This window comes from Phocoena sinus, chromosome 5 (genome assembly GCF_008692025.1).
Source record: "Phocoena sinus isolate mPhoSin1 chromosome 5, mPhoSin1.pri, whole genome shotgun sequence".
Taxonomy (NCBI): Eukaryota; Metazoa; Chordata; class Mammalia; order Artiodactyla; family Phocoenidae; genus Phocoena; species Phocoena sinus.
The window spans coordinates 139372370-139444023 of NC_045767.1; the positions used below are offsets into that span (position 1 = coordinate 139372370).

The window sequence follows — 71654 nt, forward strand, 5'->3', positions numbered from 1 at the left end:
TACTTCTAAAGCTTAACAAATCCTGCCCATCAGCAGTGGCTGTTCAGACAGCATTTCTTCTCTTTGGCCTTAAAGGAAATTTGAAATTCTCATACCTAGAAATTTATGTAACTTATTTTCTCACTCAGGATTTATGTAGTTCCTATGAAATGTAAACAATGCAAAAAGTCAAGACAACTTCAATGCCTTTATGAACCCAATTAGCAATAAAAATAACAGAAGGGAATGCTTGTGGGGAGGGGGGATTTTGTGGCATTAATGAAAATTTCAGTGTGAAATCCAAGTCCAAAGAAAATAAAATATTTTAATCCAGACACTAGCTAATTAATTGCCTGGAGGAATAAGATCCCTCCCATAATACAGAGAGAAAAATTAAAAAGAAAAAAAACAGCTCTTCAACGACTCAAGCGCATTAATGAGTGTCACGCTTTCCTGTAATCATACCAGAACACAAAAAGCTCGTAGTGGACTAAAGAAGGTATTATTAATAAAGAAAAGCCAACACTAAATAAATAAGAAGAAGAAACAACCACAGAGGTTCCTTGGTGTAACTGAGGGCAGGCTGGACTCTGAAATCCGACAGCTCAATTTACATCTCATCGCAACCACTGGCTACTTATGATCTTAAATAATTTCCTTAGTCACCACACAAGTCAGTGACCTCAGTTGTTGAGTGAAGGTGAGAATTCCTACCTTGCGGAGGTGTTGTGAGGATCAGAGGTCATGGATAAGGTTCCTTCTCATATCAGTATAGTCATTATCTGAGACCCTGCCGTCATGAGGTTGTATAGGGATACAAAATTCCACATATCATGCAAAATATCACTAAAGTACTACTCTCTTACAAAATTAATATCCATTCAAATATCATCCCTAGTTTAACATAAGCAGTTTCCTCGGCTTATGTGTCCAATTATTTGACTATCATTAGCTGATTAAAGTTTACAATATCTCTTGCAATTATAGTGTTCCTTGATAAGGAATTAATAATGCATCTCTTAAGAAGATGCAGAATTTCGTAAAGCATATAAAGATGGAGATGAAGAAACGAAAAGGCTGCAGAGCAGAGACTAGAGCCGGGCTCCCCCGACTCAGATGGGCCAGTTATCAGATACACAACATTGAGCAAGTACCTCTACTTCTCTGTGTCTCAGGTTCCCATGTGCACAATGGAAAAATTACAACCCCATCTCCTACAAGGATTTGTTATGAGGATTGAATAAAGGTAATATTTGCAAAGTACTTAGAGCAATGCTTAGAAAATCTTAAGCATGGGTGTTCATTAAAGTAAAAATAAAAACAAACAAAATAACTCCATAGCAAAGCCATTTTATTTATTTTTTTAATTGGAGTTTAGCTGATTTACAATGTGGGGTTCATTTCTACTGTACAGAAAGTGACCCAGTTATACAAGTATATACATTCTTTTTAATATTTCTTTTTTATCAAGATAAATAATATATTTTTTCTTTTCCATGACGGTTTATTACAGGATATTGAATATAGTTCCCTGTGCTCTACCGTAGGAACTTGTTATTTATCCATCCTATATACAATAGTTTGTATCTGTTAATCCCAAACTCCCAATCCATCCCTCCCTCACCCCCTCCCCCTTGGCAACCACAAGTCTGTTTTCAATGTTTGTGAGCCTGTTTCTCTTTCGTAGATAAATTCATTTGTGTCATATTTTAGATTCCACATGTAAGTGATGTCATATGGTATTTGTCTTTCTCTGTCCGACTTACTTCACTTAGTATGACAATCTCTAGGTCCATCCATGTTGCTGCAAATGGCATTATTTCATTCCTTTTTATGGCTGAGTGATATTCCATTGTATATATGTACCACATCTTGTTTATCCATTCATCTGTCGATGGACACTTAGGTTGCTTCTGTATCTTGGCTATTATGAATAATGCTGCATTAGCAAAGTCATTTTAAAATAAAGTAAAATGATTATAAACTGAAGAAAACCCAGGTTTATGACAAGATAGAAACAATAACAAATAATGATCTGAATACCACAGAGGTTGAGAAGCATTTGTGAAAACAGTGGAAACGCTGGATTGTTCTCACGCACACACAAATGACCGCGTGCGCTGCTAGTGTCGACGTGAGGCTGTGGGATCTGGTTTCCCAGACGCACCAATGGGTCCAGCTCCTGGTGTTCACAGCCTATGTCATCCCCTCCACCCACCCTAGACCAGGCTTGGTCTGTGTAACTCAGGGCAGAAGGGTGCTGTGCAACTTCAAGGTTACGTCATGGGAGACACTGTGGCCTCACCCCAGTCCTTCCCTGGCCTGTTCTCCCCACCCCTGGAATGGCTCACTCTTGAGGAAGATAGCTTGCAGGCCCCATGGAGCCCTTGGGGGGGCCCAGGGGGTAGGGACCAAAGTCCTTCATCCAGAAGCCTGAGGACCCCTGAGGACCCCTGCCAACAGCCATGTGAGCTTGAAATCGAATCCCCCAACCCCATGAGACCTCCAGATGACCACAGCTGCTTTCAACAGCTTGTCTGTGTCAGCTGAAAAAAAGGCACAAACTAAACGTTGAGAATGATGTGTGACTTGGCAGACATTGTGGGGACTTAAGCCCGGGACGCAGCCTCTCAGATGGCTCGGAGGGACTGTTTCAAAGAGGCAAGGGGGGAGCCAGGATATAGAGGAGTTTTTGCTACAAAGACCAGGTAGTCGGAACATCAAAAGATTACTGTTAAGTAAAGAAAACCAGACATCTCAAGTTAAGGAAGTTAGAGCTTTTCGGTGTGCGGAAAGATGCAAAATCTGGGCTCACTGCAATTGTTCCTTTGATGCCCACCTCAGCTCTCTGGGGCAAGTCTCCCCATCACTGCAAGGTGGCTGAGGGCTAGATGGCGGGCATCCTGTTTCCATCCTGAGTCCCTCAGGGCTCACCATCCAGGCGGCTGTAACGTGATGGCTCGATGGCTGCAACATCCTTTGTTTACTGATATGGCGGCAACAGCTTTCACTGACACCTGCAACCCCGTGAGAGAGCCTGAGCCAGAACCACCCAGCTAGTTTGCTCCTAGATGCCTGCCCCACAGACACTGTGTGAGATCATAAAGGTTAGTACTTTAAGCTACTAAGTTTGGGGGTTATTGTTATGTAGCAACAAACAACCAACACAGAAGCAAAGGAAGCCCAGTGTGCTATTCTGCCAATTTAATGAGAAGAATTACACCTCCCACATAGATGAAATTGATGGTGTTTATTCTAAAAATTAGCAGGAACGTGCAACCTTCAATTTTCAAGATAAAAGCTTTTTCAAATCCCTTTCTAATAACTACTTAATAAATAATTTTGATTCCCCTTTAACCTGCAGAGAAGTACACAGTCTGAGCGCTGCTTCTGCACTCCCCGCGTTCTCTCCTCTCCACCGCATGGATGTCTTCGATGCTTCTGGACACTCCCACCTCAAGGCCTCGGCACTAACTATTCTTTCCATCTTAGTTTCTCTCTCCCAGACACTTGAGCATCTCACTTCACCTGCTTCAGGTCTGCTCAGATGTCTCTTCCCCAGAGTTTCCTCCCAAGCACCTTACTGAAAATTGCAGCCCCACCACTCACTCCTGACCCTCTGTATCCTGTTTTATTGCCTTGTAACACTTTTACTAACTTGTGCGTATCTTTCCTCCCTGGAGGCCAGCTCCACGAGGGTGGGGATTTTTGTCTCTTCAGTCACTTACTTACTGACAGATCCTCATTAACCAGAATGTCTGGCACTTAATAGGTGCCCAAGACACAATTGTTGACGTGAGCTTAGGAAATAAATTTAGTTTAAATGGTTTTTTTACTGAACCAGTTTTCCTGGGGTAAGGTGGCTGCCTGTATTTAAATGTTCTGACTCAGTAGGTTGTCAATAAACAATAGCTATGATCTGAATGCAAACTTCTGCTAAAAAAATATATATATATGTATATATTTTAGCAGAAGTTTGCATTGCAAACTTATATATATATATATATATATATATATATATATATAAGTTTGCTATATATATATATTGCAATATATATATATTAGCTTGAGTGACTTACAGGAGAGGGCTTGTTGCAGAAGAACAGCCGGAGTTGATATGAACATTGACCTGTGAGCTCGCTGTTTAAATTAAACCTTTACCCCCTACATTCCGAGAGCAATCGTTTCATCATACATGCATAGAAAAAACTTTCATGTCTTTATTCCTAATACCCAGAACAGGTGTACATTATCTTTAGTATCGATTTTCCATCAGAGAATAGTATGACTCACCGTACCTAGGCAAGAACGAAAGACGTACACCAGATGGTGGTTCTAAAAAGTCTAAGAGGGCTGACCTTGACATCAATTCCAAAGACTCCCGGAAGCCTTGTTTAGAAAAGATTAGAGTAGCAAGGCCTAGTAAGCCGCCTGTGTGGGCGTGTGGCATGGGGAACCACACAGGACCCTGTGCTCAGAGACTCAGCACTTGTTGCCATCCTGAAATTCTTAATAGCGTGTGAATAGGGGGCCTCCATTCTCAGTTTACCCGGGAAGCTGCAAATCACATAGCTGCCTTGAGGCCAGAGAGGACAATATTACTCACTGGTACTCACTGTCCGAGGAAATGAGCAGAGGTGCAATGACCAGAAAGGAATATGAATTTTCTCTGAGGGAGACACCTCAGCCGTCCTTCATTTCTCTGCTGAGTGAAGGGAGTGCAGAAACAGCAGCAGGCTTGGTGTACTGCTTGCCCTTCTAAGTGTGGCCCCTGCTACCAGCAGCAACAGCCCTGGGAGATGGTTAGAAAAGCATAATCAGGGCCCACTCCAGAACTACTGCACAGGAATTTGCACTCACTGTGCACTTTAAATTGGAGAAACAAATCTGTGTTCTTCTGAAAGACAATGGACATTGGACGTGGCCTGGTCTCCTTGCTACCAAACTCGGGTTCAGCTGCTCACCACTCAAAAGCCAATAATTTGAGAGGCAAGTGTGAATAGAAAGAAAAGGTGCTTCAATCAGAAAGGGCGGCAATCTGGGGAGAAGGTGGACTCCTGTCCTAACACCAACGCCCAAGATTCTGCTCAGCCAGTTCAGTGTTTAAAGGGGAAAATGGGGGGAAGAATCTCAGTGAATCATGGAGGCAGGAGAGCGTGCAGGCTGGCTGACTCCTTCTTCAGATGTTATCTCCTCCGCCTAATCTGCCTGCAGGATTGTTAAGGGGCCTTGGGGGTAGAGAGATAGCCATTCTTTACTTGCTGAATTCTTCATTCTTCCTTCTTTTTATCTAGGAAACAAATCAACAGGTTAGCAAGGCATGGTGTGCATTCAGGAGCCCGTAAGTCAGAAGTTAGGTTAAACTGCCTAGTGGCCTCATTCCTATAATTATTCTTTTAAGGTTAGAGGGGGACAGAAATGTATAAATAGGAAAAAGGGGCAAAAGAGCTGCTTTCATCCTTAAAGTGGCCCCCACCTTCACCAGAAAATCCTTAACCTGAGATGCTGCTGGAATGGGACGTTAACTTATTTGAACACTACTTCTGCTCCTTTGGTCCATTCTCTAGGATTAGGTTAATATGAAGTGAAATGATCTGAAAAAAATTAAAAACAAGGAGAAGAAAGCACGAAGAACTGGGTGACTACGAACAAAGCTGAGCAGATGGAAAGCAGTGCAACAATAACCAAAGGAGGGGAAAAGCTACTTAAAAATAAAATAAATAGCTAATACTGAGTGCTTAAGACGTGCCAGGCACGTACAAAGTGCCTTTGTGCGATGATATACTTTATTTAAACTTGGCCACAGGGCCGGATGTGTCAGACCCGGCCAGACTAGGGTCTCCCGGGTGCCACCAGCCCTGGAGGACAGAGCCATTGCTGAGCCTGCCAGGAGCCCAGCCTTGGGGTTAGGGGCTGGGCCCAGACCCTGGCCCTGGCGATGGTGAGGTTCAGCATTCCGGGCAGGCGGCCCGAGTGCGGCTCCCTGTGCCCAGGCCACCCGGGGCCAGGACTGTGCCTTGGCCTGGGGCCCGGCGTAGGGGGGCCGAGGGCAGGAGAGCTCGTCTGTCTGACTCTGCCCTGGAGCTTGGAAACTAGGGTCCTGGTTCAGAGCTCCCTTCACCTGGCTGCCTGAGGGCCCCAGGTCCCGGCCCCAGAGGTGGACAGACGCCTTGAGGGAGAGGCACCGGTCCCGAAGAGCCACATCGGGCAGCACGATCTTTATCAGCGACTGGCCGTGTAGACGGGCGGGGGCTGCTGGCCGGTGGAGGGGCAGCAGGGTTCTGTGCCCACTGCCGGTAGTTCTGGGTGGTGTAGCGCGGGCACTGGGCGCTGACAGGTATAGCACGTAGTCAGACGTGCGCCACAGCGGCTCCTCTGCGAATTGGTGCCTGTGGATCACTGGGGGGCCAGGACCTGGGTCACCGGCTGGCCCCGCCTCCTGGCCCTGGACGGTCTCACCCCAGCCCCTGGGTCGCGTACCCTGGCCCAGGATCACCGTACTCCTTGCCCCATGGGTCTGTCTTCCCACAGCACGCTCCCTACCGCGCGCAGGGGCCCCTGTACTGCGCGGGGATGATGCCGCCTACCAGGCAGTCGTCTCCCGGAGCCGCTGGGTGTAGGTTGCGGGGTAGGGGTCAGGGGTCATCTCTGCACCTCTAGGCCTCACCCTCCCCTCGAGGAGGGCCTGGTGTCGGCCGGGTGGGGCCGGGCACTCACCCGAGGGCATGCTGCGCTCCTGGGGGCTGTGGAATCCGCGCTTGTGGACATAAGCCTCGAGGTATGGGCTGTCCAGAGCGCCTGAGTGAGCGTGTTCCAGGCTTCTCGGGGATCCGAGCTGGTCAGGCCCATGTACCACTGTGGACCGGCAGCGTCGCTCCCCATGGGTGTGTACTTCCAGCGCATCGCCTGCTTGATGGCCAGCGTCTGGCGGGGCCCCTCGTGGAACAGGTAGTCATTGCTGAGGGCGGGGGTGGGAGGAGAGAGACTGAGTTTTCAGCCCCCCTGCCCTCCCCAGGCCTCTTCAGCCCCTTCGCCAGTGCTGAGGGTGCAGAAGCCTGGCCCGAGGTGCGGGGGGCCTCATCTGTCCTTCAGTACTGGACACCCTCCCACCCAGGCTGGCAGAGGGTGGGAGGCTGACCCCTTGTAGCCCCTCCTCTCTGCCACATCCTCCCCAACCCCCAGGACCTCCTAAACATTTCATCTTTTCTTGCCTCTACTAAGTCCTTTGCCCAACCTCCCAGGTCTGCAGGCCCTTTCCTCCAGGAAGCCCCACTGGCCTGGAGGTGCACCAGGAGGATGTGGTCTCAGCTGTGGCTGAGTGAAAGACACAGGTTTCACCGTCATTGGTCTGGCCTGGGAGCCATGGGCTGGGGACACAGGGAAAGTGTGTGGGGAGCCCAGGCTCCCAGGGAGACCTGCAGGGAGCTCTTGCACCATCACCACCTGCCCAGTCATCAGGGCCAGCTGGGAGTGAAGACAAGCTCACATTTAAAGGAGAAACTATGCAGCTACACAGGAGTGCCTGTTCCGGGGCTTCTGTTGCCAGAGCCCGTCCCAGGCTGAGAGCATCAGGAGGGCTTCCCCAAGGAGGAGGTGACAGTGATGTGAGGAGGGACCCACTTGTGCAAAGGCCCTGGGGCATCAGGGATGGTGTAAGGAACAGAGTCTGGCAGAGCAAAGAGGGAAATGGAAAGAAATATGCTAACGATGGCAAAAATCTAACCTCAACCAGGTACCATTAAACCTAAAGCTATCCTTCCGGAACACCCTCGCAGCACCACTGCCCAAGAGACAGACATGCGCACGTGCTGTGCTTTGACCTGGCGAGCTCCCTCCGGGGAGATGCCCTAGGGAATGAGGACATGGCCCCAAGATGGTCCTAGCAGGGATGCTGATAAAGCATTCTCCCCTGTGCCTACTTGGAGTTCTCACCCCGCACGGAAAACCAGAAACCCACGAGTAAGAGGTGGGCTCAACCCTGGTGGTTCCGGGACACAGGTTTCAGGAAGTGGCCGCAGGCTGGGTTTGCCGCTTGCAGGGAGGGGAGTTTGGGGACCATCTGGGGAGCCCCACTCTTCTGAACTACAAAATGAGCCGAAACTACAAAATGCACCTGGCTTGTAAAAAGGAATTAAAACAGTCTAAAATAACACACACACACACACAATTTGACCACAAACTTAAGAATTAAACGCTACGTTTCTTTCTGTGCAAATGAAGAAACTGGCTTCCAAAGTTTGAAACGGCCATAATGTAATAAACCGAAACATTGCGTACTATTTTCACAACTGTACGTTTTGATATGTATTTCATAAACATCTGCTGAATGAATGTCTCCGTGCAAATTCGCAGACATTATTTCGGAATCAGGTTCCCAATGGCAGAGCCCATCACAGAAGAAACAGGATGAAGGTGAAATTAAACTCCGCGGCTGCCCGCATCTTTCCATCCGAGACAGAAGGAGGAGGCAGAAGGGGCTTGAGGCAGCAAGTGCGGTCACGCGACAGCGCGTACTGTCGCTCCCGTGCGAAGCCCACCCTCAGGCTCTCTTCTAGCAGGCGCGGGGCGACACCGGAACACGGGGTCCCGGGCGAGCGCTCCGCCGAGCGCGGCGCGAAGCCGCGCTTCGCGGCCGCCGGACACCCACTTCCGGGCGGCGGGGAAGAAGGGGCGTAACCGTCTCAGCCCCGCGCCCCGCCCGCGGCCCCCAATCTCCGTACCTGCCGGCTGCGGGAGCCCGCGACCGGAAGAGGGAGCGCGCGCGATGGAGCTGCGGCGCCTCTGGCTGCTCTGCTGCTGCTGCTGTTCCGGCGCCGCCCCGGCCCCGCCGAGCGGCCGCAACCCGCCCGCCGCCTTCCGGGTACCGCGCTCCCCGGGGCCCTTCCCGCCTGCCTGTCCCGGAAGGGGGAGGGGGACCTGAGCGCACCCCCGGGTCCCCTGGGCTTCCTGTCCCGGGGAGGGGGAGGGGGACCTGAGCTCACTCCCGGGGTCCCCTGTGCTTCCTGTCCCGGGGACGGGGGAGGGGGACCTGAGCGCACCCTCGCGTTCCCCTGGGCTTCCTGTCCCGGGACAGAGGGGCCACCGGAGCGCCACCCCCGGGGTCGCCTGCGCACAGTCCGGTGACGCGCCTGCGTTCCAGAGCTGGCGTGACGCGCGCGAGCCGTGCTGACCCACAGAGGGGTCCTCCAAGAAAGATGTGCAGCTGCGGGTGACCACTGGCTACGTCCAAGGTGGTCCTGATTGGAAGGCGCACCCCCTTTTGGAGCCCCCGGGCGTCCTCGCCGCCTTCCCAAACTGCATTTCAAGGATGGGAACCAGAAGTAGGCGGAGAAACCTGCCCATCTTCCGGAGAGGGCACTGGCCACCTCCTTCTGAAGTCGGAATTTTATCCGCACAGAGCCAGCCTTAAGCAAGCTCAGGGAATCCTGCCGGTTTATGATTTAACTGAACGCGGGCCCCTTGGACTAGCGCACACCCTGCAAGTTCCGCTGACTTGGTGGAGACCGATTTAGAGAAGGGGGAAGCATTTCATTTCCTTTTCAGATTATTTTGAAAAGGCTCGGTAATCTCAGATGCACGCCAGCATTCAAACTCAGGAACACACCAGTTAGCTCAGTAAAAATAAGGTTTTTCCTGAAACCAAGCAAGCTGCAAGAGGTAATGATTTAGAGTTGACCTCACTGTGTTCTATTCAATATGTATCCAATACTGGGAGCTGTGGGCTGGGGACACAGGGAAAGTGTGTGGTCATGAGAGGTCATTATCATTTTTTAAGTTATCAAAGAAAATTCCTTCTTTCTTAATCAAAAGCAAGTATGAAATCAGTAATCCTGCTGCTTAGTGGAATTGCATTTCTTATTTTCCTGGTATTTTCTTGAGCTTTCCATGGGATTCTGTAGTGGTGCTCTCTTCTACTTCTCGTTCTCATCTCCCTGGACCTCCAGTGTTTAGGAAGTGCCAGCCTTGCCTGATTCTGTGCATTCTTGTTTTTTGCCCAAACCAAGATGTGTATTTTTATCACCAATTTATTTCTCTAGCTTTCAAAACCAGAAGCACCGGTATAATTGCTTAAGATCAAAGTTTTTGTCCTGTATTCCATTCCTGCCCTGAGCTTGGAGGCATATGGTGGTGAACTAACACCTTAGGGGAAAAAAAATCAATCCCACCCATACCGCTAATGTATTCATTGACTGAAGAAATAAAAGCACTGCCATACTTCTCAAAAATAAAAAAATTGAGAATTGAAGTCACAAGGAGGCCAGAGTAATGAATATGTATTTTGAACCTATGTTACTTATATAATTTATAAATATATATGTATTCACTCATATTGTATAGTTACTCATACTAGAGGCCATACCCAGGAGATGCTGTCTCGGGTTCTGCAAGGGTGCATGCCAGGAGATAGACAGTTGTAAACAGACAAGGGCAGAGTGAGGAAGATTCTCGGTAAGTTTAAAAACCTTGAGCTGAGAAAGCCTGAAAGATGTTCAAAGCAATTGCTCCCAGTGGGAGTTTAGTTCTTGAGATGGGGTCCCGGAAAGGAGAGCAACGAGGGCTTCTGTCCACACTTCCTGGAAACTGTGTTTGAACCTAAACAGCTGTTTGGACCTGGGGCAGAGCTGGACGTGAGCAGATAGAAAGGGCCTTGCTTGCCAGGTACCCACAAGCATTGGGAAGCACCTCTCTGGCCTGGCAAGATGGATTAAAATGTGTTGTAACTGACACTCAGTATAACTGTGCAAAGCTTTATCTCTTTAAGATTATGTCAGGGCTTCCCTGGTGGCGCAGCGGTTGAGAGTCCACCTGCCGATGCAGGGGACACGGGTTCGTGCCCCGGTCCGGGAGGATCCCACATGCTGCGGAGCGGCTGGGCCCGTGAGCCATGGCCGCTGAGCCTGCGCATCCGGAGCCTGTGCTCCGCAACGGGAGAGGCCACAACAGTGAGAGGTCTGCGTACTGCAAAAAAATAAAAATTAAAATAAAATTATGTCTAATTAGGAATTGGTTAAGTTGAGATTCTCTATTTACCCATCGGGGTAAATTATGTACAGATCCTAGAAAATTCCCTGGCTCCATAATCAACTTAAAACGAAAAAAAAAGTTTAAAAATTAAAATAGAGTTATAAAGTGCTCTGTGTTGTGCTAAGAGAGAATGGAGAGGTTTTAGGGTGAAAAGTGGACAAATGTTGAACCAGGAGCTGTAGTCTTTGGATCTTGGTATCTTATTTAGGGAGAGCAAAGAGGTGTCCTCTTGTTTGCAGATGCATTGATGACTGACTAGTGGCTGCCCAAAACACAGTGGAAAGGTGTTCAGGGAACTGCTGACGCAGTTAGAGAAAGGATCTGATTGATTAGTAATGTTTTTCACCATCATGGGTTCATGGTGAAAGGTTTTGTTATCCCTGCCTTACAGGGTTTCCTAAGTTCCCCGGGAGTATTCCTTGAGCGGAAGTCAGGTGGCACCTGTGATACTTGTACACACTTGGTTATTGTTGGGTGAAGACCAGGCTCCTCCTGGGGTGATTATGGGATGCCTCATAGGATAAGTGACTGGAGAAGTGGGGGACAGCAGCCGCTCCTCTGCCCTTTCACTCCTTAGAAGCTTCTGGTGCTCAGGAAGCCCCTGCCGTCGGGTTCAGCCTGTTCTTTGTGCTACAGCCCAGGTGTGGACTGACATTTGCTGAGGCTCCCTGTCTGACCACAGAGCAGCTGGTCTTCTGACCCCTGTGGGAGACCACAGACCCAATAAGGGAACCAATAAAAGTTGTATGTTCTCACCTCATAAAAGTATTTGTATGCCAATGCACGTGTGATTTTGCTTAAAATTTCAGAAGCTCCACCTTAAAAATTCTTGCCTTGATGATTATATGCTCTGTTTTTAAAAAATAAAATTATGTGTACTTTGAGGCATGTTTGTTTACGTATAAATAGAAGGTCATTTTACAATGAATGATCCTAATGAATGAACCACAGATGTTTGCTGTAAACAGCCCCCGAAGATCTGGATTATTTCCTCCAAATAAACTTTATCCAGAATGCTTTAATCCGCAATTTCTATCTACCAGAAACATTAAGAGGTGAAATTGATGTAAGACACTGTGGTTCGGGTGGCAACTTCTAATGGCTCTAGCTTCACGCATACGCTGCCAAAATGAAAATATACCAGAAACTTGAAATCTTGGGTCAGAACTGATTCAGTCAGTCATTCATCTGTCCATCCATTTATCCAGTATTTTAACATCTACCATGTATAACAAGATAGTCTAGGTTTTCTGACTAATTCAGTAGGAAATAAGACACAAATGGATTCTGTTCGAAGTTGGCCTCTGATTGAAACAGGCACTTCATAGATTCTTTCCATCAGGTTGAAGAAGTTTCTTTTCATTCACTGCTGAGAGTTTCTATCGTGAAAGGATTATGAATCGTTAAGTGCTTTTTCTGCGTCTATTGAAAATACCATATAGTTTTCCTTCCTCTTTCATTCCATTAATATGGTGTATTATGTTGACTGATTTTCAGATGTTAAACCAACATAGTCTTTTTTAATGGCCCTCACTTGATCATGATGTATTGTCTTTCTTATAAATTGTTGGCTTTGATTTGCTAATATTTTCTTAAGGATTTTACATCTGTAGTCATGAGGGCTGTTGGTGTGTATTTCTCTTTCTTTGAGATGTTTTTGTCTGGTTTGGGGTCAGGGTTATACTGGCCTTATAAAATCAGTTGCGAAGAGTTCCCTTCGCCTTTGTTTTCTCAAAGAATGTGCGCGCAGTTGCTATTGGTATTTCTTTTTTAATTGTATAGAATTCACCAATGAAGCCATCTCGGCCTGGAGTTTTCTTTGCGGAGTCATTTTCAGTTAGGAATTCAATGCCTTTACTTGATAAAAAGCTGTTCAAGTTTTCTGTTTCTCTTGTATCCAGAGTTGGTAATGTGAGTCTTCCAAAGAGTTTGTCCGTTTCACATAGGTTGTCAAACTTATTGGCCTCAAGTGGTCAAGTGCCTGAAGCGTCTGTAGCGGCCCTTGTTTCCTTCCTGATACTGGTGATTTGTGTGTCTTCTCTTTCTTTCTTTTCTCTATCCCAGGAGTCAGGACTGAGAGAGGACGTCGGGGAGGGTCAGGGAGAGTGTCTGCAGCATCTCTGAGCTGAGAGAAGGGGTGAGGGCAGGGTACCCTAGACGCCCCGCAGGCCACGGGAGGGTAGGAGGCCATGGGGACACACAAATCCCAAACCAGTCTTCAGGGGAGGCCCTTCCCCAGTAGGCCGGCCGAGTGTTTGGTCATGGCCTGGGTGCAGCCTGTGAGCAGCAGGGCCTCCCTCCCTGCCGTCCTGGCAGTTCAGAGTCAGGGGGTAAGCTCCCTGTGGATGGTCTGTGAGGCCCATCCTCCTGGCTGCAGCGGGCTTTCCCGTACATCCATAGAGGTCCTACCTTCTCAGGCCTTCTCTCGTGCCTCCAGCTCGCAGCAGTGGCCAGGAGATGCTTACAGGACGAGGGAGGCCGCTGGGCTCCTCAGCAGTTTGCAGTCGCTGGTTAGATTTGTCACACAGCCTCTACTCACACTTGCTTTGCGTTTCAGTTCTGGTGATAGGTTTTTACATCTCCTTTCCAAATTATACTCAGAGGCTTTTATTATTATCAAGATTATCTTTAAATGTCTAAAACTCAGTAACTGGCGATCATTTCGTTGATTAACAGTCCCTCCAGGCATATGCTCAATAAGGAAAAAATAAGATTATGATAAGTCCCAGGAGTAATTTGCTTGAAAACAAACAGCTTATGCCATTTGCAGCAACATGGATGGGCCTAGAGATTATCACGCTAGGTGAAATAAGTCAGAGAGAGAAAGACAAATACCGCGTGATGTCGCTTGTATGTGGAATCTAAAAAAATGATGCAAATGAACTTACTTACAAAACAGAAACAGGCCCACAGACAGAACAAACTATGGCTACCAGAGAGGAAAGGGGTGCAAGGGATAAATTAGGAGTTTGGGATAAACCTATACACACTACTGGGTATAAAATAGAGAACCAACAAGGACCTACTGTATAGCACAGAGGACTATACTCAATATCTTTTAATAACCTATAATGGGAAAGAATCTGAAAAAGATACATATGTAAAAGAAAAGCAGCTTAGCTCTATCAAGGGCATGACGTATATAAAACGTAGTTATGCATATATTCAACAACAAACGTTAATTAAGCATCTGTCGTGTGCCAGGTGTGTGCTCAGTGAGGGAAACACAGTAGCGGATAAGACAGACCAGCCTGGCCCTCATTTTGCTTATAGGTTTATGGGACAGACACGCAATAAACACGTAAGTGCACAAGCAAGTACCGAATAGCTAGAGCTGGACACTTACCAAATGGTGGGGTCTCCTGAAGTTCTGTTTATCCCACACAGCTGGTTAGAAGTAGGAAATGGAGGCATGTTCATACAAAAGACAAGCCTAAGATTATTATCACAAAACTCAAAGCTGAGGAATCTGTCAACAATGGTCCGATTTTCCCTTTGGAAAGACAAGCCAGGCGATCTTCCTGGGACAGTTCCAGGATTGCATCTCTTTCCCAAAGCCTTTTTACCCAAAATGAAACAGAGACCTCTATAAAGCCTCAAGGAGAATCAGATTTATTGATTCATTAGTTACTTACTCCTTTTTCCGTGCTTCATGAGTTGTGCTGGGAAATACGGAGATAAAGAAAACAGTCTTCCCAGATCCATAGCTCTTGGATCACATGAATGCTCTTTGGCAACAATTCCCACTAGTGTCTAGTGTTTATTTGCAATTTATTTTATTTTTCCACTATATTAAATAACCATATATTTAGTGCTTTCAACATGCTTAGTAAAGAGGAATTATAAATGGTTATCCATTTATAATTCCTGGGACATTCCTTTCCCAGCTTCAAAAATTACTCCTGAAATCAGATAATATTTTAATACAAAACATTTATAAAACTAATCTGATTATCTTAGATGACCTTCTGTCGTGATCTGCAGGAAATAAATCACACTTTAATTTTTGCATCTGAAAGCTATCTCCAAGTAAGTTATATGCAGCTTGCTCTGGAAAGTTAACATGGGTGATACAAATGAGTGTGGTTTTTTTTCCTTTTAGGAAAGTCTTAATAGACATCGATACTTAAATTCTGTATTTCCTGGTGAAAACTCCACTGCCGTCTATGGAATAAATCAGTTTTCTTATTTGTTCCCTGAAGAGTTTAAAGGTACGGTGCGATGGGGCTACTAGTTGATTAGTTTCCCGGCTTTAACTTGTTTCCTTAACTTTTGAGAATTGTTCAATTGTGAAGCTAGTAAATCGAGTAATACTTAATATTTATTAAATGCTTAATAAGTGTCAAGCACGTACCTGGTGCTGACAGTTAGAAAAATAAATCCATGTTCACTCTCTTCTAATTATTGCTTAAGAACTAAATACCGTAAATATAGACATTTCCACGTGGCTCTGAGGGCTAATACCTCATCTCTCCTCCAGTTTTCTGTGCTGTTTCTATTCAAGACACCCATGGTTCCATGGGTTGTGATCAAACAAATGATGTCAATTATACTCATCTTTTTTTGACCTGCTTCTATCAAACACGTCATTTTATGTGACAGCCCTGGCCCTATTGGAGGGATTCTCATCTTTGTAGCTTTCGGCTAATCCATTTCATGTATGGAAAGGCACAAAAGGCAGACTTTATCAGAAACTCCACTGTTTCTGTTGAAACGTCCCTCCAAAAGGAATCCCTATAATATAATGTGGGTTGCCTTTTCTTCTCATGTGTATCCTCAGCTATTTATTTACGAAGCAGACCTTCCAGTTTTCCCCGGTTTCTGGCGGACACGCACACATCCATCTCCAACGTGTCTTTGCCGTTAAGATTTGACTGGACGGACAAGCACGTCGTCACCCCAGTGAGGAACCAGCAGACAGTACGTTTGTTTTCTTTTCCCTTTTGATCAGTGTCTGAGTCACTCTTGAGGTCAAGTTCGATCAAACTTGTAAAGGAGCCATCACTGCTGTAGGTGGAAGGACACCCCAATCATCAAAAAATGGCAAGGCCAGGAGAACCCCTGGTAGGGGAGACGGATGTCAGGCCGGGCTCTCACTCTGGAGGTGAGCTCTGTGGGCGCCCCTCCCTGGCTGCCTAGCCCCCTTATCACGGTCCCCAGGCCTCTGCAGAACAGCGGGTGGAAGGCTGGAGGAGGTGAACTTGACCACTGTCGCTTGAGCCGTTCAAAAGGGAAACGACGTGGGCTTCCCTGGTGGCACAGTGGTTGAGAGTCCACCTGCCAGTGCAGGGAACACGGGTTCGTGCCCCAGTCCGGGAAGATCCCACATGCCGCAGAGCGGCTGGGTCCGTGAGCCATGGCCGCTGAGCCTGCGCGTCCGGAGCCTGTGCTCCGCAACGGGAGAGGCCACAACAGTGAGAGGCCCGCGTACCGCAAAAAAAAAAAAAAAAAAAAAAAGGGAAACGACGTGACATCAGGCACTGGCCCCCCATGTGCCCTGGCCTCTTGGGTTTATCCCCTGAACTCCCTCAGAAACCCTACCTCCATCCCCACCCCTACAGGATCACACACTTTGTACCTGTGATCCTTAAAAGTGCAGTCAGTTCTGCTGGAATGTGACATAGACGTTCCTAGAAATCACCAACTCTGCAAAATCAGGCAGTGAAAATGAGAGGGAGTGTAGAAGAAATGAGGTTAGGACTCAGCGCTAAAAACTTCGTGGCACACTAAAAAAAGACAGGGAAGTAGCACAAGTGGCAGTGCGGTTTTACATGTGTTAAATGATAAAGAAGTGTGTGAGTTCTGCAGTAAATGCAACCATTTACCACCCTGCGATATCACTTACATGTGGAATCTAAAATATGGCACAAATGAGCTTATCTATGAAACAGAAACAGACTCACAGACGTAGAGAACAGACTGGTGGTTGCCAAGCTGGAGGGGCTGGGGGAGGGATGGAGTGGGAGTTTGGGGTCAGCAGATGCAGACTAGTACATATATAGAGTGGATAAACGACGAGGTCCTACTGTAGAGCACAGGGAACTATATTCAGTGTCCTGTGATAAACCATCACGGAAAAGAAAATGAAAAAGTATACATATGTATAAGTGAGTCATTTGCTGCACAGCCGAAATTAACACATCATTGTAAATCGACTCTACTCAATAAAAACACATTTTAAAAATGCAGCCATTTACCTTGCAGAAGTCCTGAGTGTGCCTGTGAAGACCGCCTGGAATCAGAGGGAAAGCGGGACCCCAGATGTGGGTAGGCGTGCTCAATCACGAGGCGAGCCATCTCTCCAAGCAGACGGAGGGCAGATGCGCTTGCCCCGCACCCCCGCTGGGCACGAGGATGTCCACTGACCTGGGAAAGTTGGTCCCTAACCCCAGGGATGTGGCCCCAGTTTGTCTGCAGTAGAAACCTCAATGGGTCACTCAGTCTCCTCTCCTAAGACCGACGCTTTGGACCCACCAGTTCCCTGGTCACCGTCTAGTTAAGATGATCCTTTTTGCTTCCTCAGATTCTGTATTTATTGTTGTGGGTTACATTTTACCACCAAATCATCTGCTTTATTTTTGGATTCGTAATGAAGGGTGATGTAGTCTGAAACCCAGTCCATCCAGGGTGTGCTTACATTGTATTCAAGGCGAACTTTTAATTAGGAATCTTCTTACTAAAGGAAAGATGTTTTGGAGCAGGGACTGTCCCCCTGGGGCAGTGGTAGGTGGGTAACCTAAGGTGACCTGCATTTACAGTTCTCAAGGGGTGGGCACCCTGCTGGAATGTCCCCTAGTGAATGCGGTACCCTGCCCCAGGCACTGAAGCTAGAGGTGTAAATAAGGCCACTTTGAGGCCATTACATCGCTCAGAGCTTCCCTCCACAAACACCACCAGCTGCGTGTCCTTTCTTCGCCTGCAGTACCTGGTCCTGGGACTAAGACAGTTCCGCCCAGTTTCAAATCCCACTCTCTGCCTTTCTTGCCGTTCTTCCTTGTATGAAATTCTTGATCCTTTCCTTCCACCTCCTCCCTTTCTTGTAGGACCAGCCCTTTAATTCTTTTGCTCTAGTTTGTCCAGTGAGGGGAAGGTAAGAGACCCAGACTCAGGGAGATCGTCAGCCAGTATCTCAATGAGGAACGAGCAGTAGAGGTCTCCATCATTGGGACGTTTCCGGTGTTCATAACTGTGATGGGCTGAAGAGTCATTCACCCAGTTCCTGAGTCCGTCTGTGAAAGGGACCAACGTAGGCACGTGCATCCTCACCCCTGCTCACCTCATCCCTGCCTTCTAGCAGGGGGTGGGGTGGGGGGGGGGGGTGTGAGGTGGGGGTGGGGGTGGGGGGGGGCGGGGCGGCGGCGGGGTGGCCGAGCAGAGGGATGGAAGAACGGGCTGGGCGTTGGTACGCACCTTAGAGGCAAGCCACCTGTTCAGTGAACTGGCTCGAATTTTTATTTTTTTTTTAATGTATTTTACTGAAGTATAGTTGATTTACAATGTTAATTTCTGCTGTACAGCAAAATAACTTACTTATACATATATATGTATATTCTTTTTCATATGCTTTTCCATTATGGTTTATCACAGGATGTTGAATATAGTTCCCTGTGCTGTACAGGAGGACCTTGTTGTTTATCCATCCTATACATACTAGTTTGCGTCTGCTAATCCCAAACTCCCAATCCTTCCCTCCCCCATCCCCTCCACCTTGGCAGCCACAAGTCTGCTCTCTGTCTGTGCAGACTCGTTTTTGAAAAAGACCATCAGTTCAAGTGTGTTCCCAGTCTCTAAAATTCACTTTTATTTTGCATCGTCTAACCTGCAATAGTGATACTACTAATTTACCTTTAATGAGTAACTGGATTTTGATGCTTACAAGAGAATTTTGGGTTTCGTTTCCTTTTTTCAACTAGAAAGTCGACGGGATCAGCGTTTGTATTCTGTGGGCCTCCAGACTGTGCTCACTTGATTTGATCATCTGAGATATCAGAGATGTTGGCAGGCTTGATTTGCACGTTATTTGATAGTAAGTACTGCCCTGTTTCTGTCCCTGGCAGTGCGGCGGATGCTGGGCCTTCACCGTGGTAGGAGCAGTGGAGTCCGCGTGCGCCATAAAAGGGCAGCCTCTGGAGGCACTGAGTGTCCAGCAGGTCATAGACTGTTCATACAGCAACTACGGCTGCAACGGAGGGTCCCCGCTCAACGCTTTGAACTGGCTCAATAAGGTGACTAGGTCCACAGCCTTTTAACCTGCTTGTTTAATGCACATTCAGAATTCACAGACAGTCTACTCTCATTTACTGAATAATGTTTTCAAGGTCGGCAATGTAGCTAACCAGAGCTTGAATTAATCAGAAGACTTCCCAGTGTGACCATATCCGGAAATAGAGTCTTTAGGAGGCTCTGGAGGTTAAATGAGGCCATAAGGTTGGACCCTAACCCGATCGGACTGTGACCTTATCGGAAGAGGACAGGAGCTCTGTCTGCCCTGTGAGGACACGGTGAGAAGATGGCCGTCTGCAGCGCAAGGAGAGAGCTCTCCTCAGACGCTAACCCCGCCAGCACCTTGACCTTGGACTTCCAGTGTCCAGAACCATGTGAAAATCAATTTCAGTTTTTTAAGCCAAAAAAAAAAAAAAAGAATTGCTTCTGGGCAGGTCAGCCGTCAATAGAGAAACCAAAGTATGAAAAATCTTACCTGCAATCGGTGTTCAGAAAAATATTTATGTTTTTTTCCTCACGTTACTTAACAGATGCTTTTTTTTTTGCAGATGTGTGTCACATGACTCAAAGCTGAGAGCGTATTCATTTCCGTAGAATTTCCGAGTGTTCAGGTTTACAGGGGATTAGCGGTCAGCTGATTGGGTGCTCTCTGTAGGCGCAGGGCTGAGCCCACGTTGCGCGTCAGTAGCTGGCGTGGGGCTGCGCCCTGTCTCTCCCCCCCCAGAGGCTTCCCCAGCACTAAACACCCTCTGACGCTGTCCTAGGTCCAGCAGCAGTGGCGTGAAGCCAGCGATGAGGTGTTGTGAAAGCTTGTCACGACAGCGCTCCCCAAGCTCCAGGGCCCCCCTCTTACTCATCTGCTGTGTTTTGAGTCACCGCACACCGGACGCTGATGCTCTGTACATGTTATGGGCAGCAGTGGGTAGAGCGTGTGCCCGCGCTCACATAAGCCCCGCTCTCCGAAAGGGAGGGTTCGGTCCCGACAACCGTACGGGTGTGTGGCATTTGCCAAGTGAATGGCAGCGAGAGAAGTGGATGGAAGGATGCTTGTGAGCACACCGCAGGACCACTGCCCTGCCTGAGCCTCAAAGGCTTGGCAACCCAGAGCCAGAGCCGTGGAAGGAGAGCGGTGTACATGCCTGTACCCTCGGGAGAAGGAGAGCCAGACTTTATCATCAGATCGCCGGAGGTCCCGGGAAACGGAACACAGGAAATTCAGGAGCCAAAGACAAAGAAAGACATTGAGTTTAAGTACCTAGGATGTCCTTATAAAACACCTAAAGCGTTCATTTAAGATGTTCATAACTCAAAGAATACCCACACGATGAAGGTGTGGCCCAGGCTACCCTTATTTTGCCACATGGTAATAAGTTCTATTTGATTTCTGACACAACCGTGTGACAGAGATAACTTTGGGTGCGCATTTTCTTTTAGATGCAGGTGAAGCTGGTGAGAGATTCAGAATACCCGTTTAAAGCCCAGAATGGTCTGTGCCGTTACTTTTCTGACTCACATTCTGGATTTTCAATCAAAGGTTATTCTGCCTATGACTTCCGGTAAGTGTCTCCCTCTGTTGTGGTTTCCTCTGTATCTTAATTTATTATCTATTGATTATTTGGAATGAATAAGTTGATTGACAGCATCGCTGCCTACTCTTGTTTGACAATGGACTTTGTACTGAAAATTGGTAATCAACGTGGAGGTCTGTGTACGTTGTTTCTTAAATATGATCTGCTTTCTCCCACGTCATTACAAATAGAAACAACACACTTAAATTAACACACTTAAATCCAGTTTAAAGTATAATTGACACTCACCACCTCTTACCAAGTTTAAGTTTCACACTTACCTTTAGCATATTTCAGTCTTACTCATGAATCAATAAAAAGATTGTTCGGTGTAGACTCCAGCTAATGTCAAGCCGTCTACTTACCAAGAAGCATTTTTGAACGCACTCTGTGTTCCTTGCATTTCTCAAGTGATCAGCTGTAAGAAAAACATGGAGTGCAGTTTTCATGTGAGAGGCAAGTAGGCAGAGCATATGAAAAGCAGGTGACGTAGCACATCCTGTAGGCGCGATGGGGAGGCCGGAGCAGAGGACTTGTGTTGGGACTGGAAGGGTACAGTGACTTTGGACAGATTCAGGAGAAAATAACCATTTAAAAATTCTTTAAAAACACATGAAAAACTCAGAGCCGGCTAGAGAACCATTACGACCATTTGATTTAGTGCAAAATAGGTGCTCGGGGATGAGGAGAGCCACGCAGCGCCTGGCTTCATTTTTTAAAAATATGAAGGGAGCTTGTCACAGCGTTTCGAAACAGAGAAAACAGAAAGATTAAACTCAATTCAGCTAAAGTGACATTGCCCTACTACTTAGTAAACATAAAAGGATCTCTGGGTCCAGATGGAGTCTCCCCATGGGATCCGAAAGAAATCACGGGCGAATCTGGATCCTTGAGCAAAATGGAACCCTACTACGCCAGCATCCTTGCGTCCAAGGACGGCCAAGGGTCCCCGGCTCCCGTCTGCGGGAGGGGCTCTCACCAGGCGGCCTCAGGCCCCGAGGGGAGGATGCACAGAATCCACGATAAACGGGCAGGGTCGCTGAGCACGTCGGTCCCCACCTCCCTTGAGGGTGAAGTTCACGCACTTTCTAAACAAGCAAGTGCATCTCTAAGCTGTCAGCTCCTGGAGAGTCTAAGGGAAGCGTCTGCACACGAAGGAGCTGCATCTTCAGAGTGTCATTAGAAAGGACTCAGGGCATCCCTTGTCATGAGTAGGAAGTTAGGAAGCGACAAAAGAATAATAGGCATTAATCTGAGCCAGAGAGAGAGGGAGAGGGAGAGAATGCAAAGCTGACTGCTTGGGGCCTGAAGCAGGATTCCTCCAGCCCTTGGATTAGAAGGCAGAGGACCTTGTAAAATCCCTCACATTACAGCGAACAGTTAACTCTGAGAACACAGCGCCAAGCTCACTGCGTTAGACTCTGCAAGAACTTCCTTTGATTTATTCATTTATTCATATATTTACTGAACCCTGTTTTAGGTTCTGGGGATTTGGCAGTGAACAAAACAGACAAAAATCCTGTCCTCAGGACTATATTTTAGTGATAGAGACAAGAAATAAATGAAAGAAATAAAAGTATGCCTGGTCTGTTAGATGAAATAGCTTTAAAGAGAACAAAGCAGCAGTGGGGTGAAGAGGAGACATGGGAGGGGTGTACAGTCTCGGGACGGGAGCCCAGGGAGAGGGTCCCTGAGGAGGTGACATTTGAGTGAAGACGTAACCCTGCAGATACCTGGGGAAACAGTGCTCCCAGCAGAAGGAACTGTACATGCAAAGGCCCTGAGGCAGACATGGGTCTGGCATAGTTAAAGAGCAGTAAGGACGCCAGTGTGACCGCCACGGAGAGGAGAACAAGACGGGCAAGTGATGAGGTGACGGGTCGTCAGTGATAACCTGAGCAGTGTTACAAGAATGGCCTTAGACCTGGTGGAGACTAAAGCCCCACAGGGTATACTGAGGGATGCTTCTGAGTTCGTACAGGAGAGCATCACAGGGAACTCCGGGATTTTTGCCCTGAAAGACTGAAAGGATGGAGTTGCCATGAATAGAGCTGGGAGAGTCTACGACAGGACAGAGAACATCAGATTTGTAGGAAGTGACCCCAGGAAGCGCCCGGAGGGGACTAGGGCGTGAGACAGAGCGGGGAGAGCCGTGTGTCCTCGGGACGCAAATTAGTCCTGAGGGTAACTCGGCCCTCGGTCCTACTGGGGGCCTCTGGGATGCAGGGCAGGATGTGTGTGTCAGGGACGATGTCCCGCCGCAGTTGGCGCACATCACCTCCCAGGATTCAGTAGCTGAGGGTGCAGCGGAGGTAGCAGTGGGACATGGGCTTGCTTTCCAGGATCTTGAGGGGAGAAGGGCCTCAGACAGGAGCTGCAGGGTCTCCTAGTGGGACCCTGGCTGCCTGGCCACACCGCAGGGTAAGGGCCGGAGGGTGTGGGAAGGTCCCCAACCGTCTGCTGTGACCCGGCGCTGGGCAAGGCCCTGCCCTGGAATGTTACCGCTTCCACAGGAGGACCTGAGCCGCAGGGCCTGGTTAGGGCTCATGTCAGGCCAACTCTGAAGCTCATGCTTTTTCCCCGACCTCTATTTGTACGGTCATGCTCTCTTAGTTTTTGAGTAGTCTCAGACAACATCAGCCCAGGGCACAGCTACCAGCCAAACACTTCATAAAATCTTGTGGTGACTCTAAAAAGATCTAAAAGAAAAAACCACACTGAATCATAAAAGCAAAATGATCATTCGTACTCGGGCTGCGTTCTGCATTTTTGCTCCTCAGACCTCAGGAGAAGCATCTCAGGAGTCAAACTAGGATATGAGCATTACTATTTAAATAAACAAAAGGGACAGACATCATATGATATCACTTAGATGTGGGTTCTAATAAATGATACAAAGGAACTTATTTACAAAACAGGAACACTCACAGACATAGAAAACAAATTTATGGTTACCAGGGGACAGGTGGCAGGGGGATAAATTAGGAGTTTGGGATTAACATGTACACACTACTATATATAAAATGGAAAACCAACAAGGACCTACTGTAGAGCACAGGGCACTCTACTCGGTATTCTGTAATAACCTAAAAGGGAAAAGAATCTGAAAAAGAGTGGATACTTGTATAGGAATAACTGAATCACTTTGCTGTACACCTGAAACTAACACAACATGTATCAACTACGCTCCAATATAAAATAAAAATTTTTTTAAATAAAGTAAAATATTTATGGGTGAAACAAACAAGAAGGGAAGGAGCCTACTACATATAACAAGAGACTGAAACACTAGGAAGCAGTATACCACACTGAATTCTAGGGAGGTTGAGGTGCAAACCGACACACTTACCCAGGGTCTGTAACAGGTAAGACTCGCCTTAATCACCAAATCTGGATGACAGTAAAGATTAGGAGAATTCTTTGAAGACTGCGGTTTGTATCTTACTGATGTGTAAAATTATTAGTAAGCTCATGGAACAAGGTTTGATAATTTGATAGTAGTTCCATATTGGGCTAAAAATGGAAATAAAGATACTGTTCGGAGCATATTTTCACTTGTTTCCAGCCCACACTGCTCTGAAAGACAAGTGACCGCAGTTCTGGGGCTAAATGGAGCCTTTCCCTGCTGGTCTAGACCGTGGCGTGAACTCCTAGTTCCTATTTTCCAACAGCTGTGAAACCTCCCTCGTCCTGCCTCGAGCAGAGATGATAACTAAATCGTTTCCATCAGCCCACAGCGCTCATTGCCCTCCACGTTCTGAACAGCTTCTGTCCCACCCCCACCCTTCTCCTTTCTTCACACCATCCCTGTAAGGTGTCATTGATGTCCTGTATTTACTGTATAGCTTTTGTTACCTTTAAAAGGTGGCGGGACTCCCCTGGCAGTCCAGCGGTTAGGACTCCGCTTCCACTGCAGGGGGCACAGGTTCGATCCCTGGTCCAGGAAGATTCCGTGGGCCACGCGGTGCAGCAAAAAAAATAAATAAAATGGAAAAAATAAAAGGTGGAGGCGGGCTTCCCTGGTGGCGCAGTGGTTGAGAGTCTGCCTGCCGATGCAGGGGACACGGGTTCGTGCCCCGGTCCGGGAGGATCCCACGTGCCGCGGAGCGGCTGGGCCCGTGAGCCATGGCCGCTGAGCCTGCGCGTCCGGAGCCTGGTGTCCCACAGCCCTCCTGGATGGCCAGTCTTCCAGACTTCTTTTAGCCTCCATCGATTAGGGCTTGATAATTGCAACCAAACCTACTCCTACCCATATACAGATTAAATAGATCACTTTTTTTTTTTTTTTTTTTTTTTTATGCGTTACGCGGGCCTCTCACTGTTGTGGCCTCTCCCGTTGCGGAGGACAGGCTCCGGACGCGCAGGCTCAGCGGCCATGGCTCACGGGCCCAGCCGCTCCGCGGCATGTGGGATCCTCCCAGACCGGGGCACGAACCCGTGTCCCCTGCATCGGCAGGCGGACTCTCAACCACTGCGCCACCAGGGAAGCCCTAAATAGATCACTTTTATAAAGTATTTTTACCTGAAAAACTAAACTTCTTAACCAAACATTTCCTCTTTTGGTAGTGACCAAGAAGACGAAATGGCAAAAGCACTGTTTACCTTGGGCCCTCTGATAGTGGTAGTAGATGCCGTGAGCTGGCAAGATTATCTGGGAGGCATCATACAGCATCATTGCTCTAGCGGAGAAGCAAATCACGCCGTTCTGGTAACCGGCTTTGATAAAACAGGTGAGTGCTGGGGAGATGTGACCAATTGCCTTGCAGCTTGAACTCCAGCTTGACAAGTGATTGCCATCCTTTAAGACACTGAAACCTGGTCCTATTACGTCTAAGTCCTCATGAGCTTTACACCTTTTCACTAAACTTCCAGGTATACACGCCCTGCGGGTCCCACTGTCAATCTGGTAGATGTCTTGTTGAAATGACACTAAATTCGTGATCTAAATAATGGGCATTCTCCATCTGGAACGTTTAGGGTAACTGCTGGGAAAGAGAAGTGCTTATTATTTCATCATGCTTATCTAAGGATCCTGTTTTTTCTTTCTTTTCCTTTTTCTAAGTCCCTGGAAAAGGATGTGTGTTTTCATTTTCTGCAGCCACTGCATTAAGTGAAATGAATTCAAACACATTTTCCATTGATTGGCGTGTGACACTAGTACTGATCAAGTTTACTTGGCTGGTTTGTTAGCAGTTCATTACATTTTTTATCTTTTTCTTAGAGCCACTGCACTTTTCAATAACTGAACTTTAGATAAACATTCTTTCACCACAAATATGTTCTCCAAGATTTGTTTTATGTTTTTTAGGAAGTACTCCGTACTGGATCGTGAGGAACTCCTGGGGAACTTCCTGGGGCATAGACGGCTGTGTCCACGTAAAAATGGGAGGAAACATTTGTGGTGAGTCGTGAGTTGATATTCAAAACTCCAGGCTAAATGTCAAGGGAGAGACTTCGAATAGATTAAAATTATAGCCCATCCAGTCCATAGTGTGCGTCCAGGATACTTAGATCACTTTTACAGTAAGAATTGTCATCCTTTAACTAATTGATAAAAATACAACAGTGTTTTTTAAAAAAGACACTACTGTACACATTCATGTTTTTAAAAGGAAGAGGGGCTGTAGTGAAAGCCAGTGTAATGAGCAAAACATTGTAAGACATGGCGGAAATTTACCGAAGTTAACTACTTCCAAAACCAGAAAACACTCCACTTAGGAGGCTGAGCTTCTCCAGAAATGTCTCCAATTCCAAATTTACTTTTTATAATTGTATTACTTTCCATTATTTTATGTATTATAATACCTTCTCTAGGATCATCAAGAATCACTTTTTCTTTGTATCAAAATGGGTGAAAATCGGACTATTAGGGTTGTTTCTGATTTAATATGCCCCTTGTCACCTACAAAATTCTAGCAAAAAATTCTACTCACTGGAATTGAGAGGCTTAAAAGAATGCCAAACATGCTCTTTTGTTGAATAACATTTTTTATTAATTAACAACAAATCAAATTAAAGTAGTCATTTAAGTATGTTAAACGTATTCTAAAATCCATATTCAAATTCTGTTCTAAAATTTTTGATCTAGAAAATCAGCATATTTTCTGAATCAAGTTGGACCCAAACTATGCTGTGTATACAACTTTTTAAAAATTGTAGAACACCCCAGGCTGTGATATTTATGATAAAAGAGAGTTATGGATGGGCTTCCCTGGTGGTGCAGTGGTTGAGAGTCTGCCTGCCGATGCAGGGGACGCGGGTTTGTGCCCCGGTCCGGGAAGATCCCACATGCCGTGGAGCGGCTGGGCCCGTGAGCCACGGCCACTGAGCCTGCGCGTCCGGAGCCTGTGCTCTGCAATGGGAGAGGCCGCAACAGTGAGAGGCCCGCGTACCGCAAAAAAAAAAAAAAAAAAAAGAAAAAAGAAAAAAAGAGTTATGGAAAAATTTAAGAGCTTATATTTTGATTCAGTCTAGCGGCGACAGCTCAGTCGTTCCACAGAGCGGCATCCGTGTAGTTTAGTAAATGGCCTGTTCAGTCACCCCAGTAAACAATTTTTCATAAATTATTTATTAACAAGAGTCAGCCTCACAGAAGCTTTTCAGCCAGAGCGCAAGCACCCCTGCCAGGCTTCTGCTTTCAGCTTCACTGGGGCTCTGCAGATAAAGGGCCACTGCCACTCCTGGAAGCCCTGCTGCCCCCACAGTTTATCCCCAGCTGCGGAGTGAGGGGCCTGCATCTGGGCTGAGGGGCGGCTGCTTTCACAGCCCTGGCAGGGTTGCTGCAAGGACGTGATCCGGATGCTGGTTCAGCATCACTGCATCCCCACCTCTTCCCAGCCCCCAGCTACAAAGATGAGTCGAGATCATCTTTGCCCTGTACCCGTTTCCCGGTTTAAGTCTCCAAGGCCTGCCTGGTTCGTCATTATACAGGAATCCAGATCCTTTCTGAAAGGGAGTGTTTCCTGAAAGTTACATCCCTGGGATGGTCACATTACTCACGACCAGCTGCGGAAGGCGGGTAGCATTCCGTGGCCCCAAGAGATTTCAAAGACGCAGCTAATCACAGAGGAATCCAGTCTTCAAATAGGATGTTTGATCACTTCCGCCACGACATTCTGATCTGCGACCGCAGAGCACGCTGGTGATTTATTGAAATGTTGTTGAAGTTCAAATCTTAGAAGTTAAACTTTCAAATTGTGTTTAAAATAGTCCTATAAATTCTCATATTGCCTCTAAGCAATATGTATGAGTGCGACACAGATTTCAGATACATTCACCTGTTCAGTTCATAAGTCGTTTGGGGATTTTTAATAGTTTCTTGAAATAAAAATATTAGGTATCTCGTCTAATATCTGCGTGTGAGGTTGCCATGTCGCTATGGACAGGTAGCTATCACCAGTGAGTGATTTTCTTAGTAGATATTAACTCTTCCCGAACCCAAATGAAAATTGTTTTAATTTGCTATTTAAAAGGCATATAAGGAGGAAATAGAGTAGTACTGACCGTTTCCTTTTTCTCAGGTATTGCAGAATCTGTTTCTGCTGTATTCGTGTGATATGTTCGCCAGATCAAGAGACAGATACAAAACCGAAGGCTCACGATGAGATGCGATACTTCATTCTTGGCATTTTCACCTTTAGGCTTTTGCAACTACCCACAAAAGACAGGCTCTAGGGCCTGGTCCTGCTGAAACTATTGATAAGTTGTAGAATGTTCTCTTCTTAGAGAGAGATGGACAAGGTCAGAAGGAAGAAAACCAGCACCATGACCTGGGAGGAAGTCTGTGGGACAGTTTCCTACTGGGAGGACGGTCAGATTAGGAGATACTTTAGGTCTCTTCACTCTGAAAAGGCTGTTGTCTGGTTTGTTTGATCGTTGTTTCTGTTTGCCGTTTCTTTATTTTTAATGACGTATTTCCAATCGGATTAAAGAGGTGATAAGAATCCCTTTTCCTTTATGGGATAAAATCACCAGCCCAAGCTGCCCTGCATACAAGAACAGCCAGCCTAGAGCTAGGTGTGCCCCTCGCAGTTGTATTCCCAGCCCTCCAGGATGGAATTTCAAAGGAATGTTGAAAGGCCAGTTGCTCTTCCCCAGCACATGGTGCTGACCCGTGACCTGCGCAGATCACGTAGAAAGAAGCAAAGAGACAAAGTTACTTTTTAAGGCAGACAGCTAGCCTGATTGAAACTAAATGACCAATATGGCAACCAAGTGATAGGAAAATCTCAAGTAGCCTTGCCTGGAAGACAAATTATTTGGGGGTTTCACGGCCCGGAGGGTTCCAGTACGTTTTATCTCCTCCTTTGTTCTTGCGGATTGAGGAACGGTGTGTCTTCTCACATTTTCTCACTCTTTCCCTTACTCTTGGCCGTGAAACTTCTAAATCCTCCTGGTGGTGCGGCTTCCCTGGCGAAAGAAGTCTCATTGTTTACTTTCGTTTCAATTTAGGGCCATTTATTTGGCTCCAGTTGTCTCTAAGCCTTTATCAGCATCAGGACCTCACCTGTCTGTCCGCCCATCATTTGGACGCACCACCTCTTTCAAAGTTCAACCTCATTAATCTGGGGTATCAGCCAAAATGTGTTTCCCAGCCTCTGTTGTCCCAGTTTTCTGCTTATTTTTCCCAGACTCCATCCTAACTACTTTTTCGTGCATCCCTGTGGCTTTCCACGTGGTCCCTGGTCCTCGAGGTCCATCTCCTCTTTCGCAGGGTCATTATGCTTGGCCGTGTAAGAGCCTCAGAGCATGAAAGCTGCTCTTCTGATTGAATCGTATTGTGTGAGTTAAATGACAAAATTGTATCAAGTCCTAAGTATGTAAGTATCTCCTGTCTCAAATTCACGGTCGCGGTCCAGCGTAGACTACCTCAAAAGCAAAATTGTAGAGGTGGCAATAACCACTGAAAAAAATTGCAACATCCCATTTTTCCTCTCACGGTTGGCCTTTATTCATCACTCTCCTTACTAGAAGAAAATCGAAAACAAGACACCATTTCTTTTCCTTACACCAACGAGAAGCGATTTCAGAAGAGTATGTGTTGACCCAGGTCTAGAAATGATGAGTTGATATTCTGTTTGACTAATACTCTAAATATCCAGCTATGCCAGAAAGGACTTGTGTCTTGATCGTTCCAGTTCGTGTTCATGTACTAATTCCCGTAACGTATGAACGCTTTTCTGATACTCTTTTACAAAGATGAATACCCTTCTGAGTTACATCTCTGACCCCCGCTGCTCAGGAGTCGACCCACCAGACCCCTTGTCCCTCAGTCTGGGGCTTCTCGAGTACGGCCCCCAGACCAGGAGCCACCTGAGGACTTGGAAACTGTTTCGTCAGCCCCCCGGGTGTTTGTGACGGACGGATTGATAACCCATCTGCTCTGTGTCCCCGGGGTTTACATTTCTAAAAGACACCATTTTCACGTTATCCCTCCGTTTTAGCCCATTCAGGGGCTCCCGGTGCCTAAAAGGTAACATATCAACTTTTCTAAATGAGCTTTTCCCAAAGAGGCCCCTCCCTGCCTTCTCAGCCTCACCATCTGCTGTTCCACGTGGGCGTGTGCTGTGCTCCCGCACTGACCAGCTGCTGGACGTCCGCCCGTGAGGCCGAGAGGAGAGCAATGAGATCTTCACATAATAATTAGGAGTCATAACGAAAATAGCCACGATGTTCCTGGATGTGATTTCACTGGGATCTCAGAGTAAATACTAAATTAGCCTTACAGGGATTCATGATTCATTTAAGAATTATTGAAAGTGGGTCGTAGGCACTAGAAGCAAGTTTAAACGGGGCAAGGGTACTAACTGGCATTATGAGTGGTTTCGACATTTACGTAAGAATTAGTGATACATCATTTGAAAAAAACTACACCTATATAACCTAGTCACACCAAGAAACAGAGATAAAAATAACTAAATCAGATCATTCATTGAGTCTATTAAAAGAATGTGCCTTGACAAATAGCATTTATTCCAGGCATCTTGATGGACGGAATATCCAGTAACATATTTCTTCATTACTTCCTGAGAAAAAGCCAAGATTATAAGTATTTTATCCCAATACATAGAGAGGAAACTGGGGATTAAACTGGTGGTTTGGACCAAAGTAGATAATGAATAGATGCATTTGATCTCAAACTTGCTGACTTATTTCAAAGGGAGTGTCATTGGCCTCGCTACTTGTCTCTGGATTTTTCAGCTTAACCACCATCTGGTACCATGTACCTGTCCCTGCACACACACACACACACACACACACACACACACACACACGCCATGGAGGCAAAAGCAAGTATATGTAAATAATGTAGAGACAAACTAGACAATATGATCCTTATAAGAAAATTGTAATTGAGACCGAAGAATCGTTCACTTCCATCAAGAACCCACCGCTTGCTGTAGATAAGCACCCTTGGTCAAGTTGGCTGTGCGTTCCAGATTTCTTTGATAATATTTTGTACTCCCCTCATAACAGGAATTTCACTAGGTATTGACAGACTGAGCTAGAAAAAGAAGAAAGGAACTCCTGTGTGATCTAAACTCTTGATCTAACCCATTTTATGCCGAACGAACCGGGTCATTGCTTCCTCTGTTCACCTCTCCTTTCCTCTGGAAAGAACACTCCCCGCTACCTCATTTCTGCGGTGCGCTAGGGTGGGCTCTGGCTGCCAGACACGTGCCATGGGGCCGGGGGGAGTCCAGAGGTGCAGGGAGAGGGACACAGCCTGAGGATGGAGCCGGTGCCCACAGGGCAGAGCGAGGCCAGCGCCGACAGAGAAGAAGGGGTGAGACGGAGGTCCTCCAAGGTTTGGGGAATGGCGTTCTCCAGGAGCTGGATCCATCCCGGTGCCTCCAGGCTCCCCAAGCCTCTCTCACTTCTGGGAGCTACGGGAGAAACTGCCCAATAAACCCCCTGCAGGTAAGTTTCCGATAGATTTCTGTCCTTGGTCACCAAGAGTCCTAACAAATACAAACAATGTTTCCAAAACAGTGTATGTCAAAAGGCTAAAGTTTATTTACTATTTACAAAACCTTTTGATTGAACACCTTTGTACAGAATGACACATTTTATTGCATAAAATATTTGAAATAGCTGAAGTTTACAAGCTTATAAGGTATGAAACAGAAAATGATTACATTAAATGGTTACATTAAGGTAAGCACAGGGACATTGTCTCTAATAGGAAAACACTAGGTACAATGTTACAATGTAACTGAATTTCTTACTGTTGGGTCTGATATCGTCACAAACATGAGGTAATGAAATTATCCTTAGGATTGAATCAGTGCTACACTGCTATATATGCTGTATATATGTACAAACACATATTACATTAGGAGCCTGCATAGTCATGAAAATTCATAGACAATGAAGACCACAGACTGAGGAATCAATGTTCTTCATAAATTTTTGTAGATGATTCTAATCTGATTCATCACTGCTGAAGTAAGAGCTGTCACAGTATTCAGCTGTGTAAAGGAACTTATGGATAATTGGGTTCATCTTCGGTATCCAGTGTCGGGGAACCAGATACGTTGAGAGATTAAATAAATCTACAAACACCTTGTACCTGTCACTGGAGAAGCACATATATACAGACGTTTTAGACTTACTGACATGAAAGATTTTTAAATTTCTCAAATAATGATATTTTGCCATAAATAATAAGTATTCATTATTGTATGTTCCATGTTGTATATATCAAAGAGTATTAGTATTAAGATTGCTTCATTTTTCTTCCACATCCAAGTTTCATGCCCATAAAACCATATTACGTGTTTCAGTGATCCGGACCAGGCTGGTCCAGATTAAAACCTAGAGCTTTATTACTGTCATGCTACCTTCATAAAGATAAGGGTGTGTCCTAGTTTCTGACTTTTAAAGGACGGGATGCAAAATTATAAATCGAAAGCACACAGAATTCCTAGCTGTTCATCGGAAAATATTTCCCACCCATTAAGTTGCTGCCACGTAAGTGACATGAGTGCATTAATAAGTTGAAATGCCATCTTAGATTTATAATAAATGTCTATAAGAGTGATTTTCACATTTAAAATTGCCATGTGTTTGTTAGTGAGCTATTTTACCTTGCAGTTTTATGGCAGAAGAACATTTGTCTTTGAAGTCAAATTTGCGTTCAAATTTTGCTCTCATTTGCAACTCATGTGACCCTGGGCAAGTTGTCTAAAGCTCAGTGTTTTGGTTTCTAACTCTAAGATAAAAACTACAATCCCTTCCTCTAACCAGGCCTTTGCGAAGATCTAATGAGAAAATGACACACCAGGAAGGCTGTTTGTGTTCACCGTTCCTGCCACCCCTGATGGCTGTGCTCGTTTTGTACAATCATTTACAGTTTCACGCTGCTCACAGAATTTATTCCCAGGAAGAGAGAAAATGTGTAATGACTGTGAAAATTCAAACCAATAACTTTTGTGAATCATTCAGCCTAGCGTTTATTCCCGGGGAAACTGAAAATCTCTACAAATGATGAAAATAGAAACACTGTGTTTTATAACTTAATCAGGTAGTAAGAGTAGGGATGAAAAGAGTGAATTATAAAGAATTTTGGAGTCACTTTGCTGTACAGCAGAAATTAACACAACATTGTAAATCAACTATACTTCAATAAAGTTAAAAAAGAATTTTGGAGACTAAATCTAATTTATTCTCGATTCTCCTTTCCCGCGGGGCTCTGTAAGTTTCCCAGTTCTCAGATGTTTCTGTCTATCTGTATGTCCATCTATCTATAATACTGTGAATACTAAATAAGGTAAGAACATGAATGTCCTAGAAATCTCTCTATAGCATGTTTGAAGTGCTCGGTAAATGTTGCTTTCTTTCCTTGTAAACAATATAAAAAGGCAGTCTCTGGAGCACATGGGAGTAGTGTTTATCCTATACAAGAGAGTCATCTCAGCAAACAAGAACCTATTTTCAGCTGTGTCATTCATCTGGCCAGGAGGACTTCGGCGGAATCAATGATACCCATCTTAGTCTAGCCCAGACCTGAGCCAGAATAAGTTGAAAAGGCTTCTTGGGTTACCTGGCTCCTGCCCTCGCAGGTCATGCAGACATCGGTACCCCGCCCCCTCGCATCCCAGGATGCAATGATGAATTTCCAGATCTAAGGATGTTTGCAGTGACCTCCGAAGGCTCCCACAGGAGTCCCTTAATCTAAGGATACATGGGTTGCCGGCAGTCCAGACAGGAGGGAGTATAAGTGACTTTTCCTAGATAAGGCGCATCTCCGTGGGGAAAAAGGCGCTGGTGGGTCCCCGAGATGAGGGGGGATGCCCGGCTTACCTCACCGTGGAGCGCAGGTACTGGTACCCCGAGGACCCGCCGGTGCCCGCCTTGCTGCCCAGCATCCTGTGCACCACGCACACGTGGTTGTCTAGACAGACACACGCGTTAGCTCCACGTGCGCCAAGGACAAGGGGTCGGTAACGCTTATCACCTCCCCTTATCCCTCAGCTGTGTGGAAGGCGCAGGTGTGAGCGGATGAGGGTGCCAGGCGGTTGCCCGGCGCCCCGCCTGGTCCAGGCTGCGCGGGGCGTCCGTCCATCCTTAGGCACGCTCGGCCCTCGGACGCCGTGGACGGAGGCCTTGCGACTTACATGAGCCCTCGCTACTCGTGTCCTCATGGGGCCCTTCCTCCATGAACTCGAACTATTGAAATTATATTTTCAAGTTGTACTGACGCCGAGAGGAGTGCATTGCTAATACAAGCGAAATCTGCTTCGACCCTAAGCCTGCTTGTTTCTTCTGATTATCAAACCCAGCGTCTTCCTGGGCCCACAGAGGAGCTGTGAGCGCTGGGCACTGCGCCTGCCGCGCCCTGGATGGGTTGGCCCTGAGAGCGGCTGCTCGGCTGCTTTTACGACGGAGCCCCACCCCCACCCACCGCCGTGGGGGAGGGGAGGGTGCCAGGGAGGGAGCAGCTCTGGGGGATCCGGGGGGACTTACATCTCCACTTGGTCATGAGCGAGTCCATGTCCATGAGCGAGGTCAGCAGCTGGAAAGGGACCTGGAACCTGGGCTCTTCCCTGGGGCAGAAAAAGAATAATAATAATAGTAGTAAATAATAGTAATAATAATAATAATAAAAAGTGTTCAGGCAAGTCCAGTGTGTCAGGAAGAACACACGTTCTACCATCTGTTGGGCCTGAAACAAACATCCCCTTTGCCTCTTAGGAGCTGTGACAGCTCTGATCTCTCTCCCAGGCTTAGTTTCCTCATCTCATAAAAGGGCTTAACACCACTCATGTTGCAGCATGTGTGTAAGAGTCTAGAACATTCCTCGATAGACGTGAAGTGACCAGCCAGAGTCGCACCCCACACCCCTTCTCATAAAAGGCAGACATGGACACCATCTCGGAATTTCTAGCCAATAACAGTAAGAAACTTCTTCCAGGCAAAGATGTTAAAACGTGAAAACGAAGACTGCTTGTTACAGCTCCCTCTGATATATTTGTTTCCTTTTTCATCTAATCCCCCAGCTCTCTCAGTGCATTTTCTGCCGAGGATACATAAGCCTGAATAGCATATGCTTACTAACATTTGAGGAAAACAGAAGGGTTTTTTATGCTGTCATTCTGAAAAATAGATGGGACAGGATTTAAAAATAAACCCAAGTAAGTAAGACATGCAGTAAACACAGATTTTTTAATTTATTTTTTGCTTTTCACTAGTGTGCCATCTATTGCTCTGACACATTTAATCTATGAAACACAAAGATGGGCCGTTCACCCACGTGGCTAGGAGGACAGGACGTGGATGCCCCAGACACTGTGGATGGTGAAGACAGTTAGACTTGAAATTGCTGAACAAGGAGAACAACAGTTTATAAGGTGTTTTCACTTCATTCTATTTCATTTTACAAAACAGGAATAACAACATCATTAAGTGACATGAACCAGTTTCATGGCTGAGTTTCTGAGACAGATTAAACTTTGAATCCTTAGGACACTTAATGTACATAACACTGCAGAATTTAATGAAAAGGATATTGATTAATTTCTGTGTATTTTTATGTTTTTTTACCCACCACAGGTATAAAATTGGACTCTTACTATTTAAAATAAAGAAAAACCTCATGAAACTTCACGATTATTTTCTAAGCTTCCCCCCCACCCCCGCCAAATCTAAATGATTTTTTTAAAACTATGATTGCAATGTATAAGCTTTATACTGGATGTATTATCTGTATCTACTCCTCCATTTTTACTTCTAATTCACCTCTTTTGAGAATTCCCTGGCGGTTCAGTGGTTAGGACTCAGTGCTTTCACTACCAGGGGTACACGTTCCATCCCTGGTTGGGGAACTAAGATCCCACAAGCCGTGCGGCGCAGCCAAAGAAAACCAAAAATAAATAACTATCATGCTGTATGCCTTAATTCTCCTCTTTTGATTTGCTTTTACCTGTAAAAGTATATCATCAAGGCCCCCTGAAGTGCTTTGTATGATAGCCGTCTCTCTCCTGCAAGACACATAGCAAGTTTTAATTTAATAGGTAATTTAAGGCACTCATGTTCACTTGGCAATCATCACCTTAAATAATTGTGTCACATGTTTTTAGAAAAGAATGTGAATGTTCATTTAAATATTTTATCCCTTAGCTTGAATTTGGAAAACTATCATTTGAAACATTATTTTAATATTAGATTTTAAAAGACAAATTTAAATATATATACATATATATATATATATGTACACGTACTTTAAATTCTCAAAACCTTTAAATAGGCAGGGTTAGAAATCAAGCAATAAGCAGCCACATACAAAAGGACTTGACCTTTTTTCTTTTCCTAAATACTAAGTTCCTGTATCGTTTATGAATACCTTATTGGAAATACTTCAAATAAATTATAGAATTATAAAATAAGGTTTATTAAATATATTTTAAGTCACTTAAAAAAAAAGAGAAACCTGGTATAGAAAATACTTAACTTTCACAACAAATGAAAAATTCCTTGCTCCTATGAGTGGAAATATCAGTGTGCATTTCTTCCCCCCAAGTAAGGTTTGACTTTTTGATCTCACGGTCTTACGTTCCAGGGGAAGGATCCTCGGAATAGAAATGCCTACCTTTACTAAGGAGATGCTCATGACGTTTCTCATCAAATAAGGATAGTAACACCTCTTTCTGCTTCTGAAATTCAGCCTTTTGTTCCTCCTTTTCCTCTGACTCTTCCTTGGCCTTTGGGGAAAATACTGCATTAATATTCCCAAGAGAGAAGAGATCCTTATTTTAGAAAACATTGCTTGTGAGAAAAAACTAGCTGGGTGCAGAAAGGGTGTACTTAGGATATGTACTATATCATCTAACACTGCAGCTTGGAAATTACGGCTTATGAGATAGGACCTTCCTCATACCACTGGTTCTATACTTTTGTTTAAGTTTAAATGATTTGTTAAATCCAAATACTCTCTTCATAAATATCAAGAAAACTGGACTCAGATGGGCAAAGCTGGAGGTAACTACAAGTGGTCAATAATGGTCTAATTTTAGACAGCAATTATTTAATACAGGCAGTAAAGTAATTCCACTTAGGAAAAATTAAGAATTCCTAGTCAGAGATACTACTAATTCAACTGAAATTCTATCTTCAGTGCAGTATTCTAGAAATACAATTCCTTAGATATTTTCCACTGTTATATTTTTATTTATTTGATATCTATTTATTTGTTTAAGGAAATCCTTATTTTCCTGCTTACAACACATGTGCTACTTACAACTCAATTACTTGGGCTGGAGCAAAAATCCATTTCCCCAATTGTCCACAATTCATCAGAACAACCACACTGTGTGGTAAGAATGTGTGTGCACACTATAGCCAATTGATTATTGATTTATTCAGTAAATAAAGCTAATGTGATAGAGATAAAAATCATGAGCAAAACTGAGTCCCTTGATCTCTATCTGGTGGGACTGAAACACTGAAAACTTAAGTTAAATTTCAACCATAGGCAGTGGTGTAAAGGAACAGTGTTGTCCATAATAACTTATAGTAACAGAGAGGTTGGGTAAGAACATCCCGCAGAAGTTGTCCTTGAACCAAGACATTCAAATTATAGGGGTCCCAGAAGAAGAAGAGAAAAAGAAAGGGACTGAGGAAATATCTGAAGAGATTATAGCTAAAAACTTCCCTAATATGGGAAAGGAAATAGTCAATCAAGTCCAGGAAGCAGAGAGAGTCCCATACAGGATAAATCCAAGGAGAAACATGCCAAGACACATATTAATCAAACTATCAAAAATTAAATACAAAAAAAAAAAATTAAAAGCAGCAGGGAAAAAGCAACAAATAACACACAAGGGAATCCCCATAAGGTTAACAGCTGATCTTTCAACAGAAACTCTGCAAGCCAGAACGGTACGGCAGGACATCTTTAAAGTGATGAAAGGAAAAAATCTACAACCAAGATTACTCTACCCAGCAAGAATCCCTCATTCAGATCTGACAGAGAAATTAAAACCTTTACAGACAAGCAAAAGCTAAGAGAATTCAGCACCACCAAACCAGCTTTACAACAAACGCTAAAGGAATTTCTCTAGGCAGGAAACACAAGAGAAGGAAAAGACCTACAAAAACAAACCCAAAACAATTAAGAAAATGGTAATAGGAGCATACATATCGATAATTACCTTAAATGTAAATGGATTAAATGCTCCAACCAAAAGACATAGATTGGCTGAATGGATACAAAAACAAGACCCATATGTATGCTGTCTACAAGAAACCCACTTCAGACATAGGGACACATACAGACTGAAAGTGAGGGGTTGGAAAATGATATTCTATGCAAATGGAAATCAAAAGAAAGCTGGAGTAGCAATTCTCATATCATACAAAATAGACTTTAAAATAAAGACAATTACAAGAGACAAAGAAGGACACTACATAATGATCAAGGGATCAATCCAAGAAGAAGATAGAACAGTTGTAAATATTTATGCACCCAACATAGGAGCACCTCAATACATAAGGCAAATGCTAACAGCCATAAAAGGGGAAATCAACAGTAACACAACCATAGTAGGGGACTTTAACACCCCACTTTCACCAATGGACTGATCATCCAAAATGAAAATAAATAAGGAAACACAAGCTTTAAATGACATGTTAAACAACCTGAACTTAATTGGTATTTATAGGACATTCCATCCAAAAACAACAGAATACACTTTCTTCTCAAGTGTTCATGGAATATTCTCCAGAATAGATCATATCTTGGGTCACAAATCGAGCCTTAGTAAATTTAAGAAAATTGAAATCGTATCAAGTATCTTTTCTGACCACAACACTATGAGATTAGATATCAATTACAGGAAAAAAAATACAGACACATGGAGGCTAAACAATACACTACTAAATAACCAAGAGATCACTGAGGAAATCAAAATATACCTAGAAATAAATGACAATGAAAACACGATGACCCAAAACCTATGGGAGGCAGCAAAAGCAGTTCTAATTTTGTTGTGGTCATCCATTTACAATCCTTGGTGTCAGTTTATTTATCTCTTGTAAAAAAGAAAAATACAGTGTGTGTGTGTGTGAAAAAAAAGTAGTTCTAAGAGGCAAGGTTATAGCAATACAATCCTACCTAAAGAAACAAGAAACATCTCAAGTAAACAACCTAACCGTATCCTAAAGCAATTAGAGAAAGAAGAACAAAACAAACCCAAAGTTAGCAGAAGAAAAGAAATCATAAAGATCAGATCAGAAATAAATGAAAAAGAAATGAAGGAAAAATTGCTAAGATCAATAAAACTAAAAGCTGGTTCTTTGAGAAGATAAACAAAATTGATAAACCATTAGCCAGACTCATCAAGAAAAAAAGGGAGAAGACTCAAATCAATAGAAGTAGAAATGTAAAAGGAGAAGTAACAACTGACACTGAAGAAAATACAAAGGATAATCAGAAAAAAACACAAGCAACTATATGCCAATAAAATGGACAATTTCTGGAAGAAATGGACAAATTCTTAGAAAACCACAACCTTCTGAAACTGAACCAGGAACAAATAGAAAATATAAACAGACCAATCACAAGCACTGAAATTGAAACTGTGATTAAAATCTCCCAACAAACAAAAGCCCAGGACCAGATGGCTTCACAGGCAAATTCTAACAAACATTTAGAGAAAAGCTAACACCTATCCCTCTCAAACTCTTCCAAAATACAGCAAAGGAAGGAACACTCCCACACTCATTCTACAAGGCAAACATCAACCTGATAACAAAACAAGACAAAGATGTCCCCCAAAAAGAAAACTACAGGCCAATATCACTGATGAACATAGATGCAAAAATCATCAACAAAGTACAAGCAAACAAATCCAACAGCACATAAAAGGATCATACACCATGACCAAGTAGGGTTTATCCCAGGAATGCAAGGATTCTTCAATATACGCAAATTAATCAGTGTGATATATATTAAAAAATTGAAGGAGAAAAACCATATGATCATCTCAATAGATGCAGAAAAAGCTTTTGACAAAATTCAACACCCATTTACGATAAAAACCCTCCAGAAAGTAGGCGTAGAGGGAACTTACCTCCTCATAATAAAGGCTATATATGAGAAACCCACAGCCAACATCATTCTCAATGGTGAAAAACTGAAACCATTTCCACTAAAATCAGGAACAAGACAAGGTTGCCCACTCCCACCCTTATTATTCAACATAGTTTTGGAAGCTGTAGCCACACCAATCAGAGAAGAAAAAGAAATAAAAGGAATCCAAATTGGAAAAGAAGAAGTAAAACTTCTTCACTGTTTGCAGTGACATGATACTATACCTAAAGAATCCTAAAGATGCTACCAGAAAACTACCAGAGCTAATCAATGTATTTGGTAAAGTAGCAGGATACAAAATTAATGCACAGAAATCTCTTGCATTCCTATACACTAATGCTGAAAAATCTGAAAGAGAAATTAAGGAAATACTCCCATTTACTATTGCAACAAAAAGAATAAAATACCTAGGAATAAACCTACCTAAGGAGACAAAAGACCTGTATGCAGAAAACTATAAGACACTGATGAAAGAAATTAAAGATGATACAAACAGATGGCGAGATATACCATGTTCTTGGATTGGAAGAATCAACATTGTGAAAATGACTATACTACCCAAAGCAATCTACAGATTCAATGCAATCCCTATCAAACTACAAATGGCATTTTTCACAGAACTATAACAAAAACTTTCACAATTTGGATGGAAACATGCAAGACCCCAAATAGCCAAAGCAATCTTGAGAAAGAAAAATGGAGCTGGAGGAATCAGGCTCCTAGACTTCAGACTATACTACAAAGCTACAGTCATCAAGACAGTATGGTACTGGCACAAAAACAAAAATATAGATCAATGGATCAGGATAGAAATCCCAGAGATAAACCTACGCATATATGGTCACTTTATCTTTGATAAAGGAGGCAAGAATATACAATGGAGAAAAGACAGTCTCTTCAACAAGTGGTTTTGGGAAAACTAGACAGCTACCTGTAAAAGAATGAAATTAGAGCACTCCCTAACACCATACACAAAAATCAACTCCAAATGGATTACAGACCCAAATGTAAAGCCAGACACTTTAAAACTCTTAGAGGAAAACACAGGCAAAACACTCTATGACATAAATCACAGAAAGATCCTTTTTAACCCACCTCCTAGAGAAATGGAAATAAAAACAAAAATAAACAAATGAGACGTAATGAAACTTAAAAGCTTTTGCACAGCAAAGGAAACCATAAACAAGACGAAAAGACAACCCTCAGAATGGGAGAAAATATTTGCAAATGAAGCAATCGGCAAAGGATTAATCTCCAAAATGTACAAGCAGCTCATGCAGCTCAATATCAAAAAAACAAAAAAAAAATCCAAAAATGAGCAGAAGACCTAAATATACATTTCTCCAAAGAAGATATACAGATTGCCAATAAACACATGAAAGGATGCTCAACATCACTAATCATTAAAGAAATGTAAATCAAAACCACAATGAGGTATCAACCTCACACCAGTCAAATGGCCATCATCGAAAATCTACAAACAATAAATGCTGGAGAGGGTGTGGAGAAAAGGGAACCCTCTAGCACTGTTGGTGGGAATGTAAATTGATACAGCCACTATGGAGAACAGTATGGAGGTTCCTTGAAAAACTGAAAATAGAATTACCATATGTCCCAGCAATCCCACTACTGGGCATATACCCTGAAAATACCATAATTCAAAAAGAGTCGTGTACCACAATGTTCATTGCAGCTGTATTTACAATAGCCAGGACATGGAAGCAGCCTAAGTGTCCATTGACAGATGAATGGATAAAGATGTGGCACATATGTACAATGGAATATTACTCAGCCATACAAAGAAACAAAATTGAGTTATTTGTAGTGAGGTGGATGCACCTAGAGTCTGTCATACAGAGTGAAGTAAGTCAGAAAGAGAAAAAGAAATACCATATGCTAACCCATATACATGGACTCTATGAAAAAAATGGTTCTGAGGAACCTAGGGGCAGGACAGGGATAAAGAGGCAGACGTAGAGAATGGACTTGAGGACACAGGGAGGGGGAAGGGTAAGCTGGGACGAAATGAGAGAGTGGCATGGACATATATACACTACCAAACGTAAAAGAGATAGCTAGTGGGAAGCAACCGCGTAGTACAGGGAGATCAGCTCAGTGCTTTGTGACCACCTAGAGGGGTGGGATAGGGAGGGTGGGAGGGAGACGCAAGAGGGAGGAGATATGGGGACATATGTATACCTGTAGCTGATTCACTTTGTTATACAGCAGAAACTAACACACCCTTGTAAAGCAATTACACTCCAATAAAGATGTTAAAAAAATAAAAAGTAAAAAAAGATTAAAAATAAAGTAGAATCCGCCTTCCAATGCAGGGGATGTGGGTTCGATCCCTGGTCAGGGAACTAAGATCCCACATGCCGCGGGGCAACAGCCCGTGCACCACAACTACTGACTGAGCCCATGCACTTTGGAGCCTGCGAGCCACAACTAGAGAGAATCCCGTGCACCTCAAGGAAGAGCCCCCACCCCACAACAAAATATCCCGCCCCAACTAAGACCTGAAGCAGCCAAATAAATATTTTTTTAAAAGAAAGAAAAAAAGAAATTTAAGGAGCTAACTAAGCTAAACAGTTGAGGATTACTCGTGTCTTAGCAGATGCTGAAGCAGTGGGTATAAACGAGTTCACTGGTGGAAGAGGACAGAGCGGGAATGCAAGGGATCTGAGCCCATGCCTTGTGAAAAGGAGAGAGAGAAGCAAGGGTCAGCACACTAGATGAAGACACAATGTTGATACCAAAACCATGGGGGAAAATGTTCAAGAAAGTGTAAGTAGTCATTAGTAGTAAAGCCAGTAGGAAGTGAAGTAAAATGGAGATAAATGTGGTCATTGGATTTAGGTACCAGTGACCATTTGTGAATGAAGGACAGGAAGGCAGACTGAACCGGGGCAAGAATTAGATGGAGAAAAAGAAATAACCATGCTGACCGCTGTTCTAAATACTCTGCGAATATGAATCTCATGTAATGTTCACAGTAATCCTATGAGGTAGATACTCATATTTTCTATTTTGCCAATGAAAGGAGTGAAGCAAAGAGAGGTTAGGTAGCAGGAGAGGTTCAATGGCACAGGGTCACCAAGCAGGGACGGGGGGACTTGACCCATGACTGTGGCATTAGGTCCCTGCTTTAAACACCTCGTGACACAGCCTCTCAAGGTGTAGAATTGAACCAACTCTTTCAAGAAATTTGGTCATGAAGAAAGGATATGGGGCCCATAACGTGAGGGAAATTGAGGAATCTACAATATATTTTTTTTTAACTGAGAGAAACTTGACATTGTCTGAGAGCCAATAAGAAGAACTCAGCAAACACATCAGAGTGAAGGAAAGTTATATGGCTTAGTGTATTGGATCACTGGTCCTTTGTGAGCCCACTTCTGTCTAGAACTGGTCATAACGTGATATGTTCAATATAAATGAGAAAGGTCTATTAGTCTCATCTATTCAAAGTCTTGCTTACAATCAACTTCTTCATTTAATTTTCATTTTGCACATCAGTAAGATTAAATCAATCATGTCATATAGTCCAAGCAGATGCATTTGTGAAAGAATATGAGGAAAATGAAAGATTAATAGAAAATGGTGAAAATGAAATTCCCAGTACTTCTCCTGTAGCAAACTTATGTTTACTCATGGCTTCACAAACACCTGAATTCTTGTGAATTCTTCTTCCAGGCCTTTGACAATGTTGTTTTCAAACTTTCTCCAGAAGTTAAATCCATGTGGCTCTAAACCTGGGGTTCTTTCCAGCCATGCCTGAAATAAATATTTTTCAAGTAAATACATTGTAAAATTTAAACTATGTAAAATGCTTTGTAACAAACATTTATGAACTTGAAATAGAAAATTTTCATGGTTTTGAGAAACATACACCCTGAGTTTTTTTGTGTGTAAATATTTCTCTTTCCCTTCAATTTCTTCATTTATAAAATAGCAATGTTTTATTCTCCTAATCTTAAAGGAAATCACATTAAAGATATTTACTCTTTATTAAGAAATATATTATTACAGAAATCCCAATTTTTTTCTATAAATCTATGAACATATCTATACATTCTTTTAATGAGGGCTTCTGGTTTATTCTCAAAATAGTTTATGTCTTAGGAGCTGAAGGAATCATGACATGTATGAGATATGATTTCTTCTAAACACAGGGACATTGTACACTTAGCAACTCTGAAGTCAACTGACTGCTCAATTATTTTAAGATGCTACAGGATTTTTAATCTAGAAATAAAACCGAATCTGTGCATCTCTGTGGGTTCTCACTTAGCCTATTTTTCGTTTTGAAATTAGCTTTCTGATTCTTTCTCTATCTTTATAAGCCATTAAATAGCATTATCTATAATTTATTAACCTAAATCTACACTTACAATGCCCAGGGGATTAGTGAGCAGAGTATAATTCACTAAAATAAAAACTGAATTTGCAAAGGAAAAGACTTTGTCATGGAAATCAAGACTATACAATCCTTATTTAATAATTTACTTATGCAAAAACAAATTAATAATTCCTCAAGGCCATTTACAGACCCACAGAGAAGTAAGATATGAAGGGAAAGAATTCTGAAGGATAGAATCTTAGTGATTTAGTTTAATTAAGAAACACAACTTGTGGAACTTTTCAATTATGGAATATTTTAAAGAAATAAATCTCATTCAATAAATAACCATACCCAATTTAAAAATCAGCTAATCCAATGTGGCTTAGCAGGAATATTTAAAAGGATTGTTATAATAAGATAAGGAGGTTATTAAATATTAACATATCATTGATTATATAAATTTCTCTGAAGTTCTCAAGAGAGCTTTTAATATTTTAATTAGTGGAATTTACCAGCTAAAGTATTTCTATAAATTCATTCTTTTCTTATTTGCAATGAACACGACCCAACTTTGATATGAATTTTAAAATCCGGGTGTCGCAGAAGCTCAAGTAACCAGGTGTGCTGAGCTAGGCGTTCCCAGTGGCCTTTGCACACACACCTCCACCAGCTGCAGGAGGGTCCTTTCCTGCTCGGACTTCAGTAGTAACTCGTTGTCTTCTCCCCTGAAGTTATCACGGTAGTGTCTTCTGTTGTAAGGGACCCTCAAGCTCTGAAGAACCCCTATCTTGTTTTCTAACAGTCGGAACTGCAGACTCTGGAAGCCTGATGCCGGGGATAAGTACTCTCTGTGAGAACAGGTCGGGGAGGACAGAAGAGGAGGGAGGAGATTGTTGTCATGGTCAATCGCCGCAAGGGTCTCGTCTGTTGGGAAAGGTGGTCAGTGTGACTCTCCCAGGCATCACCACACACAACTGCCTAGCGTTGGACCCCGGACTTGGACTTCACCGAAATCAGGACAACGAGGTCCTAGCCATCATTGTCACTGTCAGTTGATGTTTGTGTATGTATATACACATATGTGTATGTGTGTGTGTGTTTATCTATGTGTGTGTGTTTACATGTAAACTTATACGTACACGTGCAGACACGTACATGCATGTGTGTATACTAAGCTTTTCCTAAGATAAAGACAGGTGAACACTGAGCAATATTTTTCATTCAATAGTGCTAAAAGTTTCTTTATAAGTATTATTCAAGGGTATTCCCTGGCAGTCCAGCGGTTAGGGCTTGGAGTTTTTACTGCAGTGGCCCAGGGACAATCCCTGGTGGGGAAAATCCCGCAAGCCATGCAGCCAAAAATATATATATTATTCCATTTCTCTTTAAAGTTCAATTCATTAATCTCACTACCTAGTATTATTATGAGCACTGGTGAGACCCTACAAGTAAAGTGAATGGGATGTTGCCTAGCACAAAATAGGGCATCACAAGGTGTGAGTACTCCCACCCCACATAACTCTCACATCCTTACAAATTTCCTTCATCTAACTGGTACTAAAACTTCAAGTTGTTAAATATACTACAAAGAAATTCTACCACTTTTCATTTGATCGTCAAATATGTAGAAGACACTGTCTGTTCCATCAGTAAATGCACCTGACGCTCTTAGGAAGATTTCTTCTCAAATTTTGGTTATGAGAAAAGATTTCATAGATAGATAGATAGATAGATATCTTCCTGGATATGTACCTCTAAAATTTATAGTTCAACTGTTCAATATTCTGTAATAACCTAAATGGGAAAAGAACTTGAAAAAGAATAGATACGTGTATATGTATAACTGAATCATTTAGCTGTACACCAGAAACTAACACACCTGAGTATAGCTGTTAATCGACTATACTCCAATATAGAATAAAAATGTAAAAATATTAAAAAATAAAATTTATAGTTTAATCCATAACTTACACGGACATGTTTCTTTATATGTCACTCCTGTTTCTCTTTTATTTTTAGTTTTTAATCATTTAACTTTAGTTATGTGTATTATATCAGCCTTTTTAGCCATTCTGGTAAGTTGTCTAAAATCCTTTTGGGATAAAAATTGGGTACACACGATGAATTGAAATTCACGGACCGTGCTGCGTTCATATGTAAGAGGAAAGGGATGAAGTATTTTCAGTAGCTGCTTAAACGCGTGTGGTGATGATTCCTGAGGGTTCCCAGTGACAAAGTGTCAGCAGGACAGGCTTCTTACGTCACACAACACAGCACACACGTTCTCTCCAGCCCATCAGAATGGGAGGGTAACCCCTGCGTGTTGACAAAGCCGCGTGCACACCTGAAGTCGTTGAAGTCCAAGGCTGTCATGGTCTCCAGGACGGAAAACTGCTGGACCAAGAGCTTGAGGATCACGCCCACTCGGTGCATTCGGGTCACCACCTTCAGCATGTTCCTCTCATCCCTGACCTGGGGGTTAGGAGATGAACAGAGTCCTCAGGCCTCAGTTCTGGAAGACACTAAATAGAGTGTAAATAACAATGTGTTCCTGTTCATGCCGTCTCTACTCGAAGGAGGGACCTTGGCACTAAAATGTCTCTGCTAGTTTTGCTTTAAGGAATAAAGTCCAGGGGAACATGGGGACCCGTGCGTGCAGGTTAAGCAGACCCCTGGGTCCGTGGGCTCCATCCTGAGGCGGGAGTTGCCGCTGAGACGGATGGGGTTTGCGTTCACAGGTACGAGGAGGGCACTGTCCGAGGATGGATATTCTCTCCTCCCTGCCCCCTTGGCGCAGGGGCTCCGAGCTGGGGGACCCAAGGCTGGGTCCTGTGTCCTCCAAGGGCGGAGGAAGGTGTGGGCAGGATGCGGGCTGGGAGGGAGGCTGCGGGAGCTTCGCGGGGCGCCCCTCTCTGCCCTCCCCCGCATCCCCTCCCACTTTCCCCTCCTCTTTCTCTCCGTCTCCTTTCCTCACCATTGCTCCTGTCTTCCCATGCAGACGTTCAGTAGAAATACAATTCTGGTACCTACTGATGAACGAATCGGCATTAGCTGTCCTGGCAATCCACCATCGTTCGTCATAACTTTTTTTTAAGGGAAAAATATGGGGTTCTAAGCAAGGGGCTTGAAACTAAAATTGGAAAGGAACCTTGAAGCAAGGTGATGACGAGGCTGGGAAGATGTGACTAAACTCTTCTCCGCTACAAACTTTTTTCCCCCGTTATGTTATAATTCCACCATTTGGTGTTAAACTTTTCCCATTAATAACACTTTCTACTTTCTCCAAGAAAAGTATGAAAACAATATTGTGACACGGCAACTCACGTGGCCATGCTGAAAGATCTCGCGAACAGAATCCAGTTCCCAGAGGATCTGCTTAAACCAGAGTTCATAAGCTGCGAGGGGAAAATCATTGTCAGTTGGAAAGTGATGGGAGCCTTTTGACCATAATTATATGAAAGACCCTGTTAACACACTGAAAGAGAAATCAAAATGGAACTCAAAATTCAATAAAGGCCAACATAGCCCCATTTTATGCTACAAACAAATATTAGTGATAAAGTTATAACAGCCTCCTTTTATTGAGTGCTTGAATATGCCAGGCGTGTTATCCATATGCTTTACGTTATTTTCCAAACGACTTCTCTCAACAAAATATTGTTAATGTCCTTGAGGATATAGCACGTAATCTAAATCTGACTTCCCGTGTGGAAGCTGGAGGTGTGTGGAGAAGTGGAAGTGATACTAAACTTCTATAGAGTGAGACCCTAATACACATTAACCTAATGAGTACGACAACGTATTTGTTTCTAGGGACTTGGACCCTATGGGGAGGACAAGCTATGAACAGGCTGAAACTCTGTCATACTCATCTATTTCCCTCAGTTCCTAGCACAGTGTTTGGCGTAAGATAAATGCTGGGTGATTATTCTATAAATAGATGAACTAAACAGCCAGTGTAGCCATTAGAGGAGCACGGAAACCAGTCACCTTCGTGATCGCTGGTGTCTTCTGTTTGGGCACAGGCTGTGCTTCTGTACTAATGAAGGGGATCAAATTATACCTTTAAATTACATTTAAGGAGACTTTCAGAAATCTGTTTTCCATATGTGGACAAAAAGAGCAAACCAAATATATTTTTGGATCAGTCTGTGAGTCACGTTTTCAGGTTTAACTTTGTGTAGCTGGTCCCATGACCCCCTGACCACGTGTTCTGATGGAAGGAAAGTCTCCCCATCAGACGATAGGTGCTACCATTCGTTGTGTGTTGACTGTGTCCTCTACCTTGAGCTCAGTGCTGAGCGCACGTTACTCGTGTCATCCTCACAACTCTGCATGAGAGGAAACAGTCATTCTTTCCGTTGTGCAGGTGGGGAAATGGCGAGAATTACTGGTCAAGAAACCTGGCCGAGGTTCCACCATCTTTAATGGTAGAGATGGGATTCGAAACAAATTTCTGATTCCCAGCGTGTGCTGCCCTGCGGTGATTCCTCCCCTGCTGATTTTGCCTTCGAGCCACTGATAATGTCAACATAAAATACAGGAGAAGTAACACATTAGCCCCATTATTTTCCATTTTTAATTTTGTTTAACTCAAAGGAGACGATCATCTTAGCCAGTCCGTGAAGAAAACACTCATTTGAGGGAAAGGCACAAAGAATTGATAGGACAAGGAAACATCTAGAAATGCAGACCGACCCACATGAGTCACTGGGCCCTGGTCAGCCAGAGGGCAGTATTATGACACCAACAGACTTAGAGGAAATCTAAAGGTTTGGGGGTCACAGACCTCTGAAAGACATGTTTGTGAAATTTTGCACAAAATTTCAAAGAGTTCAGGGATTTCCTAAACTTCCAAAGTCAAGGACTCTACGTTAAAAACCACTACCCAGAAGCAGAAGTATGGAGAGTAGGAACACACATTTTAGACAAAATTCACATTCCTGTTTAGTACCAGCTCTCTGTAGGATATATAAAGTTACAGTAAATGTGAGGGATCTGTTTCTTGAAAACAGTCTCCTAACGTTCCGAGTGGAAAAAACGTGACATCTTAGCTTGCAAATTCTTCGTGAGTTCCAAGAGATAGAAAGCCCCCTTGGGTTTAGGACAGAGTCCTAACTGATCCAACAAACACCGAGGTAGCAGAAAGTAGACTGTTATAAATCGCAGAAGGGGGTCCTATGAGAACTTATCTGGTAGCGAAGTATTCGCAAGCATCCTAACGACGGTGATTTCTTAGTCCTCCGCCGTCTTACAGGTAAAAGTGTGGTATCTTTCCTCATTACTGGTGGAAAATTCCTATGAATAGCTACCGTCCAATCTTGTGTGCAGCTTACCTTGATGAGTTATGATGAAAAGATGCTCATCATGGATTTTATTTCCTTTTATTTCACTTTGAAGTTCCTGAGCATTCAAAACTTTTTCCAACTTTAAACAAAAAAATAGAAACACTGATTTTGTAGAAACTTCCAGGTACAAGATGAATAAGTTATGTGGATCTAACGTACAGCATAGTGATTATAGTTAATGGCAATGCATTACATACTAGGTCTTAAGTGTTCTCACCGCAAAAAAAAAGAAATGGCTATTATGTGACTTAATGCTCTGGTGGTAATCACTTTGCCATATATAAGTGCATCAAATCAACGTGCGAGCACCTTAAACTTATGCAATGTTATGTGTTAATTATGTCTTGATAAAGCTGGAAAAAAGATTACAAAGAAAGACTGATTTTGAAATCGCAAAATTAGATTTTTACCAACTTTAATAAATAGAATACAATACTGAAAAAAGTCCCCCAAATCCCAAATGCTCAGGAACCAATCTACTTTCTTTTAAACAATTAATGTGTCTTCATAAAGAGTGAGTTGAATTTATGAGTTTTATTCTTTTCAGAAGAAAGTATATTTGGTAGGAATCTAGCGTAACAAATGCTGTTACCCTCACTGAGAAATCATGTCCCTTCCATCTCTTGCCCCATCTCTTGACCCTCATGTCCCTTCCATCTATAAAAGCTTCATAGCTTGGTTAGTCTACTGTGTGTCTGCTGCTCTTTTATTCTCCTAAAGAGTCGATTCTAAGACCTTAACGTTGCCTGTCAGCTCATCATTAGAAACCCACCAACAAGGGCATCAAGGGCTCTAATCACTTCACGTCTTAAAAATAATCTCCAGGGACTTCCTTGGCAGTCCAGCGGTTAAGAGTCCACGCTTCCACCTCGGGGGCATGGGTTCAATCCCTGGTCGGGGAACTAAGATCCCACATGCCGCATGGCATGGCCAAAAAAAAAAAAAGAGAGAGATAAAAATAATCTCCAAATGCCTCTTTGTAACATCTTTCTTTCTTCTAAACATACGCCTTCAACATTTCTAGTTTACGATAAAGAATTTAAAAGAGAAAATGTTCTGGCTACATTTGCAATTGTCTAGGCTGGGATTCAGTAACCAGGTCTCAGGTATACAAGTCGTGCAACGCCTGCCAGTTATCTACACTTTATCTTATCCCATGTGTCCTCGGCCTGGATTCTGCATTCTCTGCTTTCACTGTATTTCTGTCAAGCAGGTGAATCTTCACATACGAGTCTCTTGACTTGTTCTAACAAAACTTGAAAAAGCATACATGTGTATGAAAAGAGATATCTTTAGGTCCAGAAAACTATTTGACGACTGAGAAGACAAACAAACAAACGAACAAAAACCCCAACATGAAAATGTCACCTAGCGCTTAGCAATGAAAGTTCCTCCTTGTGAGGACTCTGCCACTTACTTGCAGGTAGTTCCCATAGATAAGTCCCCCCTTACTGGCTCTATTCACACCCATTTGTGATCTGTCTTCTTCACTGCCTTGTACAGAGAGGTTTTTAAAAGCATATCTGCAGATGAAAAAGTGAGAAGAAAAAAACAGCTTGAAAAAGAACAGTAACTAATCATAGGAGTGACGAGAATTCCCTTATTGCTAACCTTTCAAAGTAGATTATTAAACAAGGGAAGAAGGGTGACTGTGTTCACCCTTGCTTTTGAAATTCCGAAATTAGTGTTCATACTTGACATTCCTAAGAGCTTACCCATACTTAGGATAGAGGTAAATACTCACCCAAAGCTGCTTCCTAAACATGGGCACCCACTCATGGTGAAGACGTGCTGTCACAGGAGCCCTGAGCTTTGCCTCTGGCCGGGTGATGTCTTTGCCCCCCAGATGTTCCACAGCTGCCTTTTATGGACCCTGCCCACCCTGCCCAGCCAATCAGCCCCTCTGTGTCTCTTACCAAGCCTCTTGTTTCAGCTGGAACAGAAGCTGAACTTTGGTAAACGTTAGAGTGGATTTGTGTTTGGGAGAGTTTGTTTGCTAGAAGTGTCAGTGTTCTGCCTAAGAATATTGGACTTGTCAACTTCTGCTTTCACATCCACAGTAGCAAGCAACAAATAACTCGGTAAGAGGCAAAGGGAACAACCCGAAGATTTAACTATTCTGTCCCAAGGGCACATTTTCATAGTGTCACGGTGTATAAGAGGATGAGCTTGTACACTGTATGAGAAAAACACATATTTATTCTCTCAGTCTCAGATTTGAATATTCTTACAACTCCTCAGCTACAAACGGACCTCGAAAGTCTCTGGGGAAAGAAATTCGTTATGTAACAGACGCAGGATTCATGCTTAAACCCCGTTTCCAGCCCCTCTTCCTAGCTCTTCTGGCCTGAATCTCAGCTAATGACTAGCAGCAGTTAGGCTGCTGGACTGAATTGGAACTTAAATGCACATTATTAATTCACTGGTCACCTGTCATACCCCGACCACCAGGCAGTGGCAGTCATCCCACTTTGTCTGCAGACAGTTTTTATTTTTATTTCTTTTTTCCTTTTTTTTTTTTCCAGGATACAATATATAATGAGCTTGGTCAGGTGGACGTACATGTTTAATAAAACGGTGACGGTGACACTGCTTTGAGAACACAAAGTTAGCGTTGCCGCATCCAGACTCTCATGTTGCCAAATCACCTGTTATGATGCAGGGCAGACAATTTTTAAACGATAATGTGCCCAGGGTTCCAAGCAATGTCTGTGAGAAAGTATTCTTTCTAGAAAACATTATTTACTGGACTAACTTCTAAACCGCTGCTTTGAGGCCCCTGGAGCCAGGGCAGAAGCTCCATCCACCTCTCTACCCGCCGCTGAGACACGCAAAGAACCACACAGAGAGACAGTTTTTCCTATTTCTCTCACCATCTAAAGTGATCGATTTATGTCATCAGAAGTCAGAAGCTTCATTTCTAGTCTTGGCTGACTAACTTGCGATATGGGAAAATTAACTTAATGCCTGTACACATCAACTTCTTCATCAAAAGCCATGAAGGTGTTAACGTTGATTGTAACTTCGAAGGTCTTCATCCACCTGAAAATTCTGATTTTATGACTATAATAAATTGTAACATCAATGCAGTTTTACAGAAGTATAAACAGCGTGAAAACGTTATAAGAGCTGGGAAATCATCTAAACCACATCCTAGATCCCTGTACTCCACTGGGGTTTTTACAGACACCTCAAACCATTGCTTATTCCCTGGACGGGGGTTTGTCAGCAGGAGAGGTAGCAATAGTTCCTGGTGTGCTGGCCCAGAGTGTCTGGAAGCAGAAAATATTTAATAGCTCCTCTTTCTCTAGGTGGTTATTCAACTTAAGTGTGTGTTTACAAAGAATACAGCTAAATGATCGATTCTACTCTCTTTAAGCCTTTCAGCTGAGAAATGATCTTCACTTACTGGTCCCCATACTAGTGAAAGAAATAAGGAAATGATGTTGTTTTCACTATAAATTAGAAAAGTTAGATATTTTAGAAGCAAAAAAATTTTCTGTCTTTGTTTTTTTTAATAACATTCCACTTAGATCTCCCAAGCAGTGTCAATTCAGTGGCTTATCTGAGCAACACGAGAGCTGATTATTCAAAGATTTGAATTCAGTGCACCAGAGAAATCCTAAATTAACCTAAGAAAAGCTTGTTTCCTTCAGCCAGGACAGTAGCTACAATGACAGTGCTCAAACACATGTATTCTCATTCTTTTCTTTCTTTTTTTGGCTGTGTTGGGTCTTCGTTGCTGCGTGTGGGCTTTCTTTGGTTGCAGCGAGCGGGGGCTACTCTTCCTTGTGGTGCACAGGCTTCTCATTGCGGTGGCTTCTCTTTGTTTCGGAGCACGGGCTCTAGGCGCACAGGCTTCAGTAGTTGTGGCATGCAGGCTCAGTAGTTGTGGCGCACGGGCTTAGATGCTCCGGCATGTGGAATCTTCCCGGACCAGGGCGCGAACCCATGTCCCCTGCATTGACAGGCGGATTCTTAACCGCTGCGCCACCAGGGAAGCCCTCATTCATTTTTGCAATAGAAAGTATTATGAGATTTAGGACTAGTTATATTCTGGTCAGCATCTTGCCAACACTTAAATGTCGCCACTTGAAAACCAATTTGTCAACCTGATGTTCACCCCATACTGAAAACGTTTTCTTCGTGATCAGGTTTCAAACTTCTATAACCAATATAGTTCTTACTGCTCCCAATATAGCTTATGTACTGGATATCTTACACAGACCTTCTAGAAATATACTTTAATGCAAAGAAATCTCACGGTAAGAACCTCAGACATTAGAGCAGGTGAAAAGAGGAGACCATATGGCTAGAGGCAATGCTTTGTGGTAATCTCTTCTAAACTCTTCACAGGTCCTCAAGCACATAACTCTGTGTACCCATGGGTTACAGAGAGAAAATGCTAGAGGCAGAGCTGCCTGATGTCCATGCTTAGAAGACAGTAATCATGCCCAATCCTGGGCCGAGTGAAACCCTCCAAACCATCCAATCTGTAGAAGTAAAAATACTGAAAACGTGGGAGACAAAATAACATCTTTTACTCAGATATGTCCTAAAAGAATATTAAAGGAATATCAAAAATAACTTGACTGGGGCTTCCCTGGTGGCGCAGTGGTTGAGAGTCCGCCTGCCGATGCAGGGGACACGGGTTCGTGCCCCGGTCTGGGAGGATCCCACATGCCGCGGAGCGGCTGGGCCCGTGAGCCATGGCCGCTGAGCCTGCGCGTCCGGAGCCTGTCCTCCGCAACGGGAGAGGCCACAACAGTGAGAGGCCCGCGTAACGCATAAAAAAAAATAAAAATAAAAAAAAAAAATAACTTGACTGTCAAAATAAAAACCCATGTCTCTGGTTCTTCTCTTGGTCTAAGATTAGGGGGTAGAGAGTGAGCCCATGAGATGGAGCAAAGGGAAGAATTAGCAAGAGCTGGGGTTGGGCGTAATTTAGAAACTGAGGGGAATTTACTTTAGTCCTTCAGCCACACAGCATTGGTTTCAAGCAAAAGGCCACCTGTAATCTGCTGAGGAGTGGTCCATTTCCTTCTTTCATATAACCCTCAAATCTCAGAACTGCCACAATCCCCACTCTACTCCCCGGCCCAACTGTTCCCATTTTTCTTACTCAACAGTTAGAGATGGTGGCAGACATGGAAACACAAAGCCAGGAGGGGAGTTCTCGCGGATAAATGCCCCAGCATCCTGTTTTTCAGAAGATGATTCTGAAAACACCCCACACCCTTCTAGAACCATCCAAGCGGAATCCCCACTTGTCTACAGCCTCGACCTCCATAAGGAATCCTGATTTTGGCTTTTCCTCCCTCCCTGCCTGTCTCATCACCTCACCTCCTCCTGGGACCAGTTCCCAAAGATACTCCCTCTGCTCAAGCCCTTGCCTCAGGCTCTGCTTTGGAGAAAACCAAAGCAATATGCAGATCTCTTATTCATCATTTAGGAAGGAAATAGTTACCTTTGTTTTTCAAAATCTTTTTCCTTTCCAAGCAAAGAAAGTTCTGTAAACATAGCAGCCATTCAGCAATCCATTTTCATTCATTTATTTGATATGGTGAATTGCCTTTTGTTGTATGAAGTAACCTTTCTTTGTTGCTTTGTTGTTGTTGATGTTTTGTTGTATTCCCATAGATGGGCATCTCAAGAGAATTAAAACCCCTTACCTGGGTGCTTCCCTGGTGGTCTAGTGGTTAAGACTCTGCACTTCCAGTGCAGGGGGTGTGGGTTTAATCCCCAGTCAGGGAACTAAGAGCCTACATGACCTGCAGTGTGGCCAAAAAATTAAAAATTAAAAAATTTAAAAAAAAACTTTACCTGGAATTTAAGCTTAGTTAAAGAAGTAGGAGCTTTGCGAAGTCTTTTGGTAAAACTCTGGAACAGCCATCAACAAGTAATATTTGCCCAGTTGTAACTATTATGGCAGACCCATAAGAAACAGAAAAGAAACTCTTAGGACACGAATTTCAAGGGAAGGGGTACTCATGTTGCCAATTATGGCTCAATTAAGGGACTATTCCTTTCCTTTGTGTGGATTTAGGATGACTAGCGTCATCAAGAAACAGTGCAGAAGGCTGTAATTAAGAAAAGAGATTTTGGGGGCCTTAAGAATCACAATTTGGGAGACATAGATTCGGGTAAAACCAAAAAAGTGTTCTGGGGAAGAGAAAGAGTCAGGAAGACAAAAAGCCACAAGGTTGTTAAAGCTGCCTGGTGAGAGCTGTGATGGACTCCAGCTTGAGCCAGGAAACATTTGCCTTCAAGGATCATGAGTTGTTTTAGGGTAGGGATCTGCTAAGAAGACAGACCGTCATGAGTTATTTCAGGGTAACAGTCTGATAAGTATCTCGAGTTTCTGGCAGATATTCTGGACGCCTTCTTTGGACAGTAAGTGGTCAAAAGGTCAGATTCCATCCAGGCTAATATGCACAGGTCATACTTCCTTACTGGCCTCCTGTCCATTTTGGAGAGCTCTCTTAACAATACCAACTCCATTTTTATTTTCCTTCCTTTGATGGAGATCTTCCATTAGAAAGCACTGATGGTTAACCATTTGGTTATTTGGCATCAGTATCAACTCCCTTGCTTCCGGGAAGGCTCATTCTCAGAAAGCATGCCCCACTGAGGGGTAAAGAGGTGGCTGTGTGAGAGGTATGCCCTTTGAGAGTTTATGGCCCCATAGGAGTAGCACGAAGCCATCCCGGAAGTGAGTCTTCAAAATAGCCATTGTCTTCATCGGGAGGGGTCTTAGAGAAGTGGTTAATCATCTCAAGACCTCAAGCTACCATTATTCCTGTGGAAGGTATCACAGCACAACAGCAAAAGATACAAAGCATAAGCTGTTTAAAACAGCAAAGAGAGAACAAACCAGAAGCATGATTAGAATCACTAGTTGTAATCCGGGTCGCAATAAGGCACCGAGTCCACAGTGGAGCCAGCTGATTGCTAGATGTCAGGTTCAAAGCATGTTTTGCAATGTCTCTGATGCTGTCATCAGGTGTTTAGGTAAACTTTCTGAGTGGCTCAGATACAAAAGGTACAAAGATTGTCTATGCAGACATGATGTTATGGTGATTTCTCTGAGGTTTATATCAAATTGTCCGATTTTAGTTCCCATGACTTTGGAAAAAGGGCAGTTTTAGTTCTCAATGTTTCCAAGTTTTCAAAAAATGGGAGAGGAACTGAAAATGTTAGTTTGGAGAATTATAGCCAGATATTGGAGGAAACCAGAAGAATTCAGGATCTAGTCCAGTTTACAGATAAATAACAAAACCTCACAGACAACTGAGTACTGGAACCTAATATCCACAAAGGTATATTACCGAAACATAATTTTTCTCTCTCAAAACACCCTCATTTCTACCAAAGAGAGTCAAATTAAGACTAACTTGTTTGCAAAATATCTGGTTTCAAAAAACTTGATCTGATTATTTATACACATGTAACAACAATAACGATTGACCATACAGGCTTTTTAAAACAGGATTTGCTGGAACTTTTCATAAGGAATCTCAGATTGATTTTTTTTTTTTTTGACCATGCCTCGTGGCTTGCAGGATCTTAGTTCCCGGACCAGGGGTGGAACCCAGGCCACAGCAGTGAAAGCACCGAGTCCTAACCACTGCACCACCAGGGAATCCCAGATTGAACTTTTAAAGACCTCTCAAGGTGAGAAAAGACAAGCAAAGGATGGCTATCAGACTTTGCCTGCAGTACATACAGATATGGGTGAATTCTTCTCTTCTTGAGGTCCCCAAAATGTCTTGAGTTTTCTGCACCTTCCCGGAAGTTACCTTCCTTACTAAGCTGGTTACGCTGCTGGGAACCATGTAACCAAGGTACCAAGTGGATATTTCCAAGAGCCTTATTGGCTCTATAAAGTCAATCTTAGTTCCTTAAAGCTCCCTGGTCACATCTGAGTCTGTTTCTCTCAAATATGACACTCCAGTCAAAGCCTTGGTAATATAACACTTCCAATAGTGTCCTGTAATAAGGAGAACAGATTCTTATTGAACTTATGCAAGTAACTATGTTGAAATAAAAATAAAAATACTAAGAGTTTCCGAATTCTGGAGGAATCAGGTAGGGAGGATAAGATAAATGTTTCATCTTTGTTTACAAAGGTATACTTTACCAAATTGCTGCAAGTCATAGACAGCTTGAGAGAGGAGGTTTCTTTAAACCTGGAAGAGCGAAACATAAATGAACCAGCAAGGTTTAAAAAAAAGTCATAAATATTGTAATCATGGCATCAGTTCATTCATTCCCACGGAATAAATTCTTGGCCTTTATCTTTTGTTAGCAGTTGTATGGAGTCATCAGTTTCTTCATTTAGAGTTTCATAAATTCTTTCCCAGTTCAACGGTATGATCTGAAAGTTCATTAGAAAACCGTGCTCTAGATTAAGTGTCAGAGTCCTTTACTTGAATCTGTCTGAAGATGAAACATGTTTGTAAAAGCATCAATGTAAAACAATAACTGTCTAGAAATGACAAAAACTTAAAATGGCATGGTTAAAGAGCTGAGTACAATGCAATTGACAGAGGAAATTCGGTTATTTCCTTTGTGGTATACAACATTTTAAGACAATAAATAGAATTGGCTGATAACATTTACCAGAAATATCAAATTTCTAGGAACTTCACAGTTTCTGAAACACTTATATGCCTATAAAGGAGTCTTAGCCTTTCTTGCCCATGTACTTTAACATATCAAATAAACTTAATTAACGACGCTTTTTTATAAGGAGAGAGAACAAATCTTTGAGATATTTCAGGGGCCCTCTGAAACATATCTCAAAGTTAGTTCTAAGTGAAAAGAACAGAATTTGATTTGGGGAAGTTTGTCAAAAATATCAAAAAATTTTAAAACACTTGTTCAAATTGGATCAGGGGTCACTGTGAAACAATGCTTATCCATTTAACCAAGAGAACAATTAAAGATGCCACAGGCAAATATAGATGGTTATATAGTTGTAAAAATCTTTGTTTTTCCAGACAGATTGCATTAAAAGTAAAGAAAACCTTTGTTTACAATTTATCATTAAGACCAGACCAATAATCTATTAAAACTTTGTCTTCTAACGGAGAGAAAAAACCAAATTTTAATTTTGCACCAGCTTACTTTTGTTATTAAAACTCATTTACTAAATCAAAGTTATTCTGATTTTATCCAGATTGGCCACTCATAAAATTCCTTTCTAAAGATTCCTTTTTTGGGCTTCCCTGGTGGCACAGTGGTTAAGAATCCACCTGCCAATGCAGGGGACACGGGTTCGAGCCCTGGTCCAGGAAGATCCCATATGCCACAGAGCAACTAAGCCCGTGCGCCACAACTACTGAGCCTGCGCTCTAGAGCCCGAGAGCCAGAACTACTGAGCCCACGTGCCACAACTACTGAAGCCCGCGTGCCTAGAGCCCGAGCTCCGCAACAAGAGAAGCCACAGAAATGAGAAGCCCGTGCACCGCAATGAAGAGTAGCCCCGCTCGCCGCAACTAGAGGAAGCCCGCACGCAGCAGCGAAGACCCAACACAGGCAACAATAAATAAATAAATGTAGAAAAAATATATAGATTCCTTTTTTAAAAACCTTTTACAACCTTCTAATTCCATTTTATTTGCCCCTTGGTTTCTTTCTCATTTACAAATAACCAGCTTTAGGACAAAATCACTTTTTTTCCCTTAACAAATGCTCTTCCATTCTTTATACCTTTTTTAAAAGCTTCCTTTCATTCAAAGATGCTCTCCTTATAATTTTAGGAGTTTTAATTACATATATTAAGTAGAATTCTTAATACTTTGAAACCCTAAATTTTTTTTAGTAAAAATAAAGAACTAAACAATTGTGAATTGTATTAATGTTTCGTGGCTTGGCATACTTATAAATACATTTTATAACTTTAAAAAGGATATGCTACTTTATAGCACAATCTTTTAATAAGGCACAAGATATACACATTTACTTATAGACCCGATAGTTTTAGTCTATCTGAAAAAGAGGTCAAAAGTAAGTAAACTTAGACTTGTTTAGCAATAAAGGTTTCAGTATTTTGACTTTTAGCAAACCTAGGTACAATAAAAGTATTATACTTAATGCTGATAGCTCTAACGACATGTCTGTATTAATTAAACCAGCCAACGTCAACAAGTTTTACACCAAATGTTAATTTAATACCAGATATTTCCCAGACCACATGAACCTGAAATTCATTTGTGCTGGTTTCTATTATATTTCTGAGAATTTATATAAGTACTTAATTTTCTTTAAGTCAATTAAATAGAACTCTTTACAAATTAATTTTGGTTATACCATCTAGAGGTAGAAAAAAATACCACATATAAAATGTACATATCTCGACATACAAAGTGATAGACACAGACACAGACAGAGATCTCAAAGCTTTCTTTTTAAAACTTTAGCCAGGGAAGTCCAGTGGCGGTCCAGTGGTTAGGACTCAGTGCTTTCACTGCCGGGGCCCAGGTTCAATCCCTGGTCAGGGAACTAAGACCCCACAGGCCAAGTGTCACCACCAAAAACAAGCAAACTTTAGCCATAAATCAATTATAACACAAAAGTCACTAGTTTATAAATTACAGTTGGAATAAAGTACATCAACTTGCTTAGATGGCTTTTATAATTTGTGGGGAAGACTTTTAAGATTTGTGTTTGTCCTTGACAAGCAATTTTAAAAAGGCGGTTTGGACAAGAGAGTCCCGTTTGTAGTTTGTGTTTAAAAAGACCCCTTTCCTCAGTCTTTTAAATAAATCTTCAGTCTTAGGATTGGTGATGATCTAAAAAAGGGTTCTTGAAGTACTGGTAGAACATTTACATTTGAAAGGCACAGGGAGAGAAATGCAAGCTCCTCCTAGGAAGACTTTTGAATAAATAGTATTTTCGCAATGATCATAATAATCACAGACAATGTCACCAGGCCATTGGATGCATTGTTGCCTTCTATGGGGGATCAATCTTAGTGTTATAAGAAATAAGTTCAGAGAGAGGTGGGCAGCAGGGAGGAGAGCACTGCAGTGGACATTCAGAGGAACAGGAAGAAGCAGGGGTGGGGTGGGGGGAGGAGGGAGACCTTCAGAAGCCTCAGAGGACGTTTTTCCAATTTGGAAATCCTTTGAAGTAATCGTGAGTTCGTTTCTCTGAGGGAAGCATTAGTGGATTCATTAGTGTGTTTGGAGCCCTCAAAATACCAGTTGAAATGTGCTTCTCTATTTTGTCTTACATCCTTTTTTCTAACTGACTGGGCACATAGACTAACAAATAAATTAGATAAACGAATAAATAAATTAGGTGAACCGATTCAGGGATTTCAAAGGAGCCACAAGTAGGTCGATTTAATTGTTAATCATCCCAGGTAATCACAGTCAGCAAAACAAATACTTGCAGGGCTGGGGTCCACAGCTCTCATACTAAAACCCAGCAGGAGTTCCAGAGGGATTGCTCTGTAGACTGACCCTTAGAGAGTGAACTTTCCATATTTCGACAGTAATCACTCCCCAGACCAGACAAAACGACATCTTGAAAACAGAAGTCAGCAACAGAGGACAAACAAATAAATTAGAACCTCTACAAGGTTAGAGCCTTGAGTAGAAGAGCACCCACCAGCAAGTCCAGGGCCACGGAGGAGATGCTGGAGAGCCGCACACTCCCGCAGGGGCTTCCCTTGGATCCGAGGTTGCACCAGAGCTGGGGCTGGAGCAGCTGCCCTGTAGCCTATTCATCGGATGCCGTGAAAGGCCGACCCCAAAACAATGCAGAGGCTGCAGTTAAGAAAAGAATTTATTTGTGGTCTTAAGAACTGTAGCTTGGAAGACACAGATTCGGGTAAAACCAAGAGCGTCCTAAGGAAGAGAAAGAGTCGGGGGCATGTAAAGACAAAAAGCCACGAGGTTGTTGAAGTTACCTGGCGAGAACGGTGATGGACTCTTGATGTGGGTCAGAAAATACTTGTCCCTGAGGAACCATGCGTCGTTGGGTAAGGGTCCAAAATCACATGGACCGTGGTGAGTTATTTTAGGGTGAGGGTCTGGAAAGTGTCTCGAGTTTCTGGCAGATGTTCTGGACGCCTTCACTAGGGCGATAAGCGATAAGTGGTCAAAGGTCAGATTCCATCCGGGCTGAGACACACTGAGGCCACATTTCCCCAGCGGCCTCCGGGCTCCATGTTGGAGCTCTCTTAGCAGTACAGACACAATGATGATTTTCCTTCTACACTCGTTTCCAAGGGAAAAGGAAAAAAAGAGAAACACTCGTGGGAGATGTGTTTGTGCAAGGCTGCTCTAGCCCACTGTGTAGAAATGGCTTTCGTCCACTATTGCTGGTGTGATTCGTCATGAAACTCCCACCAACATTTTAACATTCAGTCTTTCCCTAGGTCAAACGTGGTATTTTGCCATTTAAAATATGCCCCCAGATTATGCTCTTCATTATATAAATTAGTATAATTTTTTAGATAAATGTACTATTTATACAAGGAGAAATCATTCAAAATTGTCTATATAGTATGAGTTGTACAAAAACAAATTTTATGATATAATCTTCATGTATCATATAATTTTTAAGAGTACCAGGAACACATTTTATAATCAATTGGATAAAATGGATAAAATAATGGGAAAGTTTAGGTATGTAGCCCTAATATATTGTTTGAATCACATGAAGCTGTTGCTTTTGTGGGTCAGAATAGTTGACTAGCAACTTCACATGGTTCCTGTTATCACTATTCAGGTAACACTTAGTACTAAACATAGAAACATTATTAAAGGGGGTTTTGAGTCAGGAAAATCTGTGAAATGCTCAAATAGACAAGTCAATTCTTTGAAAAGGAGGAGGGAAGCCCATTCGGATGCTGCCAGGTTAAACATATCTTTAAATATTCAACGAAACCTGCATCATAACGTATTAGCAGAGAACCCAAGATTTCACCCTGTTACTGATCGTGCAGTTTTCAGATATATTTCCCCTCGCTTCCAACCCAAACATCTCTTAATAAATCTGGAGCCCAGTGACTAAGTTCTGCAGTTTCCTAAGTCCTTCATTCTTAGCGTGTTCGCGTGACTCTCCCGCTGAACTCTTACTGGTTCTTTAAAATGGCACTTCCTCCGCTCTGTTTCCATGCTTTCCGTGATAACCCCAGCGGAGCCCTGTATTCCCCTCCCCAGTGTTCAACAAAACTCTGTACTTAAATTCTTAGACTTCCTATATTTGGTTTGAACCTAGGGTTTTCGGCCTGATTTACTCACTAGGCTGTATTTCCTCTAGGTAAGTTCTGCGTGTTCTCTTGCATCCGCCCAGGGAAACAAGGATGCAACGAACGTTCTACCAAGGTGAGCCTCCTCTTCCCATCACCCCTCGTTCAGCAGAGGCCAATCTAAACGCTTAGGTTCTTAACAGAGAAGGAGCCTGTCAATAGTACTTAGAAACATGGGGACAAACATGGATAACCTTTGAAGAAAGCCAGTGAGCTTTGCTTTAAAATTAGGAATCTCAGGTACTGTGGATTGTGTATTTATAGCAAATATTTGCATGCAGGCGGGGGGGTAAGTCAACAGCGTGTGGAGCACCTGTCGCTAAGAGCCGCTCCGGTACAGTTCGCTGCCTTCTGTGCACTTTGAATTCTCACGAGTCCAAGATTAAATTGACCACTCCCAAGTCATCGGCCATATGTGTGAAGCGATTCGCACAGATGGATGGAGAAAATACAAGAAAGAGAAAGAGAAAATAAGTATGTACGTGCCAGACACTGCATTAGGGTTGTTTCACAGATTCGTGCATTTTTGGTCCCCTGAGAACCGAGGCTGCATATGTTGGGAGATAACAGAGCCGCACGTAAACCGGACTCTCATTCCGAAGTGCTGCCTTGTCATTCCCAGCTGGCAGACTTCAGTAACTCGCTGGGAGATTATAGTTCCTGGCACAGAGTTCTGGAAACCTTGTAATTTCTCAAGTGATAAAAGTGCTGGGAGCATCTTTTGTTCAGTATTTGGCCTTTGACCCCAACTCCTGACACAGCTTCTGAAACCCTTGTCATTTGCTGGAGGACAGGAGTGTCTTTTGTTCTAAGGAGGCATCTCTGGGTGGGGTCCTGGACAAGGGTGGGTCACTGGAAACGCTAAGCCACCATTAGAAGCTGGGGATTTTCAGGCCCAGCCCCTTTCTCTTGTGAAGGGAGAAGGGCGGAAGATGGGGTTACAGATCCATCACGCGTGTGTGATGAACCCTCCATGCAATCCTAAGAGTCTGACCTCCAGCAGGGGTCCGGTGGGTGCACAGGGGGTGGGAGGGTGGCACTCAGCGGGCAGCAGTGCACTGCACCCGTCCGCGCACCGTGCCCTGCAGCCCTCTCCATCTGGCTGTTCATCTGTACCCTTTAAGAAACCGGTAAACATGAGGAAGTGTTTCTCTGAGCGCTGAAAGACATCCTAGCAAGTAATCGGACCTGAGGACGGGGTCAGGGGAGCCTCCAGTTTGTAGCCAGATCGGACGGAGGCTGTGGGGGTGCGTTTTGTCCTTGCCCCCTCTCGTGACTTTTGTGGGGAGCTCTTGGTGGCCTCTGCACCGAGAGTACCTGTTTTCTGGGGCAGAGACCCCGCCTGTGCTGGCCGTACCCCCAGCAGCCCTCGTCGGGGTGCAACGAGCCCGGGCCCTGGCTCCCCATGCCCCCCACCGGCTAATCTGCTGCCCACCCTCTCCCCGCTCTCGCCCCACGTCCAAGTGGGATTTTTAAGTCTGCGTTGACATAACAACAGTTATCAGTAATTCCAAAGGGAAAAAAAAGAGAATCGCTTGATGGGGTGAAAAACCTCCACACATCTGGTGACCAGAAGTAAAGTGCTCCATGTGAGAGTAAAGGAGCCACAACAGGTAAAAAGCGTTTTTTCTTTTTACATCCCTTTACTCATTCTCCTCTTTATCTAGGGCCAAGTCCCATGTTTTACATCTCTGTAAACCTAGGAATATCTTTAATTGTCTTATACAACAAAGAAATCAATTGTTATGATAATGATTTGCTGATTTGACTTTGATTTGAACTTTTATTTGCTTAAGTGACAGAATTGCAATAACCAGAATCTGACCCCTAAGTAAGTCAGGTTTATTAGTTCTCCAGGAAGTAAGGCATTTGTGAAAGGATAAGTCTCAGTAGTTCCAAGGTTGCTTCAAGCCTTGGATCTGTTTAAACAGCCAAATTAAAAGAGATGCCTCCAAACTTAATAGGATAAAATATCAATAGGACACCAAAGACTCATATCTCTGGAATAAAAAACAGAGTGGTTAGTATTTTCTACATAGCATTTGTATTTCATAAGCTCCTAGGTATTTAAAATACAGCCTGGGTTTTAGAAGTTAAAATCGCTTAGTTCATCATCTGTCCAACAACGGAGACTCTTTTAAAACACTGACCCAAAAGATGAAGAGTCTTAAGTGTTAAACTATGTTATTATAAGGTTATTTAAATTTGCTCTAAAAACATTCATTCAGTCAGAATATCGAGCACGTCGACTACGTTATGAGCAGTGTCCTAGGCTCAAGGATTCCAATGACGAGCGGCACAGAGAATATCCATTCTTTCATAAAGATAATACCCTTAGTAAGAGAAAAATGACAATAAAAATTAAGATGAATTAAGAAAAAAAGATGATGACTTTAGATCCCAATGAATAAAATAAAACAGGGTCATGAGACAGGTCCAAGCAGGGCTGGGGAAGCTTGATTGACAAGGAAAGGGCCCTCAGAGAGGTGTCACCAGCGAGCCCAAACCGTAGGAGGGAATCAGCCAGGCCCAGATCTGGGTGGACATAATATCAGAAGCTTGACTCCTGTAAAGGATTTAAACTCCAAAGCAGATGTATAAAAACGTACCAGTAAAATTGTATATGCGGCAAATTCAAAGTCACAGATCTAACCTCATGTCTGTTGAAAGTGTGTGTTGTTGGCTCCAGTGTAACTGCTCACAGTTGTTTCAAGGCAGGTCTTTCTGAGTGTTGTTTGCTGATGGTGACGGGGCCGAGTGATGCCTCCATCCTACCAGCACCACTGTCTGCCCCTACGATTGTGAAAACCTTTCCCAGCACAGCAGAGGATAACATCGAGGCTGTGCCGGGTGTGAACAGGCAGACACCTCCCCAGCTCACCTGTATTCTCGTCTCACCTGCCCAGGACAGAAGTACGGGGTGCGGGTGATGACATGAATATAAACACAAGTGCACACATCCCCACATCACAGGCGACATGGAACCAGAGCCTTCGTCTGCCTGCATAGAAAGCACCTTCAAGGCTGGGGGGTGGGCAGACTTCTCACGAGCCCCACCTGTTGCAGTGGAACGTTCTTGCCACGAGCATGTGCGCTGCAGTCAGCTGACATTCTGAAAGTAAATACAGCAAGTCCTCTACATACGAACCTTCCAGCTGTGAACTTTCAAAGATGCAAACGTGCGTTTGCACGTCCAGTCACGTAAGTTAGTTCACGTGTCTGGCGTACACTGTCACGTGCGTGCAGCTTTTGTGCTTTTGTGTACTTTACTGTACAGGACTGTATAGGGCACAGTAATACAGTGTCTTTATTTCAAGCCCAGGATGTCTGGAAGCAAGCATAAAAACAGTGGCATACAGCCGATTGTGTTAGTTGGGTACGTAGGCTAACCTTGTTGGACTTACGGACGAATTGGACTTACGAACGCGCTCTCGGAATGGAAATCGTTCATATGTAGGGGAGTTACTGTAATGCAAAACTATTGCAGTTTCCCTGTTGGTGGGAATGTGAACTGATGCAGCCGCTGTGGAGAACAGTACGGAGGTGCCTTAAAAAACTAAACACAGAACTACCATATGACCCAGCAATCCCACTACTGGGCATAGACCCTGAGAAAACTGTAATTCAAAAAGAGTCATGTTCCAAAATGTTCACTGCAGCACTATTTACAGTAGCCAGGACCTGGAAGCAACCTAAGTGTCCATCGGCAGAGGAATGGATAAAGAAGATGTGGCACATATATACAATGGAATATTACTCAGCCATAAAAAGAAATGAAATTGAGTTATTTGTAGTGAGGTGGATGGACCTAGAGTCTGTCATACAGAGTGAAGTAAGTCAGAAAGAGAAAAACAAATACCGTATGCTAACACATACATATGGAATCTTTAAAAAAAGGTTCTCAAGAACCTAGGGGCAGGACAGGAATAAAGATGAAGATGTAGAGAATGGACTTGAGGACATGGGTAGGGGGAAGGGTAAGCTGGGACGAAGTGAGAGAGTGGCATGGACATATATACACCACCAAACGTAAAATAGACAGCTAGTGGGAAGCAGCCGCATAGCACGGGGAGATCAGCTCAGTGCTCTGTGACCACCTAGAGGGGTGGGATAGGGAGGGTGGGAGCGAGACCCAAGAGGGAGGAGATATGGGGATATATGTACACGTATAACTGATTCACTTTGTTATACAGAAGCAACTAACACAACAACATAAATCAATTATACTCCAGTAAAGATGTTAAAAAGAAAAAGACTATAGGCTGCACATGACTTTGAAGATGGAAACAGCTGTAATATCTTTCTATCTAAACATTGGGAGCATCTGCTTTTAACCATAATTGTTGTGATTCTTCTAACAAAAAAAATAACTTGTACGAGTCATCCCTACTTGACAATGTGGGCTAATCTATAACAGTCATTGCTAACAAGTATTGAGCTCACCATGGAGCAGACACATTACCTCATTTAATTCACGGACAGCTTTATGAGAAGCCATTGTACTTGATCCGAAGGAGAATCCGAGGGACATTTTCTGGCTACACAGCCAGTCAACGGCACAGCCAGGCCATTGCAAACACTGTGCGCGTTCTACTCTGCTAGGCTGCCTTCTCTTAATAAACTTACTTTGTCTCCTAGAAGAGATTATTGTTTGATATTTGCTCAAACTGACTGACAAAGTATAACCCACTTGATGAACCGTAATAACTGCAAGTAGGAGAACCACAAAATGTAAGAGAAAGAAATTCTGTTAAAACAAACAGAAAAATAAGGGCAACTTTGCATATGATCCACTCCTGGGCATATACCTGGACAAAGCTATAATTCAAAAAAGATACGTGCACCCCCCTATGTTCATAGCAGCACTGTTCACAATAGCCAAGACATGGAAACACCCTAAATGTCCATCAACAGACGAATAGATAAAAAAGATGTGGTACATATATACAGTGGAATACTACTCGGCCATAAAAAAGAACAAAATAATGCCGTTGGCAGCCACATGGATGCAGCTAGAGATTATCATACTAAGCGAAATCAGTCAGAAAGAGAAAGACAAATACCATAGGATACCTACCGCTTATGTGTGGAATCTAAAATATGACACAAATGAACTTATCTACGAAACAGAAACAGACTCACAGACATAGAGGACAGACTTGTGGCTGCCAAGGGGGCGGGGGGGAGGGAGGGGTGGATTGGGAGTTTGGGATTAACAGATGCAGACTATTGTATATAGGATGGATAAATAACAAGTTCCTACAGACTATTGTACATAGGAAAGATAAATAACAAGTTCCTACTGTAGAGCACAGGGAACTATATTCAATATCCTGTAATCAACCATCATGGAAAAGAAAAAAATATATCATTTATCTTGATAAAAAAGAAAAATAATGGCAACTTTAAACTTTTTTTAAACTCAAATTATCATTTAGACTTGAGCGAGTCGTGGCTTATTTTAAGCAAAAGTTTTCAGTCACCTCAAGCTAAAAAGGCCGTTGTAAAAGAGCCATGGGCCTGCACACCATAGCTGCTGGCACCAGCCAAGGGCAGACCTCACGTCACAGAAGGGAAAGAACCACTGCTGTCTCCTCAACTGACAGATCAATTCGGCACATAACAGCAACTCTGCAAACACGCTTGCACCCACAGACTCCAGCTGTCTTTATTTTTTTTTTTTTAATATTTATTTATTTGGTTGCACCGGGTCTTAGTTGTTGCAGGTGGGCTCCTTAGTTGCAGCTCGCCAGCTCTTTAGTTGTGGCATGCAAACTCTGAGTTGCGGCATGCATGTGGGATCTAGTTCCCTGACCAGGGATCAAACCCCTGCATTGGGAGCGTGGACCCCCACTGCCCCACCAGGTAAGTCCCCCCAGCTGTCTTTAGCCACCTGCTTTGGTAAGTCGTCTGAGAAACACGTTTGTCCCGGTGAAAGCTGGTTTCAGCTTGTGTGCAGTGAATGCTCAGAATTGTTACGGAAGGGGAGCAAAGAGTGTTCCTCGACCCTTTGAGGGTCCCTGGCTGTGTCTGAAAATCAAACTGCCGTATTCACAGGAGAAAAGTATACGAATGCTGCTGAACTTGTACATGTACACGGGAGCCTTCATAAGGGAACGAAGCTCTGAAAGGACCAGAGCAGGAAGCTTTTATATTTTTTAGACCAAGAAACAATAAGTTTGTGATGAATTGACAAGACAAAGGGGTTTGAGGTAGTAAATAGTGAAGAAGTAACTTGGGATACAAGGGCGAGTGGAGTAGGTTTTGTTTGCAGATTTTTCCGGTGACTTCTCTGGGCTTCTAAGAGTGAAAGGAGGATTTATTTCCTGCCTTTAGGCAGAAAGTGGGGAACTTCTCCTGCATTTATTGCTTCTTAATTGCCTTCACCTCCATATCACTTTTATGTCAAGGAAGCATATTTGGGGTGATATATTCTGGCGTTTCTTTCATTACTGGTCACTTTGGTTGTCCTTTGTATCTATTATTTAACTTGGTATCACACAAACACACACACACACACACACACACACACACACACACACACCAATCTCATTCACTTAACAATTCTTTTGAAAATCCCATGTTTTCTTCAGGAGAGAGGTTATATCGAATTAAAGGACCTCCAGGAAAGAATAGGTATTTGGATTTTTCTTTATTCAGACAAAAATGTACACATTGTAAGACAATATTGATACAAAAAGAGCACCGCGTCAAAAATGAAAGTCACCAGGTTCCACCTCCCAGAAATGACTGATCATTAACTAGAGTCAAATACTCCCCAAATTTTCCCATGTCTAGAAAAACAATTATTTTAAATATTATAAACTTCGTCCAATCTTTCTTTACCTATGTTGAAAAATGTAAGTATGTTACACAAGTTTTCAACCCCAGCAAAGACCCTCTCACCTCCTGAGAGCCGTAAGCAAACCAGTGTCTGTTGATTAACAGGTTGACTTCACTTTCCTGATAAAACATCCCCTAAAGACATTCATCCCCAAAGAAGCCCTCTCCAACATGGCTGCTTCTTCTCTCCACAACCCCCCAGGCCTTGTACCATGGGGAGCGATAGAAACTCTACTCCCTTTTTTTAAATTTAATTTTTATTTTATATTGGGATATCGTTGATTTACAATGTTGTGTTAGTTTCAGGTGTACAGCAAAGTGATTCAGTTATACATATATCCACTCTCTTTTAGGTTCTTTTCCCATATAGGTCATTACAGAGTACTAAATAGAGTTCCCTGTGCTCTACAGCAGGTCCGTGTTGGTTATCTATTTTAAATATAGAAGTGTGCATACGTCCATCCCAATCTCCCAGTGTATCCCCCTCAACCTTTCCCCTTTGGTAGCCGCAGTTTTGTTTTCTATGTCCGTGAATCTGTTTCAGTTTCGTAAATAAGTTCATTTGTATCATTTTTTTAGATTCTACATTCAAGTGACATCAGATTATATTTGTCTTCCTCTGTCTGACTTACTTTGCTTAGTATGACACTCTCTAGGTCCACCTATGTTGCTGCAAATGGCAGAAGTTCGCTCTTTTTTATGGCTGTGTACTCACTTCTTATTCTTGTTTTCAGGCTCTTCTTTCTTTCTTTCTCTCTAAAAACTGCATCACTCCTCACGGTTGCTGGGATGGACAGAATCCTGCCTTGTCCTCTCACGTGTCCAAGAGATTCTACCTACCTGCTTATTGGTTTTTTCTTCAGAGGTTCTCCTTTGTTTATTCTTGGAACTTTCAGTACACGTCTAGACGGTCCTATGAGCAGCCTGGACTTTCAGTTCCGCCAGTCACTTCCGCCGTCACCACCTGCATCGGCACCACCAACGCTGCAGCCATTAAACACACATTATTGACGCTTGGAATGTGCTTGGTCCAAATAGAGATGTGAGTGTAAAATACACGCGAGATTTTGAAGACCAAGCGCTAAAAGCAGAATGGGGACATGTCTCCTTAATAATTCTTATATTGATTACAAGTCCAAGTAATATTTTTAAATTATTTTGTTACAAAAGAGCCATGATTAAAATTAATTTCACCTGTTTCTCCTTTTTTACGTCTACAGGAAAATTTGAAATTACAAATGTGTCTTGTCCTAGCGCCATGCTACTGGGTTCACTTTAGAGTCATAACCATGAACCTCAGGTGGGCTCTTCACATTATTTTCATCTTCTCCTCTCTCTCCTACCCCTAGAACACAAAGGATAAAGCAGAAGGAGCAGATCCAGTATGGAGTCAGAGTTGTTCTTCCCTGTTACACAGTGACTTCCCCATTTGTCACCTTCATCGCAGTGTTTCCGCAGACTGAGG

General features: G+C 43.4%; 2 protein-coding genes and 1 long non-coding RNA gene across 7 annotated transcripts; 1 reads left to right on the plus strand and 2 right to left on the minus strand.

Annotated features, from left to right (window-relative positions):
- Positions 1–1841: 1841 nt before the first annotated feature.
- On the minus strand, positions 1842–8838 carry LOC116754220. Its single transcript, XR_004349990.1, has 4 exons — positions 8700–8838; positions 6697–6937; positions 6101–6378; positions 1842–5269 (listed from the first exon to the last, which is right to left on the minus strand). It is a non-coding gene; the product is annotated as an uncharacterized LOC116754220 (long non-coding RNA).
- CTSO (cathepsin O) lies at positions 8481–33436 on the plus strand. 5 transcript variants are annotated; one of them, XR_004349988.1, is made up of 9 exons: positions 8608–8839; positions 15107–15215; positions 15785–15924; positions 19062–19229; positions 20662–20783; positions 25362–25525; positions 26104–26196; positions 28316–31715; positions 32214–33436. XR_004349988.1 is itself a non-coding variant. In XM_032632644.1 (8 exons), the coding sequence occupies exons 1-8, from the start codon at positions 8744–8746 to the stop codon at positions 27815–27817; spliced, it is 984 nt and encodes a 327-aa protein (XP_032488535.1). In that variant the 5' UTR covers positions 8481–8743; the 3' UTR covers positions 27818–28142. The 5 variants fall into 5 exon arrangements, 2 of the variants coding, with proteins under 2 accessions (XP_032488535.1, XP_032488534.1); XR_004349987.1 differs by having other exon boundaries at positions 33045–33436; XR_004349989.1 differs by having other exon boundaries at positions 8671–10929; positions 33045–33436.
- On the minus strand, positions 31845–51920 carry TDO2 (tryptophan 2,3-dioxygenase). The gene is made up of 12 exons (XM_032632642.1): positions 51824–51920; positions 51497–51602; positions 50068–50158; positions 48056–48126; positions 47076–47203; positions 45393–45579; positions 44056–44163; positions 36886–36997; positions 36220–36277; positions 34764–34843; positions 34101–34191; positions 31845–32373 (listed from the first exon to the last, which is right to left on the minus strand). The coding sequence occupies exons 1-12, from the start codon at positions 51856–51858 to the stop codon at positions 32220–32222; spliced, it is 1221 nt and encodes a 406-aa protein (XP_032488533.1). The 5' UTR covers positions 51859–51920; the 3' UTR covers positions 31845–32219.
- Between the last annotated feature and the right edge of the window lie 19734 nt (positions 51921–71654).

Bases quoted from the DNA above. Each gene is read 5' to 3' on its own strand.
- CTSO (XM_032632644.1), top strand. From the start codon at position 8,744: ATGGAGCTGCGGCGCCTCTGGCTGCTCTGCTGCTGCTGCTGTTCCGGC. The intron at 20,784-25,361 runs GTAAGTGTCTCC...CTCTTTTGGTAG, and splicing joins TATTCTGCCTATGACTTCCG to TGACCAAGAAGACGAAATGG. The intron at 26,197-27,725 runs GTGAGTCGTGAG...GTCATTATACAG, and splicing joins AATGGGAGGAAACATTTGTG to GAATCCAGATCCTTTCTGAA.
- TDO2 (XM_032632642.1), bottom strand. From the start codon at position 51,858: ATGAGTGGGTGCCCATGTTTAGGAAGCAGCTTTGG. The intron at 36,998-44,055 runs GTGTTTGTGAAG...TTTTCCCCAAAG, and splicing joins AAGAATTCACAAGAATTCAG to GCCAAGGAAGAGTCAGAGGA. The intron at 34,192-34,763 runs GTAAGTCCCCCC...GTGTCTGTCTAG, and splicing joins GCTCATGACCAAGTGGAGAT to ACAACCACGTGTGCGTGGTG.